The following is a 72,089-nucleotide window of genomic DNA, read 5'->3' as shown; positions in this document are numbered from 1 at the left end:
AGCAAGGCGATGTTCATGTGTTATCTCTGGTTAGAAATCATCACAATTTCCAACAAATGATTTTTAACTCCAAATATCCTGGTGACCATATTTTTATAACTTACCCAAGAAAAAAAAAAATGTTTTCTTCAACTATATTTTTTGATGTTGCTTGCATGGGAGAAAATTTTAAATTGTTCAAATCTGAATGCTGCAAACCATGCATTCACAATATTGTGGGCAAATCACTGAAGAATATTTGATCATGGGTTAGCATTGAAACACGATAAATTCCAGTAAATGGTAATGATATCTAGGGCAATCAATAATCTGTAGAAAAATATGCATTTAGAAAATTTCAGATATGTTTCATGTTGTTTCTGTGAAATCAAGAACATCCCATAACACAATCTCCAATGCCAACCCATATCATGAAGGGCCTACATAGAGTGGATAAGGTGAGGCCGATTCCAATTGTTAGAGAGTCAAAGGCTAAAGGGCACAGCCTCAGATTAAAGGGCGTACTTTTAAAATTGAGGTGAGGAAGATTTTCTTTAACCAGACGGTGGTGAATCTGTGGAATTCATTGCCACAGACAACTGTGGAGGCCATGTCATTGGGTATATTTAAAGTAGAGATTGATAAGTTCTTGATTAGTAAGGGCGAATGCTATGGTGAGAAGGCAGGAGAATGGGGTTGAGAGAGAAAAATCGATCAGTCACGATCGAACGGTGTAGCAGACTTGAAGGGTTGAATGGCCTAATTCTGCTCCTATGTCTTATGTTTTTAATGTGTGGGAATGTGATACAAGTGTAGGATTATGATCTTATGGTCCAAACCAGTGTGATCACCAATGCCATATCTAAACATCCTCCAACACCAGAATAGTGTGATCACCAACATCTAATCTGTGTATTCACTAATATCAGACCAGTGCATTCTCCACGAACAGACTACTGTGAGCTCCAATATCTAACCTATCTTTTCCCCAACACCAAACCAGTACATTGTCCAACACAAAAGCAGTGTGATCTTCTACTCCACATCAGTGCTTCCTCCAATACCAAAGTAACATATTGAACAACACCAAATGAACATACTCTCCAATATTATTTTACATGGCACCCGATTTCCTCTTGCGATGATTGGATAGGCCAATGTCATTACATTGCCATATTTCGTGGGCAGCATACTTTGAATGCGACTACTTTAAAATTACTTTATTTGCCATTCTTTTGTTTAACCTCCTGAACAACGGTTAAATTAGTTTAATTGCAAAGATTTGTAAATTGATATTCTTATATGCTGTTTATATAAATTCTAACTCTACTTAATGCTTCTTGTCAAGTCAGTTAATTATCAATCTGGATTTATGTTCAATCATGCCAGATAAGTAGAATAGATTCCTTATGAATACGTTAATAGCAATAAATTAACTGACTTTAGTAATTTTACTTTAAAATCAACCCTTTCATTTTGGAGATGTTTAAGTGAATTGCACAAAGCTCTTGATTTGAAAGTACAGATATTAGCTATAAACAGTGAGACTGCTCTGTAATTGTAGCTTCATAGCAGAAGGGAATAAATGACATACGAAGTTATGGTGTGGAAATAAAACACTTGACATTGTCGGTAGGACATTGTGTGTATCACATTCAACTTTTACATCATGCAATGAACAGACAGAGCTCATCGTCTAAAGGCAAGCTGCATATAAAAGCTATACGGGGGGGGAATGGAAGAAATATTCAATTACCGTAGCTCAATAAGTTATTCTTTCTCCACTAACCTGCCCTGACATTCAGGGTAATCCCTACAACTCTCCCTCATAGTTTTTACACGTTTCTTCATTTTCAGTTTCTCTCCCCCTCTGTCTCTCTAACAGTTCTCATTAATCCATCTACCACATGGTTTCACCCACAGCTCAACACCAAGGCATCTGTACTCTCATCTGATCAGAAATATTCCCTTTGTTTTATCCACCCTTCAACTCCCCTCTTCTTAACTTAAAACTAATTTGTTTTCTTTTTGAGTTTTCTCACGTTTTGTCATCCAGCCCTTGCAGGTGAGCATTAAGTTATATATTACAGCAGCAGAGAGAGATTAGCAGACAGCACCATCGGCCTGAAAATGAGCCACCATGCAGTATAAACCAGGTACATATCCTACTCCTGTTTACCAGACTACCTGCCATCAGACAAATGGAGCCCTGGCCTGAGGACCTCCAAGAGGAAGAGAAGTTGAGGAGGATTAGATGGAAGATAATGAGGAAGAGAAGAAGAGCATTGGTCTATCATCAACAATGTTCAAGGCAGCTGCAAGTAAAAAAGCAAATGGTGTGTGATGCTGAAAGTAGACTCAAATTGAACACACGGTCAGGGACCGTCTGATAAACCACAGATGCTCCTGACACACAAACAGCAATGTGTAGGAAGGAACTGCAGATGCCAGTTTAAATCGAAGATAGATGTAAAATGCTGGAGGAACTCAGCGGGACAGGCAGCGTCTCTGAAGAGAAGGAACGGGTGAGGTTTTGGGTCGAGACCCTTCTCCAGACTGATGTCAGGGGGGGTGGGAGGTGCATAGATAAGGAAATGTATGGTGTGAAAATAGGACAAAGGGAATGGAGATCAAGGGAAATGTAGAATAGAACATTGTTAGTTGGGACAAGGCAACGAACAAAGCAAACAGAGATTAAATGTAGTCGGAGACAGCAAGCCTGGTCGGAGAACTGGGAAGGGGAGGGGATGGAGAGAGAGGGAAAGCAAGGGCTACTTGAAGTTAGAGAAGTCAATTTTCATACAGCTGGGGTGTAAGCTGCCCAAGCAAAATATGAGGGGTTGTTCCACCAATTTGTGCTGGGCCTTGTTACACAAAGAGTAATGGTTTCCGTCCTGTCTTTAGGAATCTGCACATACTTGCAACATTTTTTCATTAATGTCAAGACACTTTACCCCAATTTTGAATAATGTAAAGCATTTTTCCATTCTCCACCAAACGATAAGCAGAAACTACTGAAACATGCCCTTATAATTGCAGAAATCCTTATTAGATGAAAATAATATTTGTCTTTTAGTGTGATCCCATAATATCACTGGGCCCGAACATCGGGCCACTGTAGCGGCGAATGCGGAGTGCTCAAAGGCCCCGACCATGGGTGAACAATGAGGAAGATGACTGAACTTTATTGCCTTCCCTCACAGTGGGAAACGTTGATTCCGCTGTGTGAGGATGTTTATGTTCAACCCTGTCATGTATTGTGGGGTTTTTTTATTCGTATGGCTGTATGGGAACTCATACCTCACTGTACCAATTGGTGCATGTGACAATAAATGTAACTTGAACTTGATAATGAGATTAATCCAGTGGGCTTGATCTCATTGTGCCCAGTCACACACTGACAGCTTCAAACATTGCAATCAATCACTCAGTGCTATTTTCAATGATGTCAATTCAATATGGTTTTCTCCATGACTGTTGCTTAAAACACCTTTGACGGCATGATTGATTTACATATAATACATAAATTAAATATACCACACTGCTTTCCGTTTTAAGAAGGGAACTTACAGACTATGTCTGCTTGTTTCTGAAGTTGTTCTCATTCCTGGTATTGCAACTTGTCCACTCTCCTTATGAAGTTATTGACTCTGAATCGATGTCAGCGATAGATTCAGAATTGTGTATGTGTTTCTTTGTTGCCATTGTCTGATCTAGTTTAGCTTAGAAATACAGCACGGAAACAGGCCCCTCTGCCCACTGAGTCCATGCCAGCCATCGATCACTCATCCGCACTAATTTCCACTTTTTCATCCATTCCCTGCACACTCGGGGCAATTATGCTGTAATCCTGCATGTCTTTGGGATAGACAATAGACAATAGGTGCAGGAGCAGGCCATTTGGCCCTTCGAGCCAGCACCACCGTTCAATGTGATCATGGCTGATGTGGGAGGAAACTGCAAGATACATTTATTTGTCACATGTACCAGTTGGTACAGTGAAATGTGTGGTCACCATACAAATAAAAAACACAACGCACGATAGACTCCAACATAAAACATCCCCACACAGCAGAATCAAATGTTCCCACTGTGAGGGAAGGCACCAAAGTCACTCTTCCTCTGATGTTCTTGATGTTCACCCGTGGTCGGGGCCTGTCGAGCCCTCCGCATTTGCTGCTCCGGGCGGCCAGCTGCTCAGGCCCGCTCGCCAGGATGATGGAACTCCGACGTTGGAACGGGCGGACAACCTCAGTGGCTTGGACTTCTGAATCGGCCACATCCTACTTCGGGAGTCCGCGGCTTCCGAAGTCCACAGGCCGCGCTGGGCGGAGATTCACGCTGGTGGCCCTCGGCAAAAGGGATCCCAGGGATGTTGAAGTCAGTGCTGCCCACGCTGGGAGCTCTACGAACCACAGCTCCGCGATGTTGATGCTGCAGGCCTAACACTCCGGAGCTTCAAACAGCGATCTGTGTAGGCATCGCCCCACTATACGGTGAATCCAGCACTGCGCCGCCACTGCTGAAGCTCTGGTCCGGTCCCCGGTCCCCGGCATGGAAAGACCGAGCCAATCCAGTTGGTAGGCCGCGAGGAGGAGAATAGTCGCATCCTCGCCAGGAAGTTACTGGGAAACGGTTTCCCCCTTAAACATAGAAAATCTAAAGATCCCTCCAAAACATACTGTTAAGACAAACTAAAATTTTAAAAAAGATAGAAAAAACAGACAGACTGTAGGCAGAGGCTGCCATCAATGCGGCGCCCTTAGTGCTCAACTGTGGAAAACGTGCCTACTCCACACTGATAGCACCCGAGGTCAGGATCAAACCAAGGTCTCTTGCACTGTGAGACAGCAGCTCGGACAACTGCACCACTCTGCACCACCCCTACTTGAACATTTCTGACATTATTCCAATATAAACTAAATATCGTCTGGACTCCAGATTGACACCACTTCACCAAGGATCGATCTCGGAATCTGGTCCTCGATGACTCATCTGGTGACACAAACCCTCCCGCTTACATGAAATTGCTTATTTTCCTGCTTGAATCATGACATTTGCTTCAATTGCCGACTCTCTTCTCCCCTCTCTATGTTACTGCCAGGCTCAATTATTTGTAAAGAATGTGTTATGTTAACAACTCATCTGGGGTAGAATTCAGGAGCAGAGAATGTCATCATGTACTATTTAAAAACAAACTCCTCACTTTTGATTAGATTACTTGAAGCATTTATAGACTGTCCCTGCCCATCTTCTGTAACATGGTTGATGACATCAATGCCTCAAATGAAAGCTATTGGGATTTTACACAAAGTTAGCTGTGAAATCTCCAGTCGGTTGTAATATTGTGTAATCTATGTCTTTGCGACTTTTATGAGTGTCACTCTCTTAGTACAACTGCAGCATTTAAGACGACACGTCCTCATCCTGAACGATGAAGGAAGAGTTGCATTGGTGGTCATTTTTCAACATTCTGGATCAGTTCCTACACATTGAGTTTACGGTAACCACACAGTAACTGAAGCAAGCTACCCAAAACATAGCAAGTTTTTTTTTAAATGATGTACGTTTCATCTCCCTCATACTTTTGTACATATAAACATAGAAAATAGGTGCAGGAGGAGGCCATTCGACCCTTCAAGCCAGCACCGCCAACATCTCCATGAGGTCAGCCCTCAGCCTCAGGGAAAACAAATATATCCTATTGAGTCGGTCCCTATAGCTGGAGTGCTCCAATCCAGAACGGGAGCTGTTACTTCTGTTCCCTAATGCTTATGCAGGCCATCGGTATAAATGCTTTAGATGCCAACTTGTTTGTCACCTTAATCACAGTGCAAATTTCTTATCCTTGGCTTTGTAATTTTTCACTGATCTCTCTCTGATAGATCAATAGCTGGGGACATAGAACATGGATCAGTAAAGCACAAGATCAACTGCTTTGGTCCACAATGTCTGCACCGACCAAACTAATCAGTTAATAGTCTAGTCCCGAAAAATAAATGCAGGTTTGTCCAACCTCTCCTTAGAGCTAATACTGTCTGATTCAGATAACATCCTGGCGAACCTATTCTGCACCTTCTTCAAAGCCACCACATCCTTCCGCAAATGAGGTGACCAAAACTGCACACAATACTCCAAATAACAAAGTGGAAAGTGGCCATGGAATTGCCTTCTCTTCACACAATGCCATCACTTTTCCCCCATTGCCTTGCCTTTGTTCCAGGTGACTCTTTGCTTGCATACAGGGTCCAAGACCACCAAGATCCAAAAAACAAAAGAGCTCCCAAAGTCATAACATAAATTGAATTTTAAGGGCAACATAGTGGCGCAGTGGCAGAGTTGCTGCCTTACAATGCTTGCAGCACCGGAATCCCGGGTTTGATCCCGACGGGAACTGTCCGTATGGACTCTGTGCGTCCTCCCCGTAACTGTGTGTGTTTTCTCCAAGATCTTCGGTTTCCTACCACACTCCAAAGATGTACAGGTAGAAAAGGTAAATTGGCTTGGTAAAAATTGTCCCTAGTGTGTGTAGGATAGTGTTATTATGCAGGAACCGCTGGTTGGCTTCGACCGGGTGGGCCAAAGGACCTGTTTCCGCACTGTATCTATAAACTAAACTAAACTGAACATTTCCAGTATCTGCAATTTACTCCAGGTGTATTTGCGGAAATCCCAGAAACCTTATGCAAGGAATATTATTCATTAATGGCTCACAATCATCATACAAAGTCCTAACATTCAGGCACTGTTCTTACCTCTGTCAAAACCTCATGAAATCCCCAGATAGACCATTAGGAAGCAAAATGTCAAGAAATCCCCAGAGGGATGCATGTAGCACTTGGCAAAATCTGGTGCTATGTTTTTTTAATACTGGCTTTTAAAGCTGACTGATGAGCATCAGTTCCACATCTTGCTCGTTATTGCTCTCTGATTATCTACTCATGTTTCACCCATTTAACGATGACTGTTAATTATATCATGTGCCTTAATAGGTGGATTAACAAGGGGTGAATGAGTAATTACAGGGCTGTTTAGTGCATGAGAAAAGGTGCCCGGCACATTGATCCTGGTCCTGCTCCTGCAAGTGCAATGAAGAATATATCACTTCTCTTTTGATGTTTAGTCTAGTAGTGCGTGCCCATTCCCTACTTCTTCTCCCTCTTCCTCCTCCTGCTAATTTGTAACAAATATGAATTAGCTCAAACTTTGAAGAACTATGCAAGTGTCTGGAAAGCTCTGTTAATGAGCAAAGATTCTTCATTGACTGCACCTGCCATTCACTCCACTGAACAAATAGAACATTCCAATCTGCTATCTTTCCTATTTTCATCACCATCTTGTATGCCAGCCTTTTGTGAGTCGTGCGCTAAGGCGGTCAAGTCCTTCTGCACTTCAGACTTCTGCTGCTTTTATCATTTCGATAGTACCATTCTGCATAATAACAGATACTCAAAAAGACCATTGCACTGCCTCTGTCACACTCCGGGGGATATTCACAAATTTCATAATACCATTTTGAAGCAGGGCTCATGGAATAGTTACACCCCAGAAGATCATTTAGCCCAACAATTTGATGTAGGTTCCAAGTAAAGCAATTGCACTCACACACCTGTTACTTTCACTCAATTGCCTCTCTAATTCCCCCTTGAAAACCTTGATCCATTGAATTGCCACCACCATTAAAAGCACTGAATTCGAGAGAACAGCTCTACTCTGCGTAAAAATGTTTTTCTCCCAAATTTCCCTTGCATCTTTTGCCCCCAACGCTAATCCAGTGCTCATAGCATTGAATAGTATGGGAACAACTTCATTCTGTTTATGTTGTGTTCACAATGCTGTAAACCTCTCTTGCATCTCCTCTAAACAATTATTTGTTCCAAGAACAACCATAGTTTCTCTAATGTAATTTCACAGCTTGAAATATCTCATCCCTCATTCCATGTCATAAATGCTTTCTATTCCCTCTCCAGAAACCTAGCACACGCACTGAAATTACATGACTAGAATTGAATGCAATGCTCTGTGCCTAACCTGCATTTTATTTTAGCTATTCAGTAGCTTTTGTTCTCTAATGCATCTGTTTATGAATCTCCAGATCCCATACGCTTCATTAACTGCTTAATGCTTAGTGAATCTGGCACCAACCTGCACTAACCTCTTTCTGTAGTTGTATCCCAATTGGCTGTTGATGGATGAATGCCCCCAGTACTTTATTCAAGCTCTTGCTTTCTGTATAGGTCATGGTTTGCAACACCCATCCAGAGAGGTCAATCTGAATGCCTGCTGATTCAGGCTACCCTGACTACTGAGATAGCTTTACAATTGTCAACCGCAGTGAACTTTGCTTTTTGCATTTGTACGTGAGATTGGAAGATCCTGAATCTATTGGCAAGAGTGCCCGGGAAGAAATTCCATGGTTATATTCACAACACTGTACTAAGTGCAAGGCAGGAAGCAAATTACCCTGAATTAACTGCAGATGTATACACTTATTATTTGTCTTTTTCAAATAAAACCATTAATAGGATATGGGTGTCTTTGGCCAAGCCAGCTTTACTCACTGCAGAAGCATATTTTCACAGATTTCAATTTTTTAAACTGCTGATGCAGGAAATCAAAAACGATAACAGAACAGGGTGAAAAATCTCACCTGGATCTGTGGAAAGGATCTGGGACCCTTCACCAGAATGGAGAAAGAGCAACAAACTAGTTTAGGGAGCAGACCAGTTGGGTGAGGCCAATGGGTGGAGCAAAGGGAATTTCTCTGATAGAGGGATATATTTACTCCACCTTTTGTCAAAGAAAGTGGTTGAGGCAAGTACAAAAAACAACATTTAAAAGATACTTGGCCACGTGTGTGGATAGAAAAGGCTGAGAGGGATATGGGCCTAGCGCGGGAGAATCTGACTAGGTTAGATGGGCATCTTGGTCAGCATGGATGATTTGTGCTGAATGGCCGGTTTCCATGCTGAGATGATCTATGACTATTATTACACACTCCCCCTCTCTACAACTTGGACTGACTTGTTTCTCTCTTTCTCAGTTCTAATGGGAGATCCCAGACCTGAAACATGAGCTGTTTCTCGTTAAATTTACACAGTGGTTTCCACTAAAGACCTGTGTGCATTGTAAACATATAGGCTGTGGATTGGGACCTTGAGAACAGCAATTAAAATCCACGTTATCCCCATTTTAAGACAGTTAGCAGACTTATATTTTGTGTCAACGGAGAGAGGCGGATTCAATGACTCAACTGGCTCTTAACTCACCCAGGGAATACCTGTAGATGACTGTCAAATGCAGGCACACAGTGGGAAATAGCTCATAACATCCTGTGCAAAGCATTTGATGCTGGCCAAACTGGTATCCAAGCAGTGTTCAATGTAGCTGACTAGAAAACTCTCAGCCTGCAAGTCCAGATGGTGATATCAATCGTACACAAAAATGCTGGAGAAACTCAGCGGGTGCAGCAGCATCTATGGAGTGAAGGAGATAGGCAATGTTTCGGGCCAAAACCCTTCTTCAGACTGATAGGGGGTAGGGGGAGGCAGGGAGAAGAAAGGAAAACGAGGAGGAGGAGCCCGAGGGCTGAGGGAGAGGTAGGAAGAGGAGGAGACAGCAAGGGTTAACTGAATTGTGAGAATTCAATGTTCATGCCACCAGGATGCAGACTACCCAAGCGGAATATGAGGTGCTGTTCCTCCAATTTACGGTGTTGCTCACTCTGGCCGTGGAGGAGGCCCAGGACAGAGAGGTCGGATACGGAATGGGAGGGGGAGTTGAAGTGCTATCAATGCTTTACGCAAACTTAGTTTTCTGGTACAGTTCATCTCCAGGTTACCAATGTTTAAGAAGGAACTGCAGATGCTGGAAAATCGAAGGTACATAAAAAAGCTGGAGAAACTCAGCGGGTACAGCAGCATCTATGGAGCGAAGGAAATAGGCAACGTTTCGGGCCGAAACCCTTCTTCAGACTGAAGAAGGGTTTCGGCCCGAAACGTTGCCCATTTCCTTCGCTCCATAGATGCTGCTGCACCCGCTGCGTTTCTCCAGCTTTTTTGTGTACCTTCCAGGTTACCAATGTCTGATTTCCCATTCATGGGAATGAGCGTTTGAGAGACCCAACAGGATGGGTTTGCCAGCTGCTGTGGGACTGCGGGTATCTTCTGCTGTGTGGAAATTTGGCTTATGGCCATATTGAAGTGGTTAAACTAAATGGCCTGGCTTAACTACCCACTGCCCTTGGTTAGCCTATATTTTTATTTAAATGCATTGCCAGGAAGCCACATTTCTGACTTGTGAACTGTTTGCAATAGTTCTTTTTTTTTTTTGAAAATATTTTTTATTGGAGATAGGTACATAACCTATTACATCATTACTGTCTTACATTTTTACATTGATAATATTGTCAGTTATTATTACATTATCTCCAATACCTTTTGCCTTTTTCTTCCTTTTTTTTAAACTAGATAGAACTAAAGAGATAGATGAAGTAAAGAAAGAAAAGAAAGAGAAGAAAAACAAAAACAAAAAAACAAAAAACAAAAAAAAATAGTTCTCAGGAACAGAACTCTGTCGTAACCTGGTGAGGACCTGCATATTATTCAGATAAATTTGTTGCTTTACTGCACCCGGTGAACAGTCTCACCAAGAATGGGATGGTGGGAAAGGCGATACATTTTAGTTTATTGTCAGGTGTACCGAGGTACAGTGAAAAACTTTTGTTGCTATCCAGTCTGCCTTACATAATTGCCTAACAATTATACATATCTACAAACAATAACCTTCTCCACACTTTGTACAGTTTAAAATGATTTGTGATTCGACTTGTTTTTTTTCTGCAATTTCAAAAATACATGGGCAAAACAAGAATTCATAATTCACTGAGTGGTCGCTAAAATGGTTCACACACAAGACGTTTAACAAACTGCTATTTTCATGTGAATGAAAATGTTTAACAGTGTGGTATCCCAAGGCAGAGTAGGAAGGGTTCAGCAAGTGTTAATACATTTATTTCCATTTTCTTCTTGTGATTTATGCTTGTTTCTGAACCTCCTGATGTGCCACATAGAGAATAATTGATAGTGTGGAGCACATTCAAGGTTAACTCAAAGAACATCATGAGTTTGAACCAAATCCCAAGGGTTTTTCTCCAGCCTTGAAAATATTTCCAAGCATAAGTTCCCATTTGTAATGTGATATAGATACATGCATGCATGCATTCATACATGATCACATCTTTCATCCTGCAATGTACAATCACATTTACCTCCAGTTAAAACCTAGTTAAGGTTACCAATCTTCGCAATCCTGCTTCAAATATAAATATATTCACAGTATTTTGTGACATTCAGGTAGTGATAGTGGAAGAAGTCCATTGTGTGCTCAATGCATTTATTTTTGCTATCATTTGAAGAAAAAAGACGCACCTGCATTTTGATAGCACCTTTTGTGAGCTCAGGATATTCCAAATTGCATACAACCAATAAAATACTTTTCCAGGGTTTTCCATATTGTGAATGTAGCACAACCATTTCATAAGGAAAACTGTGGAAACGTTATTTAAGTGATTGAGGATCAAATATTACCTCCCAGAACATTGAAGGCAGTTTCCACCCTCTTAGTTGAAATTGTGCAATTGGAACCTTTACTTTGACCCAAGAGAAGCACTGAATAGGTGATAAGAAATGTGAAAGTTTTGTAGCAAAAGTGCAGATGAGGATTGTAACTTGATGCAAGTCTGGTTAATGATGGTAATGTATTCTGTTTAACAGAAGGAGTGCCAGATGTTCTTGGTAAATTACACTGAGAGATATATTTTGTTGGTTGCAAGGTGTTTCTGTTGATGCAAACTGTAGACCCTAATCTTCAGCAGTCTAACAAATACATCATTTCATTTAGTCCTTGGCAATTTCATATAATGCAGTTTTATTACAGTTAACAAAAATATAATTATGCCTGGCCACAAAGGGAGGGTTGCATTAAGTGAGTTTCTGCGGTTTGCACATTCATCACTTACTCGTTGAAAGCTATTTTCTGCATGTTATGCTGGTTGCCATACGCAAGTCTCCAGTGGCAACCTAGAAAGGGGATAAACATAGCTTAATCCCCTCTGGAGTGAAGCCCATTAATCCAGACTACCTTCCCTGTATGTCAAGTGCACCGTTCGTATTATTTTTTCATAAAGGATCAATCATTTATTTTGGTGCACATAGAGGTTATCTTTTAATCTATTGCCAAGCATAAAAATGTTTCCTTCAGCTAACATAAAATGAAATCAGAATCACTCACACCATTCTTATCCATATCCATAATAGAAAAAACATAATTAAAAATAAATCAAAATTATCAATCACAAGTGACAATGTGAAAAACATTATATTATGCGTGTTTCTATTACCATTTCTAGCATACATAATGTAAAGTCTCTAATGGCAAATTATTGTGGTTTCCATTCAAATTACTATCTCATTTCTGCTGCAGAAAAAGCCCCAAAATGGAGCAGTCACTACATGGTAGTGGTATCTAATATCCTTCTTCATCAGAAGCTAAGAGTATATCATACAGGAACACACATCAAATGGTTGGGAGCAATAGGACACAAAGTGCTGGTATAACTCAGTGAGTCAGGCAACATTTCTGGACATCATTGGTGGGTGACATTTTTGGTCGGGGCTCTTCTTCAACTAGTTTGACATCAGTCAGGAGCCAATCTCATCCGAAAAAGCTGCAAATTCTCTATTGTTCAATAAGCATCCTGTTAAAGATAAAGTTTTAATTCATTGCAACAAAACAGTAGGCTGAAAATCAACATCTGGAGAGGGATCCGTCCTGTTCAAAAATTATGCTGTAACTTGGAAGGGTGATAATGTAGCCAATGACTTGTCTATGAAGAGCACTACCCACTTTCGATGGTTGACTGGAGCAAGATGCAGTGAAAAACCTCACAGGAAGTGGATGGATAACAAAAGGTTGGTGACCACACCTGGCTTAGTAGAACGTAAAACATAGAACGGTAAAGTACAGTAATATGTCTGTCGGCCAATAATGTTTGTGCTGAACATGATGCCAAGTTAATCTGCCTACACATGATCCATATCCCTTTATTCGCAGCTCTTTCATGTGTCTATCTAAAAGCCTCTTAATCATTTCCGCCTCCACCGCCACCCCTGGCTATGTGTTCCAGGCCTCCCGCTACTCTCTGTGTAAAATACCTGCCCCACACATCTCCATTAAACTTGCCCCCTCACATAGCTATGCCCGTTAGTGTTGGACATTTCCACCCTGGGAAAATGGTTCTGACTGTCCACCCTATCTATTCCTCTCATAGTATAATGGATTAATTGGTCAAATGTTTATACAAAGAAAAAAAAATCATGTTTTAGTCTTTTTCTGAGGCAGTTCTTCAGAATCAACAACTTGCACTTTGGTTTGGTAGAGTGGAAGTAGTTGATGAAGACAGTGTGGGAACCACAGAAAGGATCAAGAGGTGCAGGCAAAGAGAAGTTTGTGAGCTAGTCTTCTCATTCCACCCATTTCACAGCCATTTGTGGGTTCCTGATGCATGACTCCGAGTTTCTCAATACCACCACAAATGCTCCATTTCCATTTTATGTACACAAGAGCCAGAAACTATCGGGAATTAGTTGTTTTTCAACAACCTTGAATCTTTTCATCCATTCAGCAGTGATTTTCTATGAAGATGATTGTGTTAACAATCTATCTGAATGTTTCTAGTTGTTCTGTTTACTTCATCTTGCATTTGAGGCAGCAGAGGTTATGGCGCTGTAGCCAGTTCAATGTGCTGTTGTCGAGAGCCATGAGGTCTACCCCTCCACCAGGGGGGGCAGTTGACAGCGCAGTCAAAAATGACGTGCTACGCTGTTTGCTGATCTGTTCCATACATGCAGGCTGCTGATGAACGCAGCCCCCAGCGATGCATGTAGGCGTTGAACCGGTCGACCTCCGTATGGAGCCGGTTCAGGGCAACCCACTCTTTTCGGGTCAGGTCCGAGCCGGCTGGGGCTGTGGTGTTCGGTGCAACAGTGAATTGAGGAGTCCGAAAAGTCTGTTCCCGGCTGGTTCTCCATGCTCCTAGTGTGTTGAAACGGGAGCAACAGAGGATCGCTGTGTGACGGGAGAAGGGGCGACGAGATGACAGGCATTAAGGTCCCAGTTGCTGTGAGGTGGTACAATGGATGTTTGGCATCCAATGGCCTTGCACACCAGCCTGTGTGTGAAGTACTCGCTGCAAAGCTTGGCGGGTGCGATACCTGCAATTCTCTGCTGGTGTGTACTCACACCAGCAGTTCAGAAATGTATGTGTTCTAAAATTGATTTCTGGTCAAAACCAGAATTGATTTGAAAATATAGCATCTCATACTAGTCCATAGAAGTGGGTGACATTGTTTAATTTATGGATGATGGTATTTATTTGCAGGCTGCAAATGAACAGCACTCCTCTCGTTTAAATGCATCATTAATGCTACGAGTGAAATTCAAACTGCATTTTTGTTTGAAAAAGAGCCTTGAAAGCAACATAATTTTGAAAATGTGATGTGTCAAACTAAAAATACGTGACAATCAATAAATATTGATTCAAACTAAAAATGCCAGCAAATCACAAAAAAACAATAAATGGCCATTTAAATGACTTAATGCATCCATTATACTGAGATTTCAGCTATTGGGATCTTTACAGGAGGAAGATAAGGTAAATTAGCAGGCTCCCTGGGTGAAAAACAATTCTAGGATTGAGGAAAATGTCTGCAGAAGAATTCTTCTGGGACCCATCGATATTTATCATTCATGGATTTAAATAATAGACTTTCTATTGTAAGTATACAATTGTATTATAACCGCAAGAGAAATGTGTTTCATATTTGAACTTAAAATATGAACTGATATGAAGAACATGTGGAAGCTTGAGATACAGTAAATTCCTATTGCTTAAAAATAACTCAGACACAAGTCTTGCTTTGTGTTATCGCAGGCATATCTCTATCGTTCCTTCTGGCTTTTCATCACTTTGAAGAAACTCTGATCTAGATTTTTTTTATAGCTATACTTTCCTGCATTAAATCTACCCAATACAGCTTTTGCCACTTAATTATTGTACCTTTCCAACTTCTTTGTCCCCGCTCTTTTCCATCGTAGTTTGTATTCAGATAGGCATGATATGAAAAGTTGAAAAAAACTAACACACTGCTGACAGGGTGCCCCCACCGACCGAAAAAAGTGGTTATCCAGTTAATCCATTCTTTACTTTAATCTAATGGGCATTTAGAAATACAAGAATACTGTGTAAACATCTGACAATATGATTGTATAATATGAAAAATGTAAAATTGAAAGATCAATGTTGTAAAAGTAACAGTGCAATAAGTATGTGCCACAGATCAACATCAGCAAACTAATCTGTGCCAGAGTTTTTAATCCATGGTTTTCTACGGTCCCCACCTCATTTCACAAATACCCTTGACATAGTAAAAAACATTCTATCTGACATTAAAATCGATGGCCAAAAATTCGGTCCAAGAACTAGGATTTCATGATAACTCAAATATTCCCATTTTACTAGTTAGAAGGTAGTTCCACGGCGTACTACGTGCACATTGTCAGCTGAAGATAGGATAAAGGCCATCAATAATGTCAAACACAACCAAGTGACCATCGGTTGCTCATTACTGGAGCCAATGCTTGAAGAATGGCCTTTTAAGTGACACCAGAGGCACCTGATATCAGACGGTAAAGCTACAACCTCACCAGGGAAATCAACCCCTGACCAGGGAAACCATTCCAACTTTTTACAACCTCTCTAATCCTTACAGCATTCTGATAAACCTCGTCTGCATCTTCTGCAAAGCCATAATTTCCATCCGCCAATCAGCCAACTGATCACAGTCACAGAACTCCATATACTCCATATACTTCCAGCACAATCCTCTATCTTTGATGAGTAAGCTAGTTCGGAATCCAAACAACCAAGTCACTATGGATCACAAACATTTTGTTCCCTCGAGCAGCCTACCAAGAGTGATTTTTATCAAATGTCTTACTAAAGTTAATGTAGCCAAATCCACTACCCGCACCTTCATCAATCTATCAAAAAACACAATTAAGTTAGCAAGACGTGACCTGCCACAGATAATATTGTACATTTTAACATTTTTTAAACTTACTTGATTAGTTGACCACAACTATCTTGACTTGCTGCAAACATTTCGTGCCTGAGGATGAATGTCAAATTTGAATGCCGCAGTTCAAAATGGAGGTTTCCAGAACATATCCACATGTGAGACCAACATGAGGGCAGATAGCAAAATGCTAGCTTCATTGGTGAAATGTTTCCTTCTAAGGGTTACATCATTTGTTTCCGGCAATAGCATGCAAACTCTGATTCTGTTTGTCTGAAATTTCAACAGTTCCTGCTGCTTGAATGCCAGACAGATTAAAGATGAAGTCTTCAAAAAACATCCAGCTTTACCTTTTTCCCATCGATACACATCAAAAAATAGCCCAGTACATATTGTGCTATTTGGGACCATATTCATTCATACGTCTAATTTGCAATATATGCAAAACTACAGATTTACAAGTTTGCACTGATAGATTGCACCGTTAATGAAAAATGTAACACCCTCTACGACTAGAAATTGTATTATTAATTGCATCCAGCTGCAGATAACAGCTGGGGGAAAACATCAGTTAGCAGGGTTTTATTCAGTTCAGAGGTATATAAAATAAATTAGGCAAAAGGTTTGGGCAGTGTAAAACAAACTGCAAGGATAGAAAATAAATGCTTCACACATTTAAGAGTTGGAGCAGTGACCCTTTGGATGATAATAAACAAATAAGATTACAGTTGTTTAAGAAAGAACTGCAGATGCTGGAAAAATCTGTCTGTAGTTACCTCCATCGCAGGTAACAGACTGCTGACTGACATCTACTACAAACCCACTGACTCCCATGGCTATCTGGACTAAACGTCTTCCCACCCTGCTTCCTGTAAGGACTCCATCCCCTACTCCCAATTCCTCCGTCTATGCCGCATCTGCACCCAGGATGAGGTTCCAAACCATCTGCATCTCTGATGCCCTGGTTCCAAACCAGGGCATCAGAGAAATCCTCTTTCTTTAGGGAACGGGGGTTCCCCTCTTCGACTATAGATGAGGCTCTCACCAAGGTCTCCTCTATATCCCGTAGCTCTGCTCTCACTCCCTATCCCCCCACTCATAACAAGGGCAGAGACCCCTTTATCCTCACCTTCCACCCTACCAGCCGTCACATACAACAGATTATCCTTCGACATTTTTGCCACCTCCAACGGGATCCCACCACTGGCCACATCTTCCCATCTCCTCCCCTTTCAGCTTTCCGCAGAGACCACTCCCTCCATAAATCCCTGGTCAATTTGTCTCTTCCCACCCAAACCACCCCCTCCCCTGGTACTTTCCCTTGCAACCGCCAGAAATGCTACACTTGTCGCTTTACCTCCCCCCTCAACTCCATCCAAGGACCCAAGCAGTCTTTCCAGGGGAGATAGAGGTTCACCTGCACCTCCTCCAACCTCATCTATTGCATTTGCTGTTCTTGGTGTCAACTGCTCTACATCGTTGAGACCAAGCGCAGCCTTGGCGATCGTTTCATCCAACACCTCTGCTCAGTTCGTTATAACCAACCTGATCTTCCAGTGGCTCAGCACTTCAACTCCCCCTCCCACTCCCCCTCCCATTCCAAATCCAACCTTTTTGGCCTGGGCCTCCTCCATGGCCAGAGTGAGTCCCACCGCAAATTGGAGCAGCAGCACCTCATATTTCGCTTGGGTAGTTTACACCCCAACGGCATGAACATTGACTTCTCCAACTTCATGTGTCTGTGCTTTTTCCCTCTTCACTGCTCTCCAACAGCCCACTGTCTCCGCCTATTCCTTTCTTCTTCCAGCTCCTCCCCCCCTCCCCCCCCACCCCCACATCAGTCAGAAGAAGTCCGAAACTTCACCTATTCCTTCGCTCCATAGATGCTGCCTCACCCGCTGAGTTTCTCCAGCATTTTGGTCTACCTAGTAAGATTACAGTGTTTGGTCACTTAAAAAGAAAGAGGGAAACATGCATTCATGTGGCATCTTCTATGTTTAGTTTTGTTAAGTTTGAGATACAGGAGGGCCCTTCGACCCATAGAGTCCATGCTGACCATTGATCACCCGTCCACACTAGTTCTATGTTATCCCACTTTCTCATCCACCATTGGCACATTAGGGGCAATGTTACAGAAGACAATTAACCTACCAACCCATACAAAACCAGACCACTCGGAGGAAACACAAATCGTTACCGAGGGAACATCCAAATTCCACACAAACACCAACCATCAGGATTGAAAGCAGCTGTCTATTGCTATGTGGCTGGAGCTCTGTCAGCTGTTCCACTGTGCCATCCTCAACGCATCACAAAACATTTTACAATAGCTAGTGCATTGAAAGTCAGTCCATAAATGCAAGAGAGAAAACACGGCAGCCAATTTACATGCAACAAGATCTCACAAGCAGCAATGTGATAATCTGCAGGTAATCTGCTGCTTATGATGAAAGAAATATGATGCCTCCTCAAAGTAAAGCCAATTATATCCGCATGAGATGGCAGATAGGCCATTGGTTTATTTTCATTCAGAGGATATGAGCAACATTTTATCCATGTGATGTTAGCCTGTTGTCTCTATGACCAGACGGATTTCCTCCCACATACAAAGACCTGTGAGTTGGTAGGTGAATTGGCGGTTGTAAGCTACTCTAATTGGGGAGGTAAGTGGTGGATTCTGGATGCTGGGTGAGAAGGAGGTGGGTGTAGTTGAGAAAAAAGAGAGAATAAAAAACATGGGATTAATGTAGGTTTGGTGTAAATGCATGGCTGATGGACGGCATAGGTTCGATGAGCCATGGGGCCTGTTCATGATGCATCCCTCCTTGACTTTATGACTGTATTTCCCAACTTTAATGGGTCTTCAGAAAGTAATGGTCACTTGTTACAGAAGCACTACAGTTAATTCTATATAATAGAATCTTATAGAAACTTACAAAATTCTTAAGGGGTTGGACAGGCTTGATGCAGGAAGATTGTTCCCGATGTTGGGGAAGCCCAGAACAAAGGGTCACAGTTTAAGGATAAGGGGGAAATCTTTTAGGACCGAGAGAGAAAAACATTTTTCACACAGAGAGTGGTGAATCTCTGGAATTCTCTGCCACAGAAGGTAGTTGAGGCCAGTTCATTGGCTATATTTAAGAGGGAGTTAGATGTGGCCCTTGTGGCTAAAGGGATCAGGGGGTATGGAGAGAAGGCAGGTACAGGATACTGAGTTGGATGATCAGCCCTGATCATATTGAATGGCGGTGCAGGCTCGAAGGGCCGAATGGCCTACTCCTGGACCTATTTTCTATGTTTCTATAAGCACTCCCACAATGTTGTTGGATATGGAGGTCCAGGATTCTGAATCAGCAATGTACTGCTGATGCGTCGGACTTATAGGGGACATTACAAGTCGCAGAGACCACCAGCTACCTTTAACAATTGGTGACTCTGCCTGAAAGACAACTGAAAGACAACTCTATATTCCAGGGCACGACCGACACAATGCAACCTGCATTTTTTTGTTCTGCTTTTCTAACCTGCCATCTTCACACAATAATAAGAGCATGATTTCAGAGCTGTTCTCCACAATAGCTACAATCAGTCCAACTCTAACAGGTTGTCTTGAGCTTCAGCTAAATAGGAAAGGATAATCATTTTTTCTCCCTGGAGAAAAAAAAGATGAATGTTGCGTGCCCATTTTTATTTAAGAGTGTTCTTCGAAATGAATTCAACTAATTCCACACGACAAAGAATTTTAAATGCCAATTTACCGTCCTTTGAAATTCAAGCACCTTGACTGAATGCTGATTGGAGCATCTGTATACTGGGAGTGTTGTATTCATGCTGAATCATCGGAAGCTTGGTTTAGGAAATGAAACCACTCTCTGGTGTTGCACAGAACATCTGATAGTTTGATGCAGAGTTTAACCTTTGCTTCATCACAAATTACCATTGTTGCGATCCACCATGTATAATTAATCAAACAATAATAGATGCTTGTGTACAATCCACCAGAATCGACGAGCTCGGAGACTGAAAACCATGTTTGAAGGTCAAACCTGTCAATCACCCAGGCTAAATTCTAATTGGCAAAATAACACGCAGCAATTTACTGCCGGAACTTAATCTGTAGCGAGATGATTTAAAATTTTGCAAAACCTTTTTTTAAAGTTGCTTCAGATAATGGCATTGATTTAAAGTAAATTGATCAATGGCTGGAAAAAAATCCACTTCTTCATTAATTTTGTCGATAGTTAAAGCCAGCTTTTTGCATTTTAGGGTTAACACAAATACTCACCACGAGAACTTCCAGTAAAATAGAAGATTCAATAATCCCCTCCATCTGTTAATTGGCAGGCACTCAAGTAGGTAGAAGTGAATTCCTTCTATCCAGAGGTGCTGCCTGACCCGCTGAGTTACTCCAGCTTTTTGTGTCTATCTTCAGTTTAAAATCAACATCTGCAATTCCTTCCTACACAGGTAGAAGTGAGTGATTATTTCTTAAATCTCCCAGTTGATTTCCCTCATTTTTAACAGTAGAAACTCAGGGCAATCAGCCGACAGAGTAAATTTCCTATTTGCTCCTCCTAATCTTTTCCTGGGATGAAAAATCGATACAAAGTACCGGAATAAGCCAGCAGGTCAGGCAGCATCCCTGGAGAACATGATGTTTCAGATTGGGACTCTTCTTCCCGACGCAAAACGGTCACCTGTCCATAGTCTCCAGAGATGCTGCCTGTCCTGCTGAGTTACTCCAGCACTATGTGGGGGGATCTTATAGAAACTTACAAAATTCTTAAGGGGTTGGACAGGCTAGATGCAGGAAGATTATTCCCGATGTTGGGGAAGTCCAGAACAAGGGGTCACAGTTTAAGGATAAGGGGGAAATCTTTTAGGACCAAGATGAGAAAAACATTTTTCACACAGAGAGTGGAGAATATCTGGAATTCTCTGCCACAGAAGGTAGTTGAGGCCAGTTTGTTGGCTATATTTAAGAGGGAGTTAGATGTGGCCCTTGTGGCTAAAGGGATCAGGGGGTATGGAGAGAAAGTAGGTACAGGATACCGAGTTGGATGATCAGCCATGATCATATTGAATGGTGGTGCAGGCTCGAGGGGCTGAATGGCCTACTCCTGCATCTATTTTCTATGTTTCTATGTGTCATTTTTTTTGTAAACAGCATCTGCAGTACCTTGTCTCTATATTATCCTGACATCTCATTTATTCCTAAATCACCATTAAATCACCATTACAAAACCAGATTATCTGGCAATTATCAGTTTGCGGGAGTTTGATGTCCACTATTTGGCTAATATCACAATAATAAAATCCACCCTAAAAGTATTTTATTGGTTACAAAGTGTTCTTAAACTTACACGCAAGATACCATGTTATGGAATTTAAATCATAATAAAACCAGGATAAAATTCCAATATTTTGATACAACGAAGAAGATTTCTGCCCATATGCTGCACTAGAAGTAGTGGTTTTGGTGCAAAATGTCTTTGCTCCATTATCCTTTTTGGGTAAGGGTATCATGGATTTGGGAGATGTCGTCAGTTTTGCCAAGGGAGAAATTGCAGTGCATGTTGTTGATGGTAGACAATAGCCATAGTGCAGAAACAAGGAATTGCAGATGCTAGTTAACGCAAAAGAATGCAAAGTGATAGAGTAATTCAACGAGTCAAGCAGCATCTCTGGAGAACACAGATGGGTGCCATTTTGGGTCGGGCCCTTCTTCAGAATAGTCATGGTGCACGAGAAATTGGAGAGTAACTTGTTAGGTTAGTGAATGGGGTATCAAGCAATGACGCAGATGTATCTTAGATGGTGTTGTGTGACTTATGTCTTGTTAGAGCTGCACTCATCCAAGCAAGTGGAGGCTGTTCCATCATGTTTCTGACTTGTGCCTTGTTGATTGAAGAAGGGCTTTGGCAATGCAGGAGGTAAGTTGCTCATTGATGTCCAATTTACTCTTGTGGACACAGTTTCATGCAACATACTCTGGTGACATTTTGCTCACAGTTGACCCCTCCTGCCCAACCCCCCCCAAGACATCAGGGTCAAAAGCACAAAGTAATGTCATGGATAGGATCACTATGGACTGAACTTGTACTTCGTGTTGGACCCCCTTAACATCCTCCCAGCCTTCAGTAACAAATGGATCACCGGTGGAGATCCTGAGACCCTGCTCAGCAACCGTCCTGATGGTAAACTGACTGCGGCTACTGTCAAAGGCCTTTTCCACTGTCCTTCCATGTCGCAGAAAATTATAAATTAAAATATGTTAAATATTGATTCAAAATCATAAATTAAATATGATATTAAATTAATTTTTACAAATTAAATAAATTTGTAAAATCAGAAATAAAATACTGTACATCTCTTTTTTTTAAATTAATAATATTTTTATTAGTAGTAGACACATTATAAAGTATAGTTACATATTATAGTAAAACAAACTTTTCATATACATCAGTCATACATTATTAACATTTTCAATTGTCGAATATTTCTGCTTCTAGTTTTTTTTTTTTATATAGATAGAAAAAGAGAGAAAGAGAGAAAAAAGAGTTACAAATATTAAAAAAAAAACAGAAAAGGTGGAATGGATTATTATAATACGTCATTGGAGATAGGTTTGTAGATTATAAAGTATAACTTTTCATCTACTCCCAATTCGTTTCAGTTGGGTTTTCGTGCTGGACCAGTCTATCCCTTCAGATAATTAATGAATGGAGCCCATATTTTATTAAAAGTTCTTGTTTGTCCATTAAGACAAGTCTAATTCTTTCTAGATATAGGGTCTCCGACATTTCCATAATCCACACTTTAATTGTAGGGGTTATAGGGCCTTTCCAAAATGTTAATATTATTTTTTTCCCGGTTATTGTACTGTAGTCGAGGAAATTTATTTGGCTTGTTGTGAGTGTTAAACTTTGTTCTGATATTCCAAGTATTATTAATTTTGAGTCTGGATCCAGTTTAGTATTAATAACTTCTGAAATTATTTCAAAAATATCAGTCCAGAAATGTTTAATTTTTGTACAATTTGCAAACGTATGTGTTAAATTGGCCTCTAGATGTAGACATTTATCACATATAGGAGAGATATGTGGGAAGATTCTATTTAGTTTTATTTTGGAGTAGTGTAATCTGTGTAAGACTTTAAATTGTATTAAAGCATGTCTGGCATTTAACGAGCATTGATGTATATGGTGTAAACTTTCATCCCACATATCTTTCGTTATAGGATGACCTAATTAATTTTCCCATGTGTATCTATATGGTTCCATCGGTGGTACCTCGTTGTTTAGGAGGGTGTTATATAAGCTATTAATTTTTCAGTGTTAGGATGCTTGTTCAAACATTCATCAAGGATTTCTGGTTCCCTAGTCCTGTAAACTTGTGTATTAGATTTAACATAATCTCTAATTTGTAGATATCTGAATAAATTATTTGAGTGCAGTCCATGATTCTGTTGTAACTTGAAATGAAAGAAAAATGCCTTTCCCATAAAGATGTCCAATCTTTTTAATTCCATAATTTTTCCATTGTGTGAAACCTTTATCCAATAAGGATGGCTTGAATAAAGGATTATTTACAATGGGAAGGCATAGTGGTATATTATTTCATTTTAAAGCTTTGTTTAATTGTTTCCAAATTCGTATTCCACTACGTATTATGGGGTTTTCCTTATAGGCTTATAAATTTGTACAGTTTTGTGGGAGCAAATATAATCGGACCAATTTCAAAAGGTAAACAGTCTTCCTTTTCCATCCTTAACCAATCTGGTTGTTGATCCATTTCTTCCAGCCAGAAATTCATGTTTTTAATATGGACTGCCCAGAAATAAAACAAGAAATTTGGCAAAGCCAAACCTCCATTTATCTTTGACTTGCATAAATGTTTTTTACTTATTCTATGAATACTGTACATCTCTTAAAACATATTAATCCTATTTAAGTTAAAATTATGGAACAGCATTTTTTTAAAGCTACCCTATTTTCACATATGTATAATGAAGCTAGGCAACTCAATGCATATGAATGGGATTAGGCTGGCATAAAACTAAGGGGCTGGATGGAGTGTGCCTTCGGCTTCTCAGCTCTTGACATTGTGCAACCAGTGCCCATGCTTCTCCAGTAGTCCACGGGCAGAGTGGGAGGTCAGATGCACTCTATGGGAATGTTCTGGGGCAGTGGTTATGGACTCCCATCATGAACATCTTCATCTGATGGGGTGTGACACAAACCAGAGGAGCATTTCTCTATTGACTTCAGTTTTACCAGAGCTCCTGATGCCACACTCAATGAATTGCTGCTCTGATATCAAGGTCATATCTCCCCTCACCATTCAGCTTCTTGGTCCTTTGAAAGACACAAAAAGCTGGAGAAACAGCGGGACAGGCAGCATCTCTGGAGAGAATGAACGAGTGATGTTTTGGGTCGAGACCCTTCTTCATCCTTGGTCCATGTTTAGAGGTGTAGTTCACCATGGAAAGCACACTGTCGGGGAGCATCATAGCTTGGTTTGGGAAGAGCTCTGCCAAAGACCGCAAGAAATTAGTGAAAGTTGTTGATGTGGCCCAGTTCATCACACAGAACAGACCTTTCTCACTGTTAACTTCCTGCTGCCTCAGAAAATCAGCCAACATAATCAGACCTGTCCCAGCCCGGTCATTCCTTCTTCTCCCTGTTCCCACCCAGCAGGAGGTACAGAAGCTTGAAAGAACGCATCACTAGACTGAAGAACAGCATGTTCCCCTCTGTTATCAGGCTTCTTTCTATAAACGGGGTTACTATCCGGTTCAGCACTACCCCATTGTGGAAATTGGACTCGGTCTATGGAACTGATGTGTTACAATGCATTAAATACTGAGAACTATATTCTGCACTCTGTACTTTCCCCTTTGCTCTATCTATTGTACATAGGTTTGACTTGCTTGTATGTTTGTATGCATGCATGGTATGTCTAGTCTGTTTGGATATCATGCAAAACAAAGCTTTTCAAAACCTAACCCTAAAGCTTAATGAGCTTCGATGATCAGGTTACGGTGTTTAAACACTGATTGATAAGACGTAACAATAAGCAATAATCACCCCATTTCTGACTTTATAATGGAGAGAAAGTCACTGATGAAGCTGCCGAAAATGGTTTGGTTTCAAATAATGCCTTGGGCAAGTTGCAGGGCACAGTTACAAGAATAAGTTGATTAATCTACTTGGATGATGTATCTGTCACATTTCATTAGTTGGCAGTAGGTTCAAGCAGTGAGATCTGTATGGTGCGGTTCTCATTGTTTGAGCATGAACTGTCACATATGTAGTCCGGTGATAGTCCTAAACAATTGTTGAAGGTGAGTGAGTGGATTGTGGTGAATTCAGTTTATTGGCCTATACACCAGTTAGGTGCGGTGAAATTATTTGTTCACATAAAGTTCACAGAGTAATGCATACAATAATGACGAATGCACCAATAAATATGACAATGAGTGCAAAACAGCAGAATGGTGCAAGATTGTAGAGCAATTTTATTCTGACTTTAGCCCGCTATACACTGAAGGTCTGTTGTTGACTTCCAGAATTATATGCTCTCATGCTGCTGAGTGTATTTGGAGTCTCCTAGTTCTGTTTGATTAAGGAACATCTCTCCAACTCACCACAGTTAAATTGTGAATCGCCACTGCCAATCGCTGACAGACGGGAAACCCATGGTTTCTCTTTCCCTCAGGAATGCACAGAAATCCTCAGAGCAACAGTGATCAAACCAGTGGGGAAGTATCTGGGAAAGTCAAGAGTTGCGTCTTTGTGGGATGATCACCTGAAGGCCAAGCACAAGCTTGTGCAATAAAACAAACATTCAATCCGCTGGGCCCATGAAACGCCATTTGCCCCACCTGGAACATAATCTGCAGACTTTCTACGGGATTAAGATTCCTCAGAACTAGAACAGTGGCAAGTCATCCTCAACTCCATGGGATAGCTGAGAAGAATCCCCAGGCTTTAATTGGTGCATTGCACTATTCAGACCCTGATGGTGTGTGCAGCCAGCTACATTGTTGTCACTGGCTGCATGCACAATTTTTTACAATGAATAAAAAGCACAAAACAAGTCTACAGCTTTCATTGAAATCAGGCATGATTCATTCATACATTATGATCCCCACACCTACTCGACAGATTATGTTTTTGTTCCTAGTCAACTGAAAGACCACAATCAAAGGATTGACTGGTTCTACATTCGAACTTCTTCGCATAATGTTTTGCTGGGAACTCAAACTTTAACATTTCTCAAACCTTATGAATTCATTGTCTCTCTTCCAACTTCTTGGAAACCCTACTGCTCGTGCTTTCACTGAGTAAATAATGCACAGTAACAAGGCACAAAAGATTATTTGATGCTTGAGCAAAATAGCAAGTTCACACACACAATGTATGTTGGCAATGTTGACAAATTTAAAAAAAAACTCGTCTACTCAAAATTACCAGCCATACTTGAAATGAATTCTATTTAGCAAAGAAATTAATGATGCTGGTCCTTCAAGCACTGACTTCAATTATGTTTGTGCATCCATTTGAAGTCTCTGGGATCTATTAACTTTAACAGAGTTTAGACTTAAAATGTGACCAAGACACTTGTGCTTCAATTGTCTTTCACTCCACCCAGCCCTGCCTCATGAACCTTACTAGCAATCTCTCTCCACTTAACTTGCTCTGAAGAATGGGTCCTCAGGTTATAATAATCCCTTTCAGGTCAACACTTTATGATTGCTGTGGCTGAAGTTCAAGACAAAATTTCACTGTTAAAAATTAAGAAGGGGAAATGAGTGCTGTGCAGTTACAGAACTATGATTGTTATGGCATTCAGTCTATTCCTTGTGTATTTTTGTTTTGCTACACAAAATTGGATGGATAAGTTTATCTTGTAGTTTTGTAACAGAAAGCAGCAAACTACTTCTTGGCACAAATCAGAATTCTCAACAGGATAGTAGAGTCTCAGCTATTAGATTCTTAAATTTCACACACATAATTCCCTTTGTAAGTCACTAAAGCCTGGGTTCAAAGGCACTGTGCTGAGAATGCTGGACATCTGAAATTCAAGCAAAAATAATGCACAAACTCTGCAGGCTGGGTTGTAGCAGTAAAGAGAAATAGGATTCATATACCAGGTCTGTGACCTTTCATCAAAGTTGTAAAATGTTAGTTAAACTAAATGCAAAAAATTACGAGAAGTGAAGGTATGAACAATAGAGAATGACAGGGATAAAGAGAAGGGCAGGGAGATTAATGAATGAAAAGGATGACAATGAAAGGGAAAATTAATGGTAGTGCAGCCAGGAATGCATTTTGAATGTGGAGAAGTTGCAACTAAGTCAAGTGTAGGAGTCGAGTCAGAGTGAGACAATTAGCCGAGACGACAATGGTCAAGTTTATGCTTGGAGACTGAATAGCGTCGAAAAAAAGTAGCGACTGAATCTGCTCTTGATCTTCCCATTGTAAAGGTGACCACATTAGGATCAAATACAGTAACGTAGATTGAAGGAGGCACATGAAAATCAGTATTTTATCTGGAAAGAGTGTCTGGATCTTTGGATCAAGGGAAGGGAGGAAATAAAAGGCACTATTCTATCGTCCAGTCCCATAGGAAGCAGAAGATAGAAGCAAAAAGCTGGAGTAACTCAGTGGGACAGGCAGCATCTCTGGAGAGGAATGGGTAACGTTTCGGGTCAAGACCCTTCTTCAGACTTTCCATTGGAAGCAGAGCTGGTATGGATTGCCTCTTAGAAATGAGCCACAGAATGACAGATAAATTAATCATTTTGAATGAGGGGATGTAATTATTAGCAATATCATACTGGATGTGCCAGAAATGGGGGTGAAGGTGTTGAGAGCAGAGGTGCAACAAATGAAATGGACTTCACTGAAACCCCTGGAAATGGTAGATGGGGGGTGGAAGGGGGTGGTTGTAGAGTGGTAAGGGAGGAAATAGCTAAGTAAAAGAGAATGCAGATCAGAAGTACTGAGGTGGAAGGTGGGATTATCAGGTCAGCAGCAATGGACACAGATAAAAGCAGTGCAAGGGAATGGAAACCTTAAACAAGCTACTGTTTGAGTCACTGTGCTTTAATGAATGAAATACAAAAAAACAATCTGTAATAAAAAATAGGAAATGCTGAAACAGCTCAAAGGGTCAGGGTGTATCTGTGGAGATTAGCATTTCAGGTTGGTGATCTCTCCACAAATGCTGCATGACCTTCTGAGTATTTCCAGCATTTTCTCTTTTTTATTCTAATTTAGTGAATGTTTATCACTAAGTGTGTATATCCCCAAGAATGAAGAGACAAGTTGAAGAAAAGGAACACATTTTAATCTTTGCTGGGTACAGTGCCATTGTTCTGAATTTGTGCTGATATTTTATCTGGGATTGTTGCAATATAAAAATACATTCACGATCTACTAACAATTGCTTCAGATAGTTTAACAAATAATATTTAGATGGCATCGATATACCGGAGAGCTCCTGTTACACACTGAATTAATGTAGGAGAGCCAAGCCTCCATTATTTTCCAGGGGACAATTGATAATCTTGGTTTAGCTTGGTATGTTACAACAGTGAAGAGTGATATCTCCAATTTTAAATAATCTTTAATAAACCTGCCCTTCCCCTACCCTTTCTCCCCCACATCCCCCCCAATTTTAACTTAAAAATCAGTTTAAGTTAAAATTGAGCAGCAACACAATATTGTTAGAAAAAGTTAGATGTCACACAAGTCAAATTAGTTACATTGCTGCAGTGTCTGCATAAATTAATAGGCTAACTGGCCTAAGGTGTGCCCTTGATTTTAAATTATTTCCATGTCTGAATCACAGGATTGTTTTTCCTGCAAATGAATAATATGCAAATATCAGGTAATTTACTTTTAAAACACTTTAGGTCAACATGCAATAGCTTCCTTCTCTGTGCAATAGATTTCTTCTCTCTCTTCATTATTTTAATGAAATACTGTACAAGTTACAGAATTTAAATGATAGGAGAATGATGAATTCAATGAGAATCCAATCAGTGTATTTTAGTTTGGAATGCTTCTTATGGAAGAAAATCTTATAGAAGAATGGAAGAAAGGAAGGCACGGTGGCGTAGCGGTAGAGCTACTGCCTCACAATGACAGAGACCCGGGTTCCATCCTGACTATGGGTGCTTGTTTGTACAGTGTTTGTACATTCTCCCCTTCAACAGCGTGTGTTTTCTCTGGTTCGGTTTCCTCCCACACTACAAAGACATACGGGGTTGTAGGTTAATTGGCTTGGTGTAAAATGCAAAATTGTCCATATTGTGTGTGTAGTGTGGTGTTAATGTGCGAGGATCGCGGGTCAGTGTGGACCGAAGGGCCTGTTTCCACGCTGTACCTCTAAACTAAACTAAACTAAAATGGCTGATATCTTGAATATTACAGATGAGAACCAACTCTGTTCATGTCCAACTCCATTATCTGAGACTACCCGTTTGTTGATCTCTGAATGTGAAGCTTGGTTCACGATCCCCAGCAATGATAACATTTCAGCTGCCATCCCTCCAACTGTGTTTTGTGGGAGTAAAGCGTATTTCTCAATAAATAATTTAAATTTAATAGGGCACATAAGGAAACAACCCAACATTTATGAGGAAGAAACATCAATGCTTTAGGTATTTGCTTTTACATCTTGCGTTCAATGCCAAACTCTCAGGAAAAACAAAACAAAGCAGCATAGTATTTACTATACGTGAGAAATGTTGATTTTTAGAATTTACTCATATGAATTTTCAATTTTATTTTTTCCTTTCAAAATTATTTAAGTAATAACTTGACATGCCAAACACAATGGCATTGGTTATCACACTGTAGAAACAAGGAACACAAAAAACACAAAGAATCAGTCTGAAGGACTGAAACAGCATCTATTCCTGTTCTCCAGAGATGCTGCTTGACCTGCTGCGTTACTCCACAACTTTATGTCCTTTCGGTCATCAAACTGTCTTGTTTCAAACAAATGTTCATGATCGCTCAACCCAATGTGCTTTCATTTGATTAATATTCCTCTGTCGAAACACCCAAAATGGAATTTCCATGGGAAACCTCCATTCTCCTGCTGTAATTGGGAGAAGATCAGGGCAAAGCTGGAGAATGTAAGTTCGGAAACACAATTGCCAATCCATATTATTAAGGATATCAACACAAAGCAGCAATTTCTATATATAAATTTAGTCAAGTATGTTTATAAGGCCCATCAAGTCCGCACCAACCAACGATCACATATACACTATGTTATCCCAGTTTCACATCTTACACACAAGGGACAATTTATTGAAGCCTGCAAACCTGCACATCTTTAGAATGTGGGACAAAATTGGAGCACCCAGAGAAAACCCACGTGGTCACTGGGAGAACGTACAAACACCATACTAGTCAGGTTCAAACCCAAATCTTGGGCACTGTGAGGCTGCAGCTCTACCGCTGCACAACTGTGCCGCCCCTTCTCACGAAAATGTATTACTGTGCTAACCCACATCAAAATTAATTTCCTAATATTTTGCTCCCAGACAAAGCAGCCACAAAGAACAATACAAGTCTTCATTCATTTCAGGATTCTCTGTGGGAAGATGTATTTGCATTTTACCATATACAGCCTCAGCGCCTGAAAGTAATTCAGAAAGTACTATGAAACATTCCAATCAACTAGATGAGATGCAAATTCACATTCTATTATTCAAGGTCTGGATTATTTTATTTATCATCAGCCCAGCGGACTTTTTGAAATGCAGCTATGCAGAATACAACCATTTTAGAGACTCTAATGTGGGGGAATTGGATCTGCAATTTATTAAGATAAAATTAGATTTTTCATGAATACTTTTTACACTGCAGAAATGTTCTTATTGTCTCCAGTTTAGTTTACTTTAGAGATACAGCGCGGAAACAGGCCCTTCGGCCCACCTGGTCCGCGTCAACCAGCGATACCCGCACAGCAACACAATCCTGCACCCACTAGGGACAATTTTTACATTTACCAAGCCAATCAACCTACAAACCTGTACGTCTTTAGAGTGTGTGAGGAAACCGAAGATCTCGGAGAAAACCCACGCAGGTCATGGGGAGAATGTACAAACTCCGTACAGACAGCACCCGTAGCCGGGATCGAACCCGGGTCTCCGGCGCTGCATTCGCTGTAAGGCAGCAACTCTACCAGTGTGACACCGTGACCCACTAGGGACAATTTCTGCAGCTACACTTGCAGCTACAAAGATCTGCAGCTACATTTCTGTATTTAGGGAATATGATGGTTTAATGCCTCCAGGATGTTTTAGATTGGAAACTATCAATCACTGTTCATCTGCATCAAGTAGAATGTACTGCACATGAAGACAGAGCAAATCCCACTGAAATAGGTTTAGTTATATATATTGTTCGGATTTCTTCCAAACTTTTGTACAGGACTGTGACCAAAATTATGAAAATAGGAGCAAGATATGGCCCAGAGAGAGTACAGAGGGAAGCCATCATGAGCCCATTACATAACTGTAATACCTTCCAGCTATTGAACGTTTCAAGTCTTGAACTTAGTAGAGTTGCCTACAATTAGCTTGATAAGCACATTTTTCGGAAATAAGTGGATGCAAAATGGGTTGAAATTAAATGGAATAGCGATTAAACAATTGACTTAATAATACAGGAGGATTAAGCTATTTTGTTCATTTATACTGCTGTGAATATTGGCTTGGTCCCCAGAAGTGGCTGACAATGAAATCTGCCAATTCTATACTTAATTACTTTGTAAAGGTTGCACTAGGAAGGTTATCCAAAGGAAGCAAAACATTTCATCTCTGAGAATAAGTCAAATTTTGTTTAGTTTTGGAGATACAGGGCGGAAACAAGCCCTTTGACCCACCGAGTCCACACTGACCGGTGGTCCCTGCACACTAACATTATCCTACACACACTAGGGACTTTTCCTTTTACAATTATACCAAGCCCACAAACCTGTACCTCTATGGAGTGTGGGAGGAAACTGGATATCCCACAGAAAACCTACGCAGGTCACGGTGAGAACGTACTAACTTCGTACACACAAGCACCCCTAGTCAGGATCGAACCCGGGTCTCTGGTGCTGCAAGGCAGCAACTCTACCGCTGCACCACCATCCCACCCTATTAATGCCTTAGATAATCTGGCAATATGGGCCTTATGAAATTAGGCCTTCAAGGGGCTGTCACTGCCCGTCTTCAGAATTAATATACACATTTTAACTACAGTAATGGTTTTATGTTTGTTTGGGTATTTTTAGTTTATGTGGAGGGTTATTATTGCCACATGTGCTGAGGTACAGTGAAAAGCATTGTTTCACATGATTTCCAAAATATATCAGATAGAACCTACATAATAAACACAATCAGATCAAATTCAAGTACAATAGACCAGAGCAAAGGAGAAGATATACAGTGCAGAATATAGTCCACAGCATTGTAGTGCATCAGTTCCATAGACAAAGTCCTGTGTCCACAATGGGGTGGAGATGAATCAGATAGTACCCACAGCTCATAAGGTGTGATAACAGAGGGGTAGATGCTTTCTTGAGTCTGGTGAGTGAGTGAACTGCCAGGAATGGTGGTTGAGGCAGATATGATAGTGGCATTTAAAGGACTTTTGGATAGGCATACATATATGCAAGGAATGGAGGGATATTGATTATGAATAGGGGTAGAGGTTTTCTTGAGTCTGGTGATGCCTGTGTTCAAGCTTCTGTACTTTCTGGCAGATGGGAGCAGGGAGAAGGAGGAATGACCGGTGGCAAAAGTCTTTGATTATGTTGAGTGCTTTTCCAAGGTGCGTACAGCTCTCTCCAATTTCTTGCAGTCTTGGACAGAGCAGGATTGTCCTGAATGATATGCCAAGACCAAATGTTGTCTGCCTTTTAATTATCGATATCCCTCCATTCCTTGCATATATGTATGCCTATCCAAAAGTCCTTTAAATGCCACTTTCATATCTGCCTCATATCTGAGAGTGTGTTTTCTATGGTGCATCTGTGGAAGTTCGCAAAAGTTGCTGGAGCCATGCTGAATTTTCTCAGCCTCCTCAGGAAGTAGAGGCTTTGGTGTGCCTTTGTGGCTCTCACATCAATGTGGTTGGTCCAGGACAGATGATTGGTAATATTAATGCTAAGTAGCTTGAAACTCTCAAACTTCTCACTTTACACTTTTATCCAAAATATTTACTCTTGAGAAACATAACAAACCAGCTAACTGACCACTTAATCCGTTTCTGTCAGTTAATAATTAGATAGAGAACATTGAACAGGACAATACAAGAACAGTTCGCTTTGGCCCACATTGTTTGTCCTGAATGATATGCCAAGACCAAATGTTGTCTGCCTTTTAATTAGCGATATCCCTCCATTCCTTGCATATATGTATGCCTATCCAAAAGTCCTTTAAATGCCACTTTCATATCTGCCTCAACCACCACTTCTGGCAGCTCACTCACTCACCCTTTTCTCTGTACAACCTTGCCCTGCACATCTCCTTTAAACTTTGCTCCTCTCATTTTAAAGCCTCAAACCTATGCCCTTTAATATTTGATTTCCCCATCCTAATGTTGACATTCTAACCTATCTATGCTTCTCATACTTTTATATACTTCCATCAGGTCTTCCCTGCAGCCTCCAATGGATTAAGATATCAGGAGAAATTCCTGCTCTTTACAAATGATGAAACAGCATAATTGACACTTTACTAAGGTACAAGCATCGGCCAAAATGCAACATTCCTTGCAGTGTACTAAAATATCAATCACAGATTCGGTCGTGGAATAAATCTGATGTAAGGCATGATCAAAGATGATTCATCAGTACTTCAAAATACTAGTGGTGGGGAGGTCAGTCATAGTTTTACGTCAATATTTCACAGTGCCATGATTTTGTCCTTTCTGTCTTCACAGAGTGTTAAGTATCTCTTTGGCTGTGGAGTGCATTCTCTCAAAGTACAGGTTACCACATTAATACAAATCTTCCTTTTCCATCCAGTTACCATGTGTATTCTCTTGATTGATCAAGCAATCAGTACAGACCCGAGGGTAATTCTTTCCATCTCTTGGCCGGGGACAGAGACAGGAAACAAAATGACTAAAAATGATAACAAATCTGGAATGTTATGGAATGTGTAGGAAGGAACTGCAGATGCTGGTTTACACTGAAGATAGACACAAAATGCTGGAGTAACTCAGCGGGACAGGCAGCATCTCAGCATCTCATTCCTTGTCTCCAGAGATGTTGCCTGTCTTGCTGAGTTACTCCAGCAAGACAGACACACTGAAGGGTCCTGATCTGAAACATTACCTATTCATATTCTCCAGAAATGCTGCCTGACCCATATTACTGTCAGTCAATATTAAGCGTGGGAAACTTCTGATCATCTCTTTGCAACATGTCAGTTTCAGCTAAGATGAACCAAGAATATACACAAAATGGCTTCAAATTTATGCTTCATGTAGCAAAGATGGAAAGAAAACTCAAATTAGATGAGCATTTTGGGAATGAATACCCTATCAATTATTTTTGCCATTTATCAATACAAAGAACTTTCAGTTAGCAATTACTGCCCACCCTGCCTGCTTTATTGGAGGTACAAGATGCCATTTAAGTTCTGAGAAAACAGGCCAGTGTGTTTAATTACAATTCTGATGCAAATTTGATCTGGTCAAAATAAAACCAACATTATTTGACATTCCGGGTCATGACACTTCTTCACACTGAAGGGTCCTGACCTGAAACAGTACCTATTCATATTATCCTTAATGCTGCCTGACCCATTGAATTACTCCAACACTTTGCATCTTTTTTTTGTAAACCAGCATCTGCAGTTTCCTGTGTCTCCAAGAATATTTGCCTCTGCCTCATTATCTATATAACACTAATTGAGATAGCCAGTTGAGATAATGCTCTCATCTCATGACAGGAATTCCTTGGATTGATTTTTCTTCTCTCATGTTTTAAACATTAGGACTTACAAGAGCACACCATTTCTGAGCCACAGACTTGAGGTAATATCCTGTGTGTTTCTTTTCAATATGGTTCTAAAGGTTATGAAGAGAAGGCAGAAGAATAGGGTTAGGAGAGAAAGATCAGCCATGATTGAATGGCAGAGTTGACTTGATGGGCCGAATGGCCTAATTCTACTCCTATCACTTAACATCTTATGATCTTATGAACATATGAAAATGACTTTCTTTTTTTTCCAGAAAGATAGTTAAAAGCCACACTCCAAGAGCTGATTTTTTTTCCATTCGCAATTACCTTTTGTTGTGCGAATGCCAATCATGCAGAAGGTGGAGACTGAGCGTGCACTTTAGCTGTCAACCTCCATTCAGGAGATTTGCAAACTCATTTAGGCACTGGCAGAATTTATTCCCTGCAAAGTGAAAAAAAACTGCCAGCTTTCCTCAACTTAATGCATACCGAGCATAAACAAATGTGCACAGGCTTCAATATCGCTCAGGTTTAGCTTATGGTGTTAAAGAGCCAGGATATAAATTACCACAATTTTAAGAACATCATTCAAACCACTAACAGAATCAAATCTATTACCAGAGACTTTACTGTAATGGACTACTTGCATCACTGCCACATTTAAAACCCACTTTTCAATTGGTAGAAAGAAGTATAGCTGTAATCCCATTACTGAAATTGATCCTCGGCATCAGCTGAGTACAAGAACTAAACACTTCCTCTAGATGCAGATGAAATATGATCATGACCTGAAAATCTCAAAACATGCTCTATTCCTGTTTCTACTAGGAATAGTTACTATAATAGAGGCTCTTTGTTGTTCATTATGTCTATCACTATAGTTCACACAGCTTCAAAAGTTCCTCCTTAATTCTTTGATCAGAATATATGGATTCCAAAATAGCTAACATGCAAGCCACTAATATTGTGACTATTGTTAGATTCCTAGAACATGTTTTGGGATTTCCAGGTTGTGGCTGATGATTTGTGATGAATACAAGAAGAAGAGCAAGACATTACTAAAATCTGACTAACACAATTCAGAAATTTACCATTGACCGACCCTCACGATCTGCTTAGGGAGAGGATTCCCGATTTCTAAAAAAAAATCCGTCAAGAGTGCTTTCTTGGATCAGACATCTCATCAATAGTCTTGTTCTAATTTTGACGTTAGGTCTCTTTTATGTCGTACTCTTCCTTGCGAGATAAACCTTCTGCATTGTCTAGTCCTTAAAGGACCGGTCCCACTTAGACGATTTTTTCAGCGACAACACTGTCGTCACATGGTCGCGGGGTGACGCCTGTATGGTCGTGAGTTGTATCGTCAAGTCGCCTAAGGATGTAATAATAACTCTTTTCATGTCGCCGCTGGATGTTGAAATGTTCAAAATCTTCCGGCGACTATGTACTTGATGCAGCTTGTCTTCTCCCATCAGAGGTGATGTCATAGGTTGTCGCCAGGATGACACAGGTTGTTGCCAGATGATGTAGGTTGTCGCTGGGTGATGACCTCGGTGCATTCCATTGGCAACTACCTACATCAACCTACGTCAAACGGCGGCAGATACCGCCAACTGAATTGTCTTCAATTGTCGCCGACAGGGTCGTAGCTTGTCCTAGCTTGTCGCGGGTGGACATAGGTTGACAGGTTGTCGTAGGTTTTGCCTGTAGGTTGTTGTAGGTGTGGTCGTAGGTGGACGTCCTAATGGGTCGCCAGTTGTCGGTAGCTTGCTGTAGCTTGACGTCGGCTATGTGGTAGGTTGTCGTAAACATTATCGTGGGGGGGGGGGGGGGGGGGACAGTCGCCGTTTTTTTTCGGCGACCTGCTACGACTGTGACGGTCGCCGGCGGTGGCCAAACAAATTACCTAAGTGGGACAGGCCCTTAATTAATCTTACATATTTCAACATCATCTCCTATGGTAGCAAACCTAGGCTCACAACCTGAACCTTTTATGGATTAGTGGGCCTCCTCCATTGTCAGTGAAGTCCAGCACAAATTGGAGGAACAACACCTAATTTTTGCTTGGGCAGCTTATACCCCAGCGGTATGAATATTGACTTTTTCAAGTGACTCTTGCTTTCCCTCTCTCTCCATCCTCCCGCCTTCCCAGTTCTCCGATCAGTCTGACTGTCCCCCTGACTACATTTTATCTCTGGTTGCTTTGTTGTCACCTTCTCCTAGCTAACAATGATCTACTCTACATTCTATGCTTTTGATGTCTCATTTTTCACCTTACCCTTCCTTATCTCTGTGTCTCCCTCTCCCTTGCAACTGAGTCTTGATCCGAAATGTCACCCATTCCTTCTATCCAGAGATGCTGCCCGTCCCACTGAGTTACTCCAGCATTTTGTGGCTTTCCTTTTATTTCCAGTGTCAGTCTGGTAATCAGTCTCCAGTTTGTGATCAACAAGCTGATTTTATTTAATCTGGCATCAAGGTGAATGAATATATGAAAACTTCATTGTCACATGTGACAAGTCACAGTGAAATTATTTGCTTGCAAACCTTGCCAAGGTGTGCAATAGTTGCCCCTGAAGGGTGCTTACAAAGTTACAATTTCCCACCCATATGCTACTTAGAAACATAGAAAATGGGTGCTGGATGAGGCCATTCGGACCTTCAGGCCAGCACCTCCATTCATTGTGATCATAGCTGATCATCCACAATCAGTAACCCATGCCTGCCTTCTCCCCATACCCCTTGATTCTGCTAGCCCCAAGAGCTTATCTTTTAAATTCATCCAGTGAATTGGCCTCCACTGCTCTCTGTGGCAGAGAATTCCACAAATTCAAAACTCTCTGGGTGAAAAATGTGAGGGTTCAGGCAGGGCACATGGGGGGAGAGGGGTAAGGTAAAGGGGAAATATCCCCTCCCTCGCCACTTCTACCTACATCCCCTTCCCCAGGCTTCATAATTCGCAACTCCAATCCTTTTGTCTCACACCTTTTGTCTTTTCATGTTTGGCCTTTGCCCACCATGAGGACGAATGGAAGACGCATTATTTCCTATCAACAGAATCCCTGTGAGGGCAATAGTACAGTGGCATGTTTGTAGAGCAACTATGATGTGAAATATCGCAGGACACTTCACAGGAATGTTATCAAACAAATGTTGGCATAGAGTGACAAAAGACGACTTTGGGACAGATAATCTGAAACTTCATCAGTCATGTAATCTTTAAGGAGGAGCATAAATTGAAAAAAGAACTATTGGAATAGATAGTAGGTACAAAATACTATTACGGAAGATTTTGAATGAGTTTCATAGATGCTCTTTCTAATATGTTTAACTAAATCCAATAATGTTTGTAACCTTAAATCCGATAATTTTTGTAACCTTTATAGTCCCTTTCTCTCAGTCCCTCCACTACCCTAGTTACCTCTAGTTTCCTTCTCCCCTGACTCTCAGTATGAAGAAATGTCTCGACCCAAAACATCACCTATTTCTCCAGATATGCTGAATTAACCATGTATTTTGTGTCTATCTTCGATTTTGTTATTTCAATTGGATCATGCCATTGGTAGCATGATCACAATCCAGATTTTGAAAAAAAAGGCACATGTTCCATTTGTTATTTGCACTTGGATTACAATACATTAAAATATAGCACAGGGTTGAACTTTGACCTGGATGGTAGCACTAGATGGAAGGGGTCAAATAAACTATCCACAATGCTCTTCAGTTTCTTTGAAAGAATATAATGGGCCATGTAATAAGTGCCCAAAAGGATACCGCTCATTTATCATTACTGCCCAAGGCAAAGCTTCACTTTCATTTTTTAAATAGACTGCAATTAAAATATTATGCTTATAACTTTGTTCCCTTCATCATGCAAAGATGAGCATTTCTCTCTGAGGAGATCACTTGAAGGAGTTAGTATAGCTATTAAATTGATTTAGAACTATCAACTGAGGTGGAGGGAGTTAGCTGGCGCTAATTGGCCCCGCACCTTCACCAAGGAGTTGAAGCCTCATTAAAAAGGCTCAGGGACCATTCTCTGCTGTCATTCTGAATCAATTACTCTGTCAGATCAAGCACTTTACTGACTACTTAGAGCATTGTAGAATAGCAGAGCATTGTAAGTGTAAGAGTGGGAAGAAGCTGTCTAAAAGCAGCCAACTCTAGGAGGAAGTTCAAAGGTACACAAAATTGCTGGAGAAACACAGCGGGTGCAGCAGCATCTATGGAGCGAAGGAAATAGGCGATGTTTCAGGCCGAAACCCTTCTTCAGACTCTGAAATAGGCGACGTTTCGGGCCAAAACCCTTCTTCAGACTCGGAGGAAGTTTACCTGTTCACCAAGGACTTGGACCTATGGGAAATTAAACATTCCCTCTGCCACGAGTGAAAACAGAAGAAGCAGCTGGAACCAAAAACTTGAAGAGCTTCATACAGACAGCATCCATAGTCAGGGTCATACCTGGATCTCTGGCACTAAGGCAGCAACCCTACTGCAATGCCATTGTGCCACCCCTTGATTATAGGGTAAGGTGAGGGTAGGGAGATAATGTGATACCATGTAGAAAAGAAAATGAAGGGAGAGGGGAGAGGCAAATAGGTAAATAAAAGAAAACAGCAGCGAGTGGGAGAGCTGCAGGAGAAATAAAATAGACCACAGAATATCTGCAATCGCCTATGGACATATCAGCTTAAGGTATTTGGTATTTCAGATGGGGACATTGCGATTCTGGCATTTATTCGGGGGTGATTGGGTGGAACAGTGATGGGATGATAGATCAAGTGGACACTGCCACATGCACTTCATTATGGCGGTATCGTGACTCGTGGTTGGTAAAGCCCATCTGAATTTTCAGAGCAATGCAACATGACCCAGAAACATTCATTATTGCACTTCACACTGCGAAAGGGAAGAGAAAAATTCAATTTGCACTTGCATAATGCTGAAAAGCAAAAATGTGATGCAATTGAATTTCCAGGCATTTATAAATGCAAGCACTTTCTTTCGTTAAAGCAGCTGCTAACTCGGATAATCAATCTTCTTCAACACTGGGACTGGGAAAGGTACAATCATGACAATGATTAACACAGGTCTCAGTGGAGTGTGGTGACAGACTTGCTGACTGGTTGCTTTTCCTACTTCTAATCACAAACTGTTAAAGTTCTAGCTAAGCCAGCCCACAGACATCACAAAACCTTGATTAACTCCCTTAATCCGTTTATGATCGGTTACCAAGTTTTGTTTATTGCAAAGCATTTTAACTTAAGAAGTTTAAGATGAGGCTTGTCTGTTACATGATCAATGGCTTAGACTGGTTTATCTTAAATTGGCATGCAATTTCAATTCTTTGAGCCTTAACTCTGGAGAGTGCAGATTTGGTGAATCACCCTTATTTTATATTCCTTTGATATTTTCCCCTGGTTAATATCAAACTGAAAAGAAATCCAAACTTAGTTTAACCTTCAACAGTTTGCATATCAGTAGATAGATGCTAATGATATACACTGCAGTAGGGATGAAAAGCTCAGAGGTATGTCATGAACTGCCAATTTTTTTTCACAGAGGTATTTAAAGTATACAAATCAATAAACTATGAAATAATGGCAAAAAATATTAAGTATTGAACTTAATTCAAGGTGCACCAGGCATAAAAATGTTTTTCAAAAATTGACGATATTTCATTCAATGTCAACTGGGGATGTAATTACAGTCAATTAATCACAAGCAATCTGAATATTGGTCAATAATTCATCAGTCATTGAAGCAATGTATCCTCGTGAATATTGTGCGAGAACTCTATAATTTATATATATTTTTAAAAAGTGCTCAGAGCTGTAAGTTTTCTGGAAAATTAATCAAGGTTCAAAAATAACAGGCGCAGCAGAACAAATTAAGCTCCACATAGATCATCGTGTACTTTTCACTTATTTTTCTGCCAGAAATTTAGGAACTGCAATAGGTCATTGAGTAGAATATTCAGCCTTTGAGCCAATTTCACCAGTACATTAGATCTTGAACTGCACACAAATTGCACTTCCTGCATTTACTCAAAATCTCTAGATACCTCATCTAAAAATTCAGCTTGAGCTACCACTTTTTATTAACTCACAACTTTTTGATAAAAGAGTGTTCCAAATTTTATGTGAAAGCACTTCATTCCTAGTACCCTGGATTTAATGGCAAGGTTATGTCTCAGTCTCTTTCTTCCTCCTGTCTCTCTCCATTCATTCCATACAATCCATTTATTATCTTAAACTCTTCACTTGGATCATGTTATAAGTCTTCCACAATCAGGAAAATACTCATAGCTGCAAGTATCCTATTGTCATTGCTTAACTTTGGTATCATTCTGATGGGTATGGACTGTAAGTTCAATGGAGTATTCAAGGCCACTGCACGGCACTTTTGACAGGATCTTACCAAGCCTCAAATAACTTAACATATATATTTGGGGGGGGATTGATGATAATGATAAGGTCAACATAAAGGCCATCCATTAGATCAATGTTTTATTGGCAAGGCCAATATTTATTCCCCATCCCCAAATTATCAACTATATTGGTGGGTATGAAGTTACATATAGATTAAACCAGGTAAGGTCTAAAGCTGGATATGAGTTTGATTGCCAGTACAGATTGGGAATGGTGGTGGCTAAAGAATAAACAGAGTGCTAAAGTAGCTCAGAGGGTCAGGCAGCATCGCAGGAGAACATAGATAGTTAATCTTTTTGGTCAGGACTCGTTTTCAGATGGATTTTGGTGGGGGAAGAAGTGGGGGGGGGGGGGGGGGGAAAAATCTGGAATGGAGGAACAGGACAAAGTCTGGCAAATAGGCCAACACAGGTGTGGAGGTTTATTTGATAGCAGATGGACAGAGGCCAGAGATGAAAAGCCAAAAGGTGTGAATCAAAAGGATTGAAGAAGAACAAATTATGAAGCTAGATGAAGGAATATATCTGAAAGGGGATGGGGAGAAATAGACGAGAATCTAGATGGACACAAGGGGTGGAGATGTGGTGGTGGTGGTGGGGGGGGGGGGGGTTATATAGGGATAGAAGGCAGTGGGTGGGGGGGGGGGGGATATTAGGCTAACAAATAATTTATTGCAAGCACATGCAAATCAACATTCATTGCAAGCACATAACTGGCTAACAAATCATTTAGTGCAAGCACATTAAGGGTTAACAATTCATCATTCATTACAACCACATTGCTGGCTAGCAAATCATTTATTGCAAGCACATAAAGAGTTAACCACATAAAGCACAAAGGCACATAAAGCAAATAACCACATAACCATGTAAAGGGTAGACTCACAGCAGAATCACAGTTGTGGCCTCTCCCTCGCAATCTTCCAGAGTGACTGAGTCACGTCCAGGCATCTGGGGTTTTATAGTCCTGCAACCTCCCGGAAGGGGCGTTACCTTCATCATGGTGATTGACTGGCTAGAGGACCAATCAACAGATCTCAAGATTATTTATACATTCATAACTTTTTTATTTTTCATCAATCGGAAAAACCCTCAGGGCTGCCTTAGCGGAGGAGGACTGTGAGTAAGATGGCCAAAAATCATAGCGATATATGGTAGTGTTTTTTCTAAAATCAATATATATAAGTGGTCAAGATGAGACTTTTAGTTATATAGATAAGCAACTTGGTGTTGTTTAGAGAAGAACAACTATGTACAAATTCCTAGGAGGTTTAGAAAACATTGGGAAACATTTCTTCATTATTTGCAAAGGTTTCATTCTCTCTGGCACTTTTTCACCATAAAACCTTTCAAATTCATCAATAGTATTGCATGTACCAACGTATCCTGAATATTTTCAACTTCAAAGGTTCTGTTTTACTCACAGAACAATCAGAATTTACCTTTCATGTATATGCATGTTGCCCCACGTAAAGGACCAATGCACAAACTGCATTTTTTATCCAGACCATGATCGCTGATCTCCTTCAGCTTCAAGCATGGTCACTGCTTGGCCCATGTACTCAGACTTCATCTTAGTCTCAGCTTTCTAGCCCCAAGTTTAATCTAGGCTCCTTCTACCCCAAGTTTAATCTCTCCTTCTACCACAACTTACAAGCCATTGCTGACTGGTGCATAAGGGAGGTTACTCAAATTCCATTGTTGCAGAGAGAACACTTCATTGACTTTTCTTTTAGCCTAAAGGAGCAGGCAGTGGGTGCACTTAGGCTTCTTCAAAGTGCAGAACCTCTCTATGCCTATGAACTTTGCCCATGCGCTAGAGATCATTTTTCTATGCAGGTTGGTATTGATTCCCAAAGCTAGAGTAAACTTCTTGGACATGGTAAGGGTTTAGTAGGAACCATTATTTGCATGCAAAATATAAACAGCAAAGGCAAATAAACATTCTATGGCTATTTTGTTTTTCAATAACTACTATCGATAATGTCTACATTTATTTTATTATTGCACCCAAAAAAGAGACAAGTAGGTGAAGATAATATGGAGCAGCTTCCCTCTCAATTCACAGCGAAGTTCAGTGATTTTCAGTCAAGAAATTATTCCACGTCATATACTTGTCATTCAAACAGCAATGTATGTCATGGCAATGCTGCTTGTTAAAATCGGAGGAAAGAGCAGGAGCTTCAATAATGAGATTCTTAGATTAGTTGTACCTTTGTCCAACCTATGTGATATGGCTAAGAATGGCAGTAATAGATTGGAATGATCCCAAGATGAGGAAACTGGTACTGACTGTAAACCTGACATCCACAGGTAAAGAAGTGCCTGCACACATGGACTTGTATTTGAGGTCACGAGGTTCACCTCACTGTGGACAATTTGAGTATTTGTTCTTTAAAGAGCAAAACTTCAAGGGAAATGGGGTTAGTAAAACTTGATTGTTTGCAAGCAATTAAGAATTATTGTTTTTCAGATCACTGCAGGTGAACTTTGTGGGTTGGGCAACTGATTACATCAATGGCAGTGTTTTATTGTGAAATAAAAAGCATCAAGGAGAACGTAAATCCTAGCATAAAATGAACAGATGGACACAGAACTGTCTGCTAAATTGCTTTGCCTGAGTATAGTATCTTCTCCTCAGAACTGCATTTTGTCTATATAAACCGAAAGCTCAAAACTAAAAATATCTTTAACTCACTAAATCATCAGTGGGGGGAAAGAACTTTCTCAATTAGCAGATATTTAAATACAATCTTTGAAAGAGTTAAAAAAATGCAATTGACTGTAGAAAAACAATAATAGGGTTGACAGAAGGTTATTGCAGTAAACATGATTATCTAACGGATCTTTCTTTTTGTGATATTGTGTGTAATGCTCATCTGCAGCAAACAAAAATTCACATCTGCTGGTGACAAACCTTGAGGTTCAATCCAATGTTCAAAAAGATGCTTGATCAGTCTGAAATAGCCCATTTGGTTTGTCAGTGGTAATATCAGCCAAATGACCTTAGCTTAATATTACCAAGCTTAATATTTGTTTTATTAGACATCCTTTCTATAAATTCACGGATAAAACAGTGTTAGTGCTACATTTGTAAACAAGGTGTACCTGCTTGTGTGGTTTTACCTAGCATGTTATTATCACCCAAGCATGACAGTTTTAACACAGCCTTCCCATCAGAAAGCAATCCATCCAGTTTTATGTTTCTAAATCTTAAACTAACACCAAAAAGATTACGAAGCCCACTAGGTTACAATGTATTTCTAATTACTGAATGATAAATAATGCATGTAAAACTAGAAACACATTTTGCTAAATTTATGATCTGTGCAATACTTTGTCACATAGAAGGATTTATCAAGGATGGTTTTAATTTCCATCTAGTTATTTTTTCAGTGTATGCTACAAAGAATCATATTATGTGCACATACATGACTAGCTATCCCAAGTTTGACAGATTTAACAAAAAAGTATTTGGGATCAGATATAGTTGATTTCCTCATCATTAACTAGAACAGTTAAGAGTGGCGCAATGTCACAGCTGGTAGAGCTGCTGCCTCACAAAGATAGAGATTGAAGTTGATCCTGACCTCAGGTGCTGACTGTGTGGAGTTTGCACATTCTCCCTGTGACAGCATGGGATTTCTCACAGGTCGCATAGACGTGCTGGTTTGTAATTAATTGGTCTCTGTCAATATGTAGGAAGTGGATGGGAAAGTGGGAAAACATACAATTATTGTGAACAGATGATTGGCGTGGACTCAGTTGGCCTAAGGGCCTGTTTCGAAGCTTTATCTCTAAACTAAACTAACACGGCACACTTAAGTCTTCATTTGTAGAGGATTGATTATGTTTAAAACAGTTCTAAAATTAACTATGATTGGTTAAATGAATGTACCAAAGGAATTTTGTTTTAAAACAATTTTATGAAGAACATTTCACTAGTTTAGTCATCTTTAGCATGATTTTCATTTATATTGTTATTCTTTTCAGATCTGGGGTTAGATGTTATTCTACCACACAATGCTCAGTACCTAATTAAAATGGATGTTCTATTATATTTTGTTCTGGTTATTAAACCTACTGCACTCAATACAGATCTGTACTGCAGCGCAGATCCATTTCTAGCCTTAATTATTCAAAGCTCCAGTGTTGTCAATGCCAAACACCAGTATGTTTCTGTCTAGATTATTTACTGATCGAGAAAATAGCAGAACTCACCACAAATCCAAAATGGAGAAGCTTTAATGACATAAGATAACAAAGGCAATTCTTCATGGGAATAGAAAATCCAATATCTGGAAGGAAGGTAGTCCACATGACCTCCTGGACTACCATGGATTACATAAGGGACTCGGAGAAGAATTTTTCAAACCATCTTTTCCCCCAAAAGTCCTACTATCTCTTGCCTCTCCCAGGACATTATATGGCTGTGAGACTGTCAAGTCAAACTGAAATGAAAGAACAGGTGCAGAGAAATGCTACATTGAAATCACAAGACAGTGATTAAAGTGGGCGGATCCCCAGCCTGCCGAGTTCTGTCTGGTGGTCAAAAGGGCACACAGCAGATTCAGATTCAGATTCAATTTTAATTGTCATTGTCAGTGTACAGTACAGAGACAACGAAATGCATTTAGCATCTCCCTTGAAGAGCGACATAGCAAACGATTTGAATAAATAATAATAAGTGTCCGGGGGGGGTGATTGGCAGGTACCGAGGTACGTTGTTGAGTAGAGTGACAGCCGCCGGGAAGAAGCTGTTCCTCGTCCTGCTGGTTCGACAACGGACAGACCTGTAGCGCCTCCCGGATGGTAGGAGGGTAAACAGTCCATGGTTGGGGTGAGAGCAGTCCTTGGCGATGCTGAGCGCCCTCCGCAGACAGCGCTTGCTTTGGACAGACTCAATGGAGGGGAGCACCAGAAGCCAGTGAAGAAGAAAGAAGAGACTTGCGGGCGGCAAAGCTTGAACAGTAAATCAAAAGGACTGTCCGAAAAGACTGTCGCGATAGCCAGAAAAGGCAAGCAGGACTGATTGTCTACAGACCCGATTGGCAGCCGGTAAGGACTGAACTCTAAATGGACTGAGCCGAAGACTGCAGCCCCAGAGACTCTGTTTAACCCTTTAATATCTGAGAAACTTGTCTGGCTAACGTGTTGATTGAGAAAGTTTGAAATATTGGTGGTGTTTGTTAACCAAGATGACAGGGTGATGATAGTGTTTGTTGTCTATGTAAAGTGCATCCTGCTTCATTGTGTGGTTAAGGGCTAATGTGAGCTAATTTCTAATGCTTATATGCTATGTGTGGTGTTAGTTTAAATAATTGCATTTTAAAAAATATGATAAAATGTGTTAAAAAAACAGTAAAAATTCACATGATATTAAGCTAAAAAAATTGGTAACACTAGTGGGCATTATCTGTATTTTTAATTTAATGAAATGTGAAAATTATTTAAAAAACAAAATGGCTGCTATGAGTTGGAATGTTAGATGCATGTCATTTTCTGTTATTTATATTTAGTTACAGTAATGTGTATATTTTTTACCTTTGTGTCTAAAGGTTTTTCACCTGGTAAAGACTAAAAATGCTAAAAACTAATCTGCCAAAATAAAAGGAAGAGAAAATAAAAGGTGGAAAAGAAGTGTTTGGGCTGAGTGAATCCAGTTCATCGTTTCGGGGTAGATAAATCAAATCCCTTTCAAGCGGGGAATCTGCAAAAACATTAGAAGACTTGACAGAGACTGAGGGGGACAGGTGGTAAAGAGGGTGGAACATAGGCGGGAGAAAGGATGTCATTAGTCCAGCTTTCAGAATGTGATGACAACTATTTTGGTTCTTCCAATGTATTTGTTGGTATGTCACCACGTACCTCCAACATCTTCCAGCTTTTATACAGAATCATGGGAGACAGTGCACATTAATTTCCATCTCCATAACCCTTTAATCCTGCAACTCTCAATTACGAAATGTAATTGCATCATGAGTCTATCCATAGCTTTGCCCATGATTTATTTTTTGCACATTTCCACTTCAAGTCTCAATTACATTTTTCTGTTTAACTCGTGCCAATCGTTTTTGAGCTCATGATACGACTAGATTACTGCTGATTCCATATAGTCAAATAGTTTGCATTCACAGAAATTAATATGGAATCTAGGAATGTAAACAATTTTCTGTATTAGTTAAGAAGAAGGATATTAACAATTATTCAATCCTGCAAATAACATTCATGAAATTTAATTGCAATACAACCTAAAAAATTCAAGGACATTATGGATGTGAAGTAAATCATTTATGAAATAATGTTGACAATTGGAAATTAAAATGCATAGTTTGTCTGCACATCATCTGTTTGCTGACAGTCCTCAAATTAAGCTTTTCATATCACCATTTTCCTGTGTATCAGTTTTCTCATTATCTGTTTGAGAGCAACTGTGTTTATTCATGTCTTCCACGTTCTGCAATTATTCAGTTAACTCCATTCTTAACCATTTCTGGAGAAGGGTTTCGATCCAAAACGTCACCTATTCCTTCTCTCCACAGATGCTGCCTGTCCCGATGAGTTACTCCAGCTTTTTGTGTCTATCTTCTGTTTAAACCAGCAGCTGCAGTTCGTTCCTAAATATTTAACTTTTTTGTTTAATGTCCATAATATTAATTTATCCAGGCTTTATTGTAAGACAAGTGAAGTTATGAAGATTTATTTTCATCAATACAAATGACAAGTAAAGATGTAACTCCACATAGCTGAAGACTTGATGAAGAACTGTGCATTAAAGTTAATCCCATGAATAGCTATGGTATAAATGTGACATTATTTCAATCATAAATGTTCCTTGCTATTTATTATAGAGCTGGTAATTCAATCAAGGTCATAGATAGAGTTTAGATTCTTTTATTAAAACTTGCAGATGATTGAAGGAATTTGGAAAAAAATATTGATTTGGACTAATGATTAGGGGTGGTGCAGTGGCACAGCGGTAGAGCTGCTGCCTTACAGCGCCAGACATACAGGTGCGATCCTGACTATGGGTGCTGTCTGAACAGAGTTTGTACGTTCTCTCTGTGACCATGTGGGTTTTCTCCGGGTGCTCCGGTTTCCACTCACAATCCAAAAACATACAGGTTTGTAGGTTAATTGGCTTCAATAAAATTGTAAATTGTCCCTAGTGTGTAGAATAGTACTAGTGTACGGGGTAATCGCTGGTCGGCGTGGACTCAGTGGACCGATGAGCCTGTTTACGCGCTGTATCTCTAAAGTCTAAAAGTAAAGATTGTCACTGAATGTGACAAGGCAGGTCATCGTGCTCCAACAGACAAAGATACATGACTTCTATTTTTATGTCAACTGTCCAAGCTGCTAAGCACTTCCTGAGAGAGTTTCTCAATGAGATCTCATTTTTTATCAAGAGGAGTGCTTCCTACTCTCAGTTACACAAGTGCAGACAGAGCATCAACTGCTATATTTATTAACTGCTTCCTCAAAAGTTGAAGCAAAAGAACGGAAAGACTATCAAGAAACTTCACAGCACTTCTCTGTTTAAGTTCCTTTTATTTATTAGCAAGATGTGAACCACGTTGCCAAGGACCGCTAATTGTTCTCGAAGAGGTGGTGGCAAGTCATATCACAGCATATGGATTTACAGCATCTACAGTTTTCTTTTCTTTGATTTGTATTTATTGTGCAAGCCAAAGATATGCTAAAGATCAGCTACCAGTGTCTCTGACCGTCCACTGCCCCACTGGACATAGTACTGAATCCCAGTAACAAAAGTGTGATTCACTGCAGAAAAGATCAATCATTACAAGTCTGTCCCTCTGCTACATGTCAGAGAGGGCTAACACATGAGTGACGACCTATTCTCAATAATACTGTTGACAAAGATATTCCTTTGTAGAAACATGGAACTGCAGATGCTGGTTTGCAGAAAAAGATACAAAGTGCTGGAGCAAAACAATGGGTCTGTCAGCATCGCTGGAGAACATGGATAGTGACATTTTGGGTCGGGACTTCTTCAGACTGTATGTATAAAGTATCCTTTATTGTCATTCAGACATTTCAGTCTGAACAAAATTGCATATCTTGCAGTCATGACATAGAATAAAATCACAGAACACACAGTTTAACATCCACCATAGTGAGTCTACCAGGCACCTCCTCACTGTGATGGAAGGCAAAAGTCTTAAAGTCCTTGTCTCTTCTCTCCTTGTTCTCCCTAAGCGTTGAGGCGATCCAGGCTTTCGATGTTTCGATTTAGAGTCTTTTGCTTATTTTAATATTTTAATGTTATTTAATTTTTCATTTTAACATTGTTAAAATCAATTTGAATGTTATTTTGAAGGCTCCGACCATCAGAGATTTTTAAAAGTTGCTTAAACGCCTCTGACATGTTGCAAGCTATTAAAAGCTGCCAGTCTGATCCAGGTCCTGAGTATGAGATGCCCAAAGTCTATTCAAAACTGCACTTCATCAGATGAGTTAGTTCTTCAACCCTCGGCATCTAAAATAAAATGTTGACTGCTGGTGACCTCGAGGAGTGATCTGCCTTCAGGTCTTGTCTAACATATTTCCATTTTAAAATCAGCAGCAGATGTTGAAATTTTATTAACAAATACAAATTACAGCATTGTAGGATGATCTCTCAATGATTTGGAAGCAGTTACCACAAGCGTATTTTTTTTATCCTAGAGTTCACAAAGCTGTTCTATTTCTATTAATTTGTGCTTTCAGACCTAAGTGACCCAAAGGTTTATTGTTATCAGTTTACTGTATTCACACTGCATTGCACTGCTTTAATCATTTTGGAATATCAGATTAAACACAAGCTTCATGATGCAACTTTAATTCAGAATCAATTATTTTTTTAAAAGCTAAAAACATTTAATAAGATCAAAAGAATCTCTGAATATATTTTTTCACCCCCTCCTCTTCCCCAATAGGCAGTGAGTAAGGGTAGAACATGACTTATTTCTCCTTCAGTTCTGTGGTTGAGGAGATGGCTGAAAAGGCAGTCACAAAAGTCGGGCAGCTCATGCATAAAGGGTTGGTTCGATGAATTGACTTCAACGTAATTTACCACGTCACACTTCGCAAGGAAACTCCATGTATTCTTGCTTTAAGAACACAAAAATCGATGCCTTCTCAGATAGTTCTCCTCCAATTTAAGTAGTGACAAGCTAATGGTTCACATGAGCCAGCAAAGCCACTACAAATTTTCAAGGAGATTTTCAAAGAGATTGTCCTTGAAGAACTCTCTCTGTACTTCTGCAAATCTCATGTTGTCATAGAACTTGTGGTCAAGACCTGTTAATAGATGGATGTGGCTCACACACCCGAGCTGGTTGATTGGAGCTTTGGTGCAGAGGGCATTCACCTTGGAAAGATTGCTGATGTTGGCTTGTCTGTTCCGTATTTCCTCACAATATATGACATATTCAGTGCCTTAAATCTGATTTAATTCACAGAGCATTTCTATTCCCCCACTAATTGTCCCAGTCACATATCCTCCCTTTCATTCTCATCAACTTTCATTGATTACAACACTTCCTACACAAAAGGATCAACTTAGAGTGCCAACCAGCAGATACTTGGGATGTGGGAAGAAACTGAAGCACCCAGAGGAAATTATTGTGGTCACAGGGAGAACATGCAAACCTTATAAGATAGCAGCAGAAGTTAGAGAGTCATACAGCATGGAAACAGGCCCTTCAGCCCAATTAGCCTATGCTGATCTAAATGCCCCATCAAGACTAATCCTATCTGCCTGCATTTGGCCCATATCCTTCTAATCTCTCCTATCCATGAACCTGTCCTAATGTATTTTAAATGTTGGGCTAGTACCTGATTCAACTTTCTCCTCTGGCAGCTTGTTCCATATAAAATGTAAATATAAAATTCCATTGTGAAAAAAATGCCCCTCGGGTTCTTTTTAAATGTATTCCCTCTCACCTTAAACCTATGTCCTGTGGTTCTTGATTCCCCTACATTGGGTAAAAGACTGCACATTTCCCTTATCTATTCCCCTCATGATCTTATACACCTCTATAAGATCATCCCTCATCCTTCTGCACTCCAAGGAATAAAGTCCTAGCCCACTCAACATTTCCCTATAACTCTGGACCTGGAGTCTTGGCAACATCCTCATAAACCTTCTCTGCACCCATTCCAGCTTAAAACATCTTTCATATAACAGGGTGACCAAAACTGAATACAATACTCCAAACGAGGCCTCACCTATGTTTGGTACAACTCTGTAACATTATATCCTAACTTCTATACTCAATACTATGACTGATGGAGGCGAAAGTCGTCTTGACCACCCTATCTAACTGTGATGCCTCTACAACACCACCCAGAGCCCTGCCATTCACTGTGAGGGTTCTACTCTGCTTTGACTTCCCAAAATGCAAAATCTCACACTTATGTGCAGTAAACCTTATTAACCATTCCTCAGTACACCTAGCCAACTGATGAAGATCCTACTGAATCTTTTGATAACCATCATCGCTATCTACCATGCCACCCACTTTCATGTCATCGGCAAACTTTCTAATCCTGCAATGTACTTTCTCGTCTAAATCCTTGATATAAACCACAGACAGCAATGGGTCTAGCACCAATCCCTGAGGCACACCACTTTTCACTGGCCTCCAATTTGAAATACAATCATCCACCATCGTCAGGATTGAAATCGGATCGCTGGTGCCGTGGAGCAGCCACTCTACTTCAGCTAGTTGCTAATGAGATCAGAGGGCTTTGGAAAGATTGCATGTAAGTAGTTCTCCAGTGACTTGATGTGCCTTGTATACATGTCTCATGTGTCTTAAGCATGGATGGACAAAGCCAGAGTTTTACCGACCAATTTAAAGGGGGCCAGGGGAGCAATCTTTTCTGACAGATGGAGGTGGATATGTGGAACAAGCCACCAAAGGTTTTTAGACGGATACATGGCTAGTAAATGTTCAGATCAATATAGGACAAATGCAGTCAAACGGGACCAGCTCAGTTAGCCAAATTAGTTGAGATGAAGGACCTGTTTCTGTGCAGTATAATGGGCCTGTCCCACTTACGCAACTTTTTCGGTGACTGCCGGTACCCGTCATAGGTCGTTGCAGGTTGCAGGTTGCCGAAAAGTTTCAACATGATGAAAATCCAGCAGCGACCAGAAAGACGCTACGACTGTTTGGGCGACTGAGAAGACTACTCACGAACATACAGGCGACACCCTGGCGACATGTCGCGGGGTGAAGCCTGGATGGTCGTGAGTAGTAGCCCAAAGAGTTGTACGTTGTTCTGGACGCCGCTGGATTTTCAACATGTTGAAAATTTTCGGCGACCTGCAACGACCTATGATGGGTGACAGCAGTCGCCGAAAAAGTGGAACAGGACCATAACTCTTATGACTCTATGTAAGGTCCATCAGTTTAAAGGGCCTATTCCCACTTTCACAACCTAATTCATGACCTTTTTTACTCGTAGACATTTTTCATCATGTTGAAAAACGCCCTGACATACTTGATGCCACGAGTACCCACGACTAGCATCACGACATCCTACGACCTACCTACGACCTCGTGACGACCATGATGTGAGTCAAGGGCAAACTCGGCAGAGGTCGTGAATTAGGTCGTGAAAGTAGGACAGGCCCTTTAGGATGCTTTTCCATCATGCGAACCTCTGGTTTTGCAGCAGTGATGATAAATAAGTCCAGCATACTGTTCACTGCCACTGCTGCAAGTCCAGTGTCCCTCAAGAGTAGGTGTGCCAAACACATCAAAACAGGCCATTTTATTATGTTGCCAGCAAGTTTCAATTGCATACAGTGATTGATTTAAGTCGTATGCGGTAATATTCCTACGTTCTGACTCAAGGCTCTTTTGGGGTGGTCTCAGGATATTTGCAGTGTTTAATGTGGTGTATGGAAGTAAGTTATGTTGCGACTGTTGTCAATAGTTTGATTCAGATGTGCACCATGGCAACCAGCCCTTTGGCCCATCGAGTCCACACAGACCATCGATCACCCATTCACAATAGTTCCAGGTTATCCCATTTTCACATCCACTCCCTACACACTAGGGGTATTTTACAGAGGCCAATTAAACTACAAACCTGCACATTTTTGGGATGTGGGAGAAAACCGGAGGACCTGGAGGAAATTCACGCAGTCACAGGGAGAGCGTGCAAACTCCACACTGAGAGTACCATGTTGCCACTCTTGAACTAAGCTCCCCGTACGTGTAAACTATTGAAAATAAAAGTATAGGCAAATATTACAAAACTCAGCAAGGTCTGGTATAGTTTTACAGCTCTAGGTGCAGCTGTGACACAGAATTTAGCGAGCATTTTTTTTTCAGATTTGCAAAACCCACCAGTACTGTTATAAAAACAATGTTATAAAAGTAAGGGTCTTCAGTCTGAATTTCTTTCCACAGATGCTGACTTTTTCCAGCATTTTCTGATTTTAATTTCAGGAATCCAGCATCTGACCTGTTTTAAATTTTTATTTAGATGTAAGATTAATGCACATGCTTGTATTTCCTGCAAAATGTGGATCAAGCCTTTCCTAATTATTCAGCAGCCTGAAATCTGAATTTAATAGGAAACATTTTACCAAATAAATTATATCAAATTTTCTTTGATGACTTTTTAAATCCCAGCAAAAAGGGTGACATTCACGTCCTCAGCAGAGGTCGGGAAGGCTAGTTACAATTAATTTAAATCAATTTATTTCATCAGGCTATCTATTATATTTTAAATCACTGAGTGTTTCAAATTATTTGGATTAGGATAATGCCCTCTGGCAAAGAATTTGGTTAAGGAAGCTAAATATGAAATGTAGACTTCTGCATAAAATGTGCTTAACTTGAATGTGTCAAGGATAATCTAATTGCAGAGCAGCTCTGAAAATAATGAATATTATTTAATATCTTCAGTTTTGATAAAATTCTAATGCACTAATTATTTGCATTAAATGAACTGAAGATGGTGCAGGAAGGAATTTAATGAGTTTCACTGATGACATTATTCTTCAGATTTATTGTCATAAATGGAATTCAATAATTACGTGGGCCAGATCATGCTAACTTGTAATTGGTAATCCCAACCAGAAATGATGGCCCTGCACTGTCCATGTCTCACCTTGTCTCAGACTTCTCAAGCTTAATGAAATGCATTACCATTGCACCACATCATGTTGTCTCTTATGTCATTATTCCCCCTTCATTTCTCCTTGCATTAAGATATCTCTGCCTTAATTCATAGTTCCCCACTTGATCATTGCATCTCACTTCCATTGGTGGTGCTGCTGGTCGAGCCACTGCCTCGTAGCACTAGAGACCCAGGTTCGATCCTGACCTCGGGTGTTGTCTGTGCACTCAAGGCCAGGAGAGATTGCCCGCTTTCCCCGAGTCCATTTCCACCCTCATCCCAAAGATGTGTGTTTGTAGATTAATTGGCCTTTGTAAAATTGGCCCTAATTGGCCCCAAGGGAGTGGATGAGAAACTGCGGCAACATTGAACTAGTGTAATGGCTGATCGATGGTCAGCATTGACTCAGTGGGCCAAAGGGCATGTTTCCATGCTGTATCTCTAAACTCAATGTTATCTCAGATAAGCCTGAATTTGATTGCTTCATTGTATCAGTCCCCATTGACCTGTGCCTGTTCATCACCAAACTCAATCTTTCGGCCTTTGAAGGATGCTCTCTCTCACTTCATTTACATCTGCACTCTCCAAATTTTGATTGCCTTGGACTTTGATGCTTAATTCACCACGTTTCTACAAATCATCAAACAAAAATCCCAATAGCCTTCAAATTAACAAGGCCTTTCACACTAGGATGGCAGAGAAAAGGGTAAAATCAAGCAGTATGAGGGAGAAGATTTCATTCTTGTCTCAGCCAGCCTGCTGCTAAAGGCCTCATTTATTATTTTGCTCCCTCTATATGTTACTAGTGCAACACAATCTGAGCTGTGCTTCCAGCAAATAAGGTCATCTAAGTCTCCATCTTAACAGTCCTAAATTGCAGGGAGTCCTTTTCATATAATTCCTTTATGCTACTGATACTCATTGGGATCAATTTTAAAAATTGTTCTGAAATTCCCCATGACCTCTCTGTTGTCTTTGTCTCAATAGTACTTTATTGTCTCATGTAGCTAAGTACAGTGAATTATTTTTGTGTATACAGTTCAGTAAAAAATATACTATACAAAGGAATAATAAGTATAAATAGGTATAAGAGTATAAGAATATTAGATTAATAGAATTCACTCGAGAGAAATAAAAAGGCCGTCACATTTCCTGTCACCATTTTGCATGATTCAAGTTCAAAGTTGTTAACAATGTAGAGCCTTAACTTTGCCATGTGGTCTTGGCAGCAGCACTGGGTTAGAGTTGCAGGGGCCAACCTGGCCAGGAGATATTGTTGGTGTCCTCCACCGCTGCTCCATGCACTGCAGGCTGCATTAGATTTGTGCGTTCATTCACTTGGAGCAGCATCTGATCTAATCAAGCCCTAGGGTGTTGAGGCCCTCGAATGGCTCACTTCACCAACAGCTCAATCTGGACAAATCGCCCCACAAACATGCTGTCCCTCACCTCACAAGACCACCGTTCTTGACTCCGTGCCTTGGACACCTCCCGTAGCCGACTTTGGAAATCTCGGAGCACCTCCAAGTTTATCCCTTACAGATATATACATGTACACATAAAAATATACTGTATCCCAAAGCAATCTGTGCCCTTTCACTTCTGAAACATAGAAACATAGAAAATAGGTGCAGGAGTAGGCCATTTGGCCCTTCGAGCCTACACTGCCATTCAATATGATCATGGCTGATCATCCAACATCCTGTACCTGCCTTCTCTCCATACCCCCTGATCCCTTTAGCCACAAGGGCCACATTTAACTCCCTCTTAAATATAGCCAATGAACTGGCCTCAACTACCTTCTGTGGCAGACTCTTGAGATTCTCCCCCACCCCCCCCCAAAGTTACCCCAGGCTCACTCATTTTACGTAAATACTTGACAGTCAGGTCTTCGGTTATCATCCACTTCTCGACATCTTTTACCTCCTTTTGCCTGAGGACTTGCCCATCCTCCCACCCAAAGCTCTTTATGTGGCCCAATATCAAACTTTATCTGATGCTTGTTTGAAGTGGTTTACAGATTTTCTAATGACCCCACCATTTACGGAGAAAACAAACTAAACATTTCCGTCGGTAATTCGTGTTTTAAACTACAAGACTATCAAGATGATGTCGAAGTATGATTCCCTGTCTAAACCAACCAACATTTTGCAATCCTGATTCTGCAAAATCACACATTTATCAAAATTCCCCATTGGGGAAAAAAAAACACGAATTTGAATTTGATATTCACTTAGAGCAATTTCACAAACTTTGAATATTTTCAGCTTTCAAAAAAAAATTGGGGCATGCAAATACAGCAAGTATTGCCATGACAACCATAAAAATTATGAATTTTGTCAAAGGAAGATTTCATACGGAAAAGCTGCCTTGTGATGTAATATGTATCATGACAACTGCAAACATCTATTATACTCATGAATGCTCACATGCTCATCAATACTGGTGAACCAAAGATAGCTTGCTATGAACTGTAACATTTACAATTAACTGAACAGATTAATATTTTAGCATTTCTTGTGTATATTTTGGCATCAGATAAAATTTAATTAGCATTTTTGAACACAACATTCTGTGCCACTCTGAGTGTTAGCAACATTTAACGTAATTAACAATATCCTTCCTCGAGCAATGAGACATCAATACATGTTGACACAAGGAACTGCAGATGCTGCTTTACAAAAAAAGACACAAAGTGCTGAAGTAACTCAGCAGGTCAGGCAGTATCCCTGGAGAACATGGATAGGTGACGTTTCGGGTCGGTACATCAAAGCACGTTTACTTCTTGAGAGATGAAACAACTAATAATTTAATTCAAGCTTCGAGGTCATCAATCTACAAAACAGCTACAAGACTTACACAGGCATTCTTCCTTTCATTTTTTTTACATTCTGTTAATTGTACCAAATCATCCCTTAATTATTACAGTAACTTTGAGTAGCTTCCAGCAACTTTGTAGTGTGAAAAGATGTGGGTCCAAATAAGCCAACTGATGTTGGAGACATAAAATGCAGAGGTAGGAGGTATGAAATAAAGACAGAAAGGTGACATTATTCAGTGGGTCAAACAGCATCTGTGGGGAAAGAAACAGAATTCATGTTGCAGGTTAGCGACATTTCATGAGAAGTAGGAAAAGTTACAAATTGAGTGTGTTTTAATTTGCAAAGAAGGCAGAAGGAACAATAAAAATGCTTGTAACAAGATGGATATTTAAACGGGTTACAGGACAAAAATAGATGATGCTATCAGCAATGAAATTGTGAAGGTCTACTATTCCCAACTAATCTGTCTGAAGAAGGTGTAAATGAACAAAAATCAATAAGGAAAAAGTGAAGGAAAAAAAAACTATTAACCATGCAAATCGAAGCATTGCTGTGCAGCAATCTGATATAAAATAATGCTGGAAGTCGGCAGCAGATCAGGTAGCATCTGACATCTGAGGCCTTAAATATCACAGCTAGGATCCTGTCTGATTCAACAGTGTCCATGAGCTAGGGTACTATCCAATTCAGCTCCACCCATTGTGGACAATGGACTTTGTTTCTGGTACTGATGCGCTGCAATGCTCAGAACTATATTCTGCACTCTGCTTCTTCCCCTTTGCTCTATCTATTATATTTATCTATAGTATTAACTAATCTGTTTGGATAGCATGCAAAACAAAACTTTTCACTCTACCATTCCACGAAACAATAATTAACCTCAACCTAAGCCTTGTGACAGAGGATCTTATGTGACAAGGTGTAACTCAGTGATCGGGACAATGGGTTGAATTTACTTTCACTGCAGAAAGTCTTGAGGTCCTGATCACATCATTGGACATAGCTTGTTTTTATAAAACTATTGACTGCCTTTGGAAAGCCAAAAGGTACAGATGCCTGCAAACTGCAGAGGGTAACATGCAGGAATGGGGTAGAAATCACAATTGCCCAGTTTTAGCCCTTCTTCACCTAGTTCCAGCACATTGGAATAGGTTAAAATAGTAAGATTAAACTAGAACTTACCAGTTTGAAGTTTGATCTGTATTTTATGAGGAGTTACGATGAGGGATTACGTGAAGAACCCGCTCAGCACGCATGCGCGGCATACTTCAAAGCAGCGGTGTGGAATCACAGATAGACACAGTTATTGAAGTAAACATAGTAAAGACAAGGAGACATCAGTTTCTGAATTTGACCCATATTATTGAGGGTGGGAGCGGAGGGCACGTAATCCCTCATCGAGCTGGTTTTAGTGTCTTGGTGACACTCTAAGCTGATGTGAACCCATTGGGTAACGCTTTAAACTGCTATAGCTGCCCCATCCAGGTTAATCTGCGATGATCCTTGTGAATGGTACTAAATAGTAAACATCTTTAAGATGAATGTTTGCCATGAAGTATCCTTTGGAATTTAGATCTTTGGCAGTAACAACCGGTTCCATTTTGAAATGTATATACTTAACAAACATATTTAGTGAAGTTACGTCAATGATGATGCGACATCCACCATCATTTTTGGGTTTAGTGAATATATTTGATACGAATTGCAAGGGTTCAGGTTTTCCCATGATACCCTTTGTAATTATTCTCACCAGTTCAGCTTGTCCCTCTTGTTTCTTTAACGGAGAAGGGAAAAATACCCTCTGGGGTGAATGTTGACCTGGTGGCAATTTTTCTAGTATGAACTATATTTGTATTCACTAATGCCATTGAGTATATACTGATCACTCATGATAGACTCCCATGTGTTAGTATTACTCTATATACTGGTAGGAACCAGACCCACCTACCTCCATGGTTATGGGTATTCTTCTGTTTCCTGCCGGTCCAACGAGTGTTGCACGTCGTCTGACGTGGTGGTGACGTTGGGGGGTGGCACATTTTCCATGGGGTCTGCTCTGGGCCCTGGTCTAAAGAAGACTTTCGGTGACAGAATGCGGACCCCGAGCTTTCATCAGTCCGATATGGTAGACGTTGACTGATGGACGCGATGGGGTGCTGCTGCGTAGGAATTACTGTTTTTGGTTTGCTCGTCCCGGCCCTGCCCTCATGAGCCAAAAGTTTTGTAAAACCTCTTGCATGTCCTTCATATGCTTTGTGAGGTTTTTGCCACAGAGCAGTGGGTCTGGCTCAGTGGCTGGGGTATGCACAACCCCGCAATGTAGGATTTATGGCAGGTCTTATGACTTGTTTACGAAGGTTGTGGTCATCTCCATATTTGTCCATGGAACGAGGAGAAAACGATGTGACGGCTGACATCAGGCTTTTAACGGCCTCCTGCACGTGGGGTTTCCACGTAGCGGTCCACCACACCTAGCAGCTCTTCCTGTTCCTGCACCCCTTGCATACTCCCGAGATCTTCAGCCATTGCCCCTGTTCTTGACCAGCCCAGTCCTGGTCACCAAAGCTATCCTCTGGAAAGGAGGAAGCAATGCACAGTGCACAAGGCACTGTGGAGGGAGTGCCTGACCCCCCTCTGTGAGAGCGCCCCTCCTGGGGTGCACCTCGCTGGAGCTCCTGCTCCAAGAGCCGCTCCATGCGGCTCAGGCGGCTGTCTCTCCCCCGCCTGGGTGGAGAGACGGCCCGTCCGATAAGTCGGAGCCACCGGCCGGTAGCCACTTCCATGGCGGTACTTCCAGCCCGCTGCTCAGGCGCTAGCGGGCTGGGCTCGGCACGGTGTTGGGATAGCGGAGCGCCGGGTAAGTGATCCTACCGCCTTGATGCTGCCCCCCATGCTGCCCCCCTGCCCCCCCTACGCTCCTCCCCCCCCCCCCCCCCCCCCCCCCCCCCCCCAGATGGAACGCTCCTCCGTGGAGTCGAGCGGGGGACAGGTTTGTTCTAGAACCTTTCTTCTCTGCCTGAAAGCAGAAGGCTCCCTGTGAAAGAAAACCCGACGTCAGCTTACCTGACGGTCCGTTCTTTCACCTCCATAGCGGGAGCGCCTGACTCCCGATGTGCCGCTGTTGCTCTGCTGGATGTAATGCCGCACATGCGTGCTGAGCGGGTTCTTCACAGAATCACTCACGTGACTCCGAAGTAAAATCACCGTTTGTTAGTTCTATTCACTCATTGCTTCCCTTATTCTCCCTGTTAACTTGCATCTCTTGTACAAACCGCAACTAATCCATTTTTTTCTGCCATTGGAATTTAATTTAAAATAGTCTATTTATACCTCCTCCTCTTCCGTCGTCTTGGCACCCAGTGATTAACAATTGATCAAACAACTTTCAAGGGGAGGTAGAGTATGGCTTTCAGGGTCAAACATGCAATTCGTGTTGTACAAGTCAAGCATTCAGCTGAAGCTTTGGACCACCAGAGAACTCATGAATTTTGATTAAGACTGAAATGAATTGGAACTGTCCCATCAAAGCTAATTTATTAGATTAATGAGGTTAGTAAGCTACTTGCATTTTATGTTATTCAAAAATAACAATGAAATTAAAGGGCTCAAATACATTCAGGCCTACGCCATTCATCTGTATTCCTGACATTCCTTTCTTCTTGTGATATCATAGCCACAGATTGATACTGAGCCCAGGAACCAGGTTGGAAAAGTACATATGAACAAAATGTAGTAAATGTGAAGAAAAAGTCTCAGTGATACTAATTTGTCAATCAGATTGTAATTTATTTGAAGATCTGCTACTTTCCAGATAGTTCTTGCTTAAATGCATAAATAATCACTTGATATGCATACATTCAGCTAAGATACAAATGTCATCCTAAGGTTTAATGAACTCCCTGCACTGTTACGTTAGGAATTAATGATAATGGTGATGATAATGACTAATTGTTTATTTTAATGCAGTGCCATTATGTATTAGCAACATACATCATCACTAACAGGTTGGCATGTAATTTAAAATGTGTTTTAGTTTGCTTGTTCAACTGAAAAAAGGCAGCGAACATGTTGAACTATCTAGGAAACAGAAATATATTGGATAATCTGAGTCTATGATGCAAACATTTGTCAGTTTAACAAACATGCTATAAATTATTTCATTAGTTTGCTGAAATAACTCTTAAAACTAATCTCAAGGGCTAAGCCTTGCTGACTGATAGCCTTTGGTTCTGAAGGGAGTAGATAGCTATCAGTTGCTTGCATCGCAGAAAGTTTTGGTGACACACCTGATGATCCTTTCCAGCACTGTACTCAACATTGATATCGGAGGGGAAGCAGACCATCATGGATGCAGCCCTGCCCTGCATAGAAAATATCTGCATGGGGTGCTGCCTCAAGAAAGCGGCATCTATATTGAAGGATACACATTATTCAGCCATACCCTCTACCATCAGGCATGAGTTACAGAAGTACCTCACCACCAGGTTCAGGATTAGCTTCTCACACCGCCACTGGGTGTTACCTGCACCAACTTATTGGATGGCTGTCAGATGCCAAGGGCAGTCATTTGACCCTCTGCATCTGGAAACGCTAGGGTGATGATGAACACGAGGAAGGATTGAAGTGTTGTGGATAAAAGTGAGGAAGTCGTGTTGCAACTGTACAAAACATTGGACACTCCACATTTGCAGTATTGCAAGCTGTTCTGGTCACCAATTTACAGGAAGAATATGAAGGATTTGAAGAGGGTGCAGAAGAGATTCAGCAGGAGGTTGCCTGGATGAGAGAGCATTAGGTAAAAGGAGTGGTTGGACAAGCTTTGATTGCTTTCTCTGCAGCATTGAGTCTGAGGAGCGACTTGATAGAAATATTTAAAATTATAAGAATTATAGCCTGGAAAATGCTGCCAGGGAAAATCATGGAAGCAAATAATATCAGAATCAGATTTTATTCGGCAAGTATGTTTTGCAACTTACGCGGAATTTCACTGGCCAGGTCAATCATATAATTAAAAGCAACAGACTCAAAAACACATTTTAACATGAACATCCACCACAGTGACTCCTACACATTCCTCACTGTGATGGAAGGCGAAACAAACTTCAAGTCTCTTCCTTTGTTCTTCCTCGGTCGGGGGTCTCGAGCCCTCCGTTGACGGGGTGGTCTTGCCTCCCGTAGCCGGCGGCATTCGGGCCCTCCGCATCGAGGCATTCAGCTTCCGCATCGGGGGGGATGTTATCATAATGTTTAAAAGGCATTCAGACAAATACAGGAACAGGCAGGGAATTGAGGTATATAGAGCAGGTGGAGTCAGATGTGGAGTTTAAAATGGCATCATGGTTGCAAGGATATCATGGGCTGAAAGTCTTTTTCCAGTGCTGTCTGTTCGATGCTCCATGTTCTATGTTCTAAACTTAGCCTCCAGAAAGCTTATAATGGAAAACCAGAACCCAAACGGATGTTATAATAAATGCTTCAATTTTTCTCCCCAAATTGTCAAGTTAATGTTGGTTTGAATCTTATAAAAGATCTTGATGATCTTATAAATTGTAGGAAATAACAACATGAACATATATTTAGAAAGGTATCAAATATTCTTGCAATAAGTATTGTAAAAGAAGGGTTGTACTGGTGGGATGATTAAAGAGTGTTGTGCTCTGTAGCAATTGCATTAAAAAGCTGGTCCATAAAATTGCACTTTAGAGCACTGACAACCACATTGCAATTGTCTGAAATTCTTCCTTAACTATGGCTTGCACCTAATTAAAATAAACGAGTTAAGAACTCACTACTTTGACAGGAGGATGTTTAACATGTTCTACTGTGAACGTCCTACTGTGTAATTGTAGAGTGTGGTTTGCACTTTTAACAGCTGTGTTATTGGGACGACTGTGCTTCATTGTGACTGGCAGTTCCACGGGGAACCGTCGCCTATCCACCTCCTGTTGTTTCAGCACATCTCCGCAGGACAGTGGACACAAGCACAGATAGCACTGCTGATTTGTCACTGACACAGCTGACATCTCGCTCCTCTGCTGAACTCAAGAGTCCCAGAACATACTGAGATGTGGCTCCGGGTGCACTTCAAGTTTGGTCTGTCATCTTTACACCAGCCAAGCGCAAGGAAAAGCAGAAGCCCCATTTATGGAACCAAGTACTTCAGAAAAAGTTACATTTAGTTTTAGTTTTTAGTTTTAGAGATACAGCGTGGCAACAGGCCCGTCGGTCCGCCAACCAGCAATCACCCGTACACTAGTTCTATCCAATGCCCTAAGGGGCAATTTACAGAAGCCATGTGGCCGACAAACCTGTACGTCTTTGGAATGGGAGAGGAAAACAGAACATCCGGAGGAAACCCATGTAGTCACAGGGAGAAGGTACAAACTCCACATAGACAGCACCCAAGGTCAGGATGGAACACGGGTCTCTGGCACTGAAAGGCAGCAGCTCTACCGCTGCACCACCAAACCAGCCCATGAGGCAGAGAGCAAGAAAAAAGACACAAAGCGCTTGAGTAAGTCAGTGAGCCTGGCAGCATCCCTGGAGAACATGGACAGACAACTCCTTGGACCCCTCTTTAATGTATTTCAACAATTTAATATATTTTTGAATGGAAGAGACATTTAAAGACAGTTTTAATCTGTAAAAGGCCAACAGTGCAGTGCTGGGACAGGGCTTTAGGCTCCATTGCCCAAGACCTTGTTATCTTCTGGAAGGGCTGTGGATTTGTGGCCTCCACATGTCACATTCCATGGGTGTCATAGCAGGTGTCATATGGCGAGAGAGTTAGTACATGGGCCTAATTGAAAGCAGAGAGATGGATCAAGTCTGATCTGGCCCAATATGTAATAGCTCAAGAGAAAAGCACACCATCATTTACAACCAGATGAATCTAGATATTTAGATTACATACCGCACAGTGGCCCAGCTGTTGCCTCACCACGCCCAAGATGCAGGTTTGATCCTGACCTTGGGTGCTGCCTCTGTGATGTCAGCATGTTCTCACTGCTTGCTCCTACATCCCAAAGACGTCCAGGTTTGTAGGTTAATTGGCTTTTGTAAAATTGCCCCTAAAATGTAGAGAGTGGATAGGAAAGTGAGATAACATAGGACTAGTGTGAACGGCTAATTGATGGGTGGTCTCAGTGGGCCGAAGGGCCTACTTCCATGCTATATCTCTAATTTAAAATGTATTTGTAACAATTTTCACACGAGGGACAGTAACACCAACTACTGCCTTGTTTTTATTCATTCTTAATTATATCTGCCATATGTTGTTATAATGATGTATATGAAACCATCCAATTCCCCCATGTGCATTTTTAGCTCAGATTACTAACTGATATCTAAATTAAGTTCCAAGTGGAAGTGCATTGCCCTGGGAATACTTCACTGACAGCTTAAAGACAGAACAATTGCATCCAAATGAACCTGTTCAGATTACTTAATGATTCGAATTAATACATTACATTTTAACAGTAACATTTCTCTATGTGTTTCACAGGAATGTTAACACTTTAAATTTGACAGTAAAGACTTACAGTTGGTTACATACACTGCAGCCCACGAAATGGCAATGAAGTAGATTCTCTATTTGGAATAAACCATGAAACGATTATTGCATCAAATGCAGGTGAACCCTCACCTATGTAACATAAATCATCATTTACAGAATTCACAAATCATTACCCAGAAATTTGAGACATGGAAATTATCTGACAAGAAATTTTTCTCAAACTTACATTTGAAAGGCAAGTTGCAAGATGCAAAGAACTTGCTTTAATTACATTCAAAAAGCAAGAGCTTGCATTTATTGATGCATAAACAGATGACAGATTATGGAAAATCGCAATATGGACCATTTTCTAGGAATGCAATTTCCCTCGAACACAGAGCAAATACATACTTGTAAGTCTATTGTGCTAGGTCCATCATTTAATGGCACATAAACCATTCCATAGCCTTGCATGACAATCTACATGCAATCTACATGCAAGATCAATGCACCTATTTCTGCTGCTTTTGGTTAAAGAATGACTAATGATCATGCAATTGGGATCATTCTTCTTTCAATAACACAATTCTTTTTTCATGTTCCCCTTAGCAGGGAGTTGAGAAATTATTTTAAACGTTCTTTGAAGTATGGCATTTCCATCAATGCTCTCAGTCACATAGCAGAACTTCAAACTACTGACCTCTACTTTAAAAATACCCTGACATGGACTTTGGCCTCCACAACCACCCGTGGCACCAAATTCCTGGCTGAAGAAATTCCTCCTCCTCTCCACTCCCAATATTTTATTCCATTCATTATAATAGAATTAAACTTCAGCATCTGCTAAGATGAATTTGCTTCCCCCAGAAATTGAGCTATCCATAAACTTCCATTGGACTGTAACAAAAACTTTACTTAATGATAGAATTAACATGACCCCAATTTGCAATGCCTGTCAAATCAAACTAAGGCATAGTCCCATACAATCCGATACCACAGCGTTAATGAAAAAGCCACAACTCTCATCAAGGGCTCACTAATTAAACACCACCTTATCTTGCCACGATGCTTTCTGACAAAACCGACTGATGATTGTGATTAATGAGTTTCGCAAGCTATCACTTAAAAAGAAACTGTGTCTATTCATATTCAGGAGCTTTCAGTCAAGACAGGAACTGCTATTTGCATGCAATGTGCCAGGGAGGAGATAAAGATATAAATGTTGATTGGCAAGCGGAGGTAGTTTGTTCAATTGACTCAGCTAGGAATTGAGTAACTACTGATCTCAAAGACAGAGGAATGACAAGCAAAAGTGAACTTCACAAGAACAACTTTTCAAGTTGGAACAGTTCTTATCAGCTTCATTTTTATTATCTCGGCATCAATGTTTCTCCTGGCCTTAGAAATTTCCCATAGAAAACATTTGCCTGGGACATGTTAACTTTTTAACATCTTGCATCTGTGTGGCTCTGTTAACAACTATGGTATAAGTATGCTTATTCTACCGACCCAACTTCATTTATCATCTTACCTATCAATGTCTGCAGCCTCTTGTGCCTCTACATTTTACCCTCCCTGCCTCTGCCTCCACCCTCCTATCCCCCAACCTGACTCCATCTCAATGCATATCTGTCTCTACCTATCACCCAGCAGCCCTTACATCGCAACTCCACACATCCTCCCCCACCTTGCTCCATCTGCCCATCATTCCCCCACCTCATCTGAATCCATTTGTCCAACTCATACAATTAATCATATAATCTACTTTGATTTCAGTGAATACATGGCACTGGAATTGCCAGCTTCCCACAAGTGCACGCAATTGTTAACTTCCCATCCTTGTCTATAACAATTCCAATTAAGAACCTGGACCATTATATACGGTGGCACAGCGGTAGAGTAGCTGCCTTGCGGCGAATGCAGAGCTGGAGACCCAGGTTCGATCCCGACTATGGGTGCTGTCTGTACGGAGTTTGTACGTTCTCCCCGTGACCTGCGTGGGTTTTCGCCGAGGTCTTCGGTTTCCTCCGACACTCCACAGACGTACAGGTTTGTAGGTTAATTGGCTTGGTGAATGTAAAAATTGTCCCTCGTGGGTGTAGGATTGTATTAATGTGCAAGGATCGCTGGTCGGCGTGGTCCAGGTGGGCCGAAGGGCCTGATTCTGCGCTGTATCTCTAAACTAGACTAAACTAAAACTAAAAAAAAAACAAGAACATTTCCTCTCCTTCAGTGTACTGATGCTTGTGAATCACAACTACTAGCCTCTGATGGCGAGTGCCATGTTTCTTTCATGCTGAGGAAATTCACACTCCTATACATTTCTAGTTCCTTTGAGGGATGGGATGGATCCCGAGTGACCATGGTTGCCCACTACCTTCCTTAATGCCTACAATTACTCTATATTACAGCAGATGACTGCAGATGCAATTAGATCCACCAAACCTATAGGATTAAGATGCAAAAATGACAAAGATCCGCTGAAGGTGAGATTTGCTTCATGCATCAGTCCAGGTGCTTTGCGGTTATTACTGAAGAAATGTGGAGACATATGCGGTGCAGCGCACAAGCTAAGTCTAAATTAGAAGATGGTGTCAGAACAAGGAGGCCTATGGACTGGAGAGCAGCAAAATAACAAGCGGAAAAGGTGCAAAGCAACTAAGGAGATTCCCTGCTCAGCATCCACAGACCCCACCTGAGAGCTCCTAAGGAGTGACAACATCATATTTCTCAACCCAAGCCAGCAATTCTCTTCACAGGCTAATTGTTACTACCATGAATGAACGAATCCTTGACCTAATCACTGACAGGGTCTGCTCCAACATCCAGCTTTTCTGATGTTACACATTAGTTAAAGAACTCGGACATCTATGTAAAATCTAGTTACATTTGTGGATTTTCACTCAGTGGCATGAAGATCATCGCGTTGTGATCAGAGTGTGAAGTAAGGAAATGCAGATGCTGGTTTAAATCAAAGATAGACACAAAATGCTGGAGTAACTCTGCAGAGCAAGCAGCATCTCTGGAGAGAAGGAATGGGTGGTTTCGGGTCGAGACCCATCTTCCAAATGAGACTCAGTCTGAAGAAGGTTCTCTACTTGAAACATCACCCATTCCTACTCTCCAGAGATACTGCCTGAGTTTCTCCAGCTTTTCGTGTCTATATCCTGTTGTGAGGATCTATTTTTTTTGCGTTGTTTTTTGTTGTGAAGTTGTATTATTTCATTGTTGTATTGCATGGAGGCACCACTCCTGGTGGAGAGTACTGGCAGGAATTCCTGCTTGGGTCTATTAGAGTGGGCCTGGTAAGACCCCCTGCCCCACCTCTCCATCCCCACCTTTCCACCCCCATTCCGCACCTCCCGTGTATTTTGGTGACCACTCAGTTGTTCAATTAATCTGGGACTCTATTCCTCTGCTCTACAACATCTATCCCGCGCATGACAGCTGAGGTCTATATGGAGAGTGTACCTTTAAGAACTGACCCCCTTATCTAATGCAGTGCAGCTATGTATTGACAGTCTTGATGAAGTGAGTGTGGTTTCATTGCACGTCCCATTTAAATAGGGGAGGGGGTTATGGTGAACTACCAACACTTCTTCAAAATTGGATTATGGTCAATTGCTTTTTTTTTGGGGTGGGGGGGGGAGGGTTAACATGGCATGAGGCAACAAACTAAAAAGGTACAAACCAAACTCTCAGCTACTGCATGTGTTTCCTGTGAGGATACAGTGTACACTTCTGCCATGCCCAATAGTGTAGGGACAGCAACTTTGTACTTAGTGAAGATGGACACAAAAAGCAGGAGTAACCCAGCAGGTAAGAGGCAGCATCCCTGGAGAAAAGGAATAGGTGACATTTCGGGTCGAGGCCGTTCTTCAGATTCAGTGAATCTGTATAATTAAGCACACGCACAACAACTCAGATTTGCAGGACCCAAGAAAGAAGTTTGTAAGGCACATTTACCTGCACCCCAATTACATTTATATATGTAACAGTATTTTTTTAACTACATAGATTGATGGACCAATTTCAGCAATACCATACTTTACCTTCATACTTCAGGATGTTGAATCTGTGGAATTCTTTGCCACAGAAGTCTGTGGAGGTAAAGTCAGTGGATATATTTAAGGCAGCGATAGATAGATTCTTGATTAGAATGGTAGTCAGAGGTTACGGGGAGAAGGCAGGAGAATGTGGTTAGGAGGAGAGGTAGATCAGCCATGATTGAATGGTGGAGTAGACTTGATGCGCTGAATGGCCTAATTCTGCTCCTATCGTTTATGACCTATATTGAAAAAGCAATTTCTATCTGCATGCTCTGATGCATCAATACTGGTTTTATTGCAATAGGCAGAGAGCGAACTTAATCAATGAGCAAGAATATCTTCCCTCCAAATTATTCCCATTTATTCACTGCCCATTGACTGACATCAGAACATAATATCTTAACATTCGACAGTCATCCACCCAAGGCTTTTACGTTTTTGGTATGTACATGCAGCTTTTCTTCAAATTACAATAAAAGATCTATTTTCAAAAAGAACACTCGTACTTTGATATTGCCTGCGTCAAGTGTGAAAATAATGAAACCAGAGGCTTTCAGAAAATTGGGCATTGATAGGTTTTAACACATAATTTATTCAAAATGTTATTTGTAACTACGTTTCACTAAATTCTCAAATGTCTCTAAAGATAATTTGAAATTAAACCGTTTTGAATTTCAACCTCTGGCAGCTGATATTTTCAACAGTAATTATATTTGGAGAAACATTTTAAAAATCTACTGAAACTGCCTGTAACCATAAACTATCATGCCAAGATTTATAACTATACTAGACCAACGGGGGACCAGTAGGGTCCCGTCCCGTCAACGCTCAGTTATGGGGGGGGGGGGTTCGTCGTAGCCTTCGTCGTCACATATACATTAACCACTCCCCCTTGATATTATATTAATATTATTAATTCGCTCCTTTAACCCCATCCCCCGCCCTATCCACTCACATAACCCGCATAACCCCCAATTGCACAGACATGGCTGGGGGGCGGGGGGGGCGGGGGTTGCAGAGGGAGGGGGGTAGAGAGGGAGCGGGAAGGGGGGTCGAGAAACTCCCTATGCAGTGTGATTGTTCTAAAAATGGAAGTATATTGTTGAGGCAAAACAAAACAGCTGAAAAACTTTTTTTCATTTGATAGCACAAGCTACACATTTGTATTAAAATTGTCTTAAAATATGCTAATTTTATTCAATCTGGTGGTGTACAGCTTTTATATGTTCACTAAACAGTTTTTGGCAAGATATACTTTAAAATAATTACTAAAAGTAAATATAGCAGATGCTGTTCGAACACCACATCATTTCATGTATCATAAAAAGATGATGAATCCATATTCCAGAGATTATATGTTGAATACATCTCTAGGTAATAACGTAAGTATAGGAATATAAATGAAATGATTTTTGCATTAAATCCGGCCCCGTTAGCTCTCTTCTCCAACGGCTTCAGTACAAAGCTTGAAACACAATTTTACTTCAAGGATAAGAGATGGGACTTTGTGGAGCTAATGAGTGCATGTACTGATTTCCACAGATGTCGTGAATGTGTAATGTGCTATTTGCAATATGCACATGCAGAGTATTTGCTCCTTCAATGCTTTCACTTTTTAGTTTTCATATAACTAACTGTTGCTTATATCATCAGTGTTTGGAGACAGAAAGTTTCAGAACGTGACTGTTGGAAAGAAAACAACTTAAGCTTCCTCCTGGCCCTGTGAACTATTTCATGAATCAGATGCATTGGTTGTTATTTAGCCAAATATTAGAGATACTGAGACAGTTTCTCAAACAGAAACCCATAATATGAAGAGGTGGCAGGAAAGAATGCAATACATTAGGCTCTTCATAGTTTTGAGTAATAGCCACCATACAAAAGGGATGTGGGGTTAATGCAGGTGATGCTGTGACACACAATCAGCCATGATCTTGATTGAATGATGAAGCCTGATACCCCACTGCTGCTTTTGTTTGTATTGTTATTATGTTCAGCACTGGGGAAATATTAAATCAGAAAATAGTCAAGAAATCCAATTTGAGACAAATAGATAACGCAGAGGATTATTGGACTGCAGGAAATTATTGGATGAGATAATAGACAGGATAGAAAAAAAGATGAGAATCTTGAAATTGAGACATGGCTTAAATACGATCCTGTGTTAGTCAGAGAACAAATACCAAACCTACGGGCCCCAATACGGCGGCATGGTGGCCTGTAACGTAAAAATGGTAGCTCTAAAGTAAAAAAGATTTCAGAGGGTTAACAACTGCCTTCAGAGCACAGATACTTCTTCCTATCGTAATGAATTGCAACTTGATTTTAAATTCTAGAAATTAGTTTCAGCCCATTTGAAGGCAGTATGCATGCTAATTAGTCGATTGTAGAATGCAGGTTTATGGTGATAATGCTTCGAAATTTAATTTCATATTGTGAATGGAAGTTAATTTAATTTGTTAGATCGTTAGAACATGATACGAGTCTCTCTTCATAATATTTAAAGGAAATGCATTGAAATTATGTCATGAATGGAATAAAACAATCTTTCATCCATTAAAAAAAAAGCACAAACTAGGATTTTCATCTTTAAATGATTGAAACCAAGCAGAAGAAATAGATTGACTGAAATGATAAAATGAATTGAAAATTAACTTACCATTTGCAGTAAATGTGCCAAGGCGAATTCTGACATCATGGCATCACAAAAGAGGATGAATTTCCTTTTATAGATACATTACACAAAAGTGGCATCCAGGTAGAGTTTGATTTTGTGCAATGGGCAAGGGTGAAATAGCTACTTGCCTTCTGTCTTCCCTCTTCTCACTTCAATGGAATGTAGGATAGCGATATATCTGGCTTCCAATTCCCTAGGTAGACACAAATTGCTTGAGTAACTCAGCGGGAACAGGCGCCATCTCTGGAGAGAAAGAAAGGGTGACGTTTCAGGTCGAGACCCTTCTTCAGACTTCCCATTCAATACAAGTCAAAGTCTGCTCAGTGTATCCCATTATCGAATATTGGTTGCAATTGGACCACAAG

Source organism: Leucoraja erinacea, chromosome 32 (assembly GCF_028641065.1).
Source record: "Leucoraja erinacea ecotype New England chromosome 32, Leri_hhj_1, whole genome shotgun sequence".
NCBI lineage: Eukaryota > Metazoa > Chordata > Chondrichthyes > Rajiformes > Rajidae > Leucoraja > Leucoraja erinaceus.
This window is presented reverse-complemented; position numbering follows the sequence as displayed.